The sequence below is a fragment of the Rhinolophus sinicus genome, chromosome 17, assembly GCF_057876585.1.
Source record: "Rhinolophus sinicus isolate RSI-liver-muscle chromosome 17, RSI-T2T, whole genome shotgun sequence".
NCBI lineage: Eukaryota > Metazoa > Chordata > Mammalia > Chiroptera > Rhinolophidae > Rhinolophus > Rhinolophus sinicus.
This window is the reverse complement of record NC_142517.1, coordinates 131,248,313-131,320,401: the sequence shown is the minus strand read 5'-3', so window position 1 is coordinate 131,320,401 and position 72,089 is coordinate 131,248,313.

Here is a 72,089-nt window from a genome sequence, read left to right as displayed (position 1 = left end):
AGCTAAGGGACTCTCCTGTGTACTGTCTACTGAACTTACCTGAACTTACCTCCTACAAGGCATGTCTATTATTCTATTTTTAAGGGAATTCCTTGAGTTATAATTGACCAACAGTAAACCTCACATATTTAAAGTAAACAATTTGATGTTTTGACATAGGTATACACCACAATCAAGATAATAAACAAATTCATCACCCCTAAAAGTTTCTGTATGCTCCTTTGTCATGCCTCTCCCTCACTTCCCCGACTCCATCCCCAGGAAACCTCTGATCTGTTTTCTATCACTATAGATTAGTTTGCATTTTTTTTTGGAGTTTTATTTAACGAACTCACGCAGCATGTACTCTTTTTGCCTGTCTCCTTTCATACTCAGCATAATCATTCTGAGATTCACCCATCTTGTGTGTATCCATAGTTCAAGCCTTTCATTGCTGAGTAGAATTCCATTGTAGGATGTTCTGCAGTTAGTTTATCTATTCACCTGTTATCGCTATTTGGGTGGTTTTCATTTGGGGGTTATTAGAATAAAGCTTCTGTGACCATTCATATACAAATCTCTATATGGAAATGTATTTCCTTTTCTCTTGGGTAAATATCTAGGAGTGAAATGGCAGGTGTATGGTCAGAGTATGTGTAATTATTTAAGAACTGCCTGAATGTTTTCCAAAGTGGATGTACCATGTTACCTTCCTCTCAGAGTGTATGCGAGTTCCACACCAATTTCTCCACATCCTTGCCAATCTGTGATTTGTCTTTTTCATTCCAGGAAGGGTCTTGAAGAGCAAGTGATTGCCTGTTCATCTTTCCTAGTCTGTGAACTCCTTGTGGTCAAAGACCACTTTCTTCTCTCCCCTGGATGCCTAGCACCAAGACTATGCTTAGCTCTTAGGAAACCCGGAACTGTCATTCTTACGGCTGCGTTATACTCCTGTCTCTCAGAGGAAAGCTTCTGAGCTTCCTGGCATCTGCTGTGCAATAACTGTTCCTTTTACAGGAATGGAGGTTTTTAATCAATATCATCATTTTTCTTAAGCAAGGAATGCCTACTAAGGCCTCTGTATATCTCCCTGTAGGATATCTGGGTATTTGAACACAGAGAGATGAATAACCAGAAAATCCTCTCCTGAAGACTCTTCATTTGGAAATTCTGCTTGCTTCCTCTCTGGATCAGGGAGAGACCTTTGTTTTGGGAATAAGTAAAGAAAAAGCTCATAACAGAGTCTCCCCATGGGCAGACGTCAAAGGGGACTTCACCAGGAAAGCAGCTCAAGTAAGTTTCGTTACAGGCCTGCCATTTTTGCCCCAGTAAAGTTATTTGAAGAAAGAGATAAAAAACCTCCTCTATCTGCCATGTTTCCCTGAAAATAAGACCTAGCCAGAAAATCAGTTCTAATGTGTCTTTTGGAGCAAAAATTAATATAAGACCCTGTATTACATTATTATATTATATTATATTATATTATATTATATTACATTACATTACATTACATTACATTACATTACATTACATTACATTATATTATATTATATTATATTATATTATATTATATTATATTAGACCCAGTCTTATAGTAAAATAAGACCGGGTCTTATATTAATTTTTGCTCCAAAAGACGCATTAAAGCTGATTGTCTGGGTAGGTCTTATTTTCGGGGAAACAGTATGAGAACCACAGGTCAGAGGTTCCCTCCAGTGGTCCCATTACAGGGTGCCTGCCCCACAAGGTGTCCCCAAGCCAGTCACCAAGCCACAAATGATGCTAGCTCCTTCAGGCCAACAGCAGTGAAGGGCCTACCTCAATACTGCTGGGATGTGAATTCAAGAGAAAACAAATGTTTGGAACATTCTGATAGGCATTTGTGTCATGGTGTCCTAAAATATCCATCTTTCACAGTGAAAAGACTCTAAGGAAGAATTTCAGTTCTGGGAATATGGAAGATTAAGATAACCAATAACAACAATAAAATAAGCTGCTTCAAAAAGCAAGAACTACTGATAAAAATATAATTTTAAAATATTTTTTTAAATATATTGTGAGGCTCACAAGAAAAGAATCGGTGGAAATTTCCAGGTACCAAAAAAGGAGCATGAAACCAGAATGGTAGCATAGAAGATGGTAATGCTGTATCACCACAGGGTGAGTGATATATTGCCTTAATTTTAAAACTATAGGAGACAACAGGTTGGACTCAGTGCAAGACTAGAGTGTTGGAACTGAGAACTCTCCAATTTGAACACTCTGAAAGTGTTCAAAACACTCAAACAATAGACTAGGACAGAATCTATCACTACAGATAAACAAGAGGTCTTGTCTGTCTCTGAATCCTAGATGAGCAAAAACATCTCCCTTGGGAATTAAAAATCTCAGATCCGGGGTTTCAATTTACCCTTATTTTCTAGGAATTCTCAGCTGAGAAATAAGCATAAAAATTGGTCCTAGCCCAGTGATAACTCTGAGTCTCCTGGAAAAAAAAAACAAAATGATTAATGCCTCAAAGAATTCATTGAAGAAAAAAGGTTAACCTAAGATAAGCTCCCAATTAAAAATTTTCACAATCTATAAGGAGAAATCTACCGTAAGCAAAAGACAGAACACACCGTAAATATAAGATTAGACTCTCAAGAATCTGAGGTAATATAATTGCAATCTGAAAAAGAGTTTTTAAAAAATACCATGTAGTATTTAAAATAATTAAATATCTAATAAGAAAAAGAAACCTTTAGAAAAGTATAATAACAGGCAGCCTGCAGAAGTTAAAGAGTGTGATTAATAGCTTTATCTAAGAGACATTTGTAGGTCTCTGTAACTAAGAATTCGAGAATACACAGTATTAGGACTCACAGCCACCTCAACAACTACCAAACAACAAATATCACACAACCATGCTCTCTCATTGTAATGCAACAAAAAATAAAAATCTATAACAAAAATGGTAATCCTTCAAACTCCCATGTGTTTGGAAATAATTCATGGGTCAATAAAAGAATTTTAATAAATATTAGAAAATACTTTGCACTGAAAGTAAATGAAAATACCATATATCAAAACGTGTGGGGGGGTGCAGCTTATGCAGTACTTAAAGGAAATTTTATATGACGTATGTCATAGAACTTAAGAAAGACTCAGAATTAGAGAGCTAAGCATCCAACTTAAAAAGTTGGAAAAGAATAACAGAGTAAGCTCCCTTTAATCAGAAACTGGATAATAAAGGAAATTCTAAAGATCAGTAGAGCAATGAATAAAATAGAAACAATAGAAAAATCAATAAAACTAAAAGTTATTGTTTTAACGACTAAAATAAAAAAACCTGTGACAAGATTGGTTAAAAAAAACATTGATTGATTTAAAAATTACACACATATAAACCACCAATAAAGGCATGTAGAAAGGAAGCTAATTACAAATGTAGCAGAGATTTTTCAGGAATCACAAGATAGTACTATAAACAACATTGGAACATTTGGTTTAAAGGTATAATGTATTAGAAAAATATAATTTCACAAAACTGTCCAAGAAGATGTATAAAATTTGACTACTCCTATAATCAGTAAAGAAAATGAACCAATAATTTAAAATTATTCACACACAAGCACATATGCACACAGGCACACACACACACAAATACACACACACACACACACACACACACACACACACACAAATCCAATGTCAAATGATTCCATGGGTAAATTCTGCCAAACATCAAAGGAGTGGGTATTTTCAATCCCATTCAAACTGTTTCAGAGAACCTAAAAAGAAGAAATGCTCTCCACTCATTTTATGAAAGTGGCATATCCTTTATACCAAACCCTGACAGGAGAGTGTGGAATCAAAAACCGTAGGCCTATCTAACGAACATTAGAAAATTTTTATAAGCTATTAGCAAAATAAGTTGAGCAATGTACCAAAAAATCTTGACTGTAGGTTTCATCCTAGGAAGGTTTTATGTTAGAAAATATATTCTTCTAGCCACAAAATAATAAATGGTAAAAGAAAAGTTATAAAAGCAAAAGAGGCATAGATAAAATTAAATTCCCATTTTTTGAGAAAAATTCTTTTTTTTTTTTTTTTTTTATTATTGGGGAAGGGGAACAGGACTTTATTGGGGAACAATGGTCAAATTGTTGTCCTTTCAATCTTAGTTGTGGAGGGTTCTGTTCAGCTTCAAGTTGTTGTTCTTTCAGTCTTAGTTGTGGAGGGCGCAGCTCAGCTCCAGGTCCAGTTGCCGTTGCTAGTTGCAGGGGGCACAGCCCACCATCCCTTGCGGGAGTCGAACCGGCAACCTTGTGGTTGAGAGGACGCACTCCAACCAACTGAGCCATCCGGGAGCTCAGCGGCAGCTCAGCTCAAGGTGCCGTGTTCAATCTTAGTTGCAGGGGGCGCTGCCCACCATCCCTTGCGGGAGTCGAGGAATTGAACTGGCAACCTTGTGGTTGAGAGCCCATGCTCCAACCAACAACTGAGCCATCCGGGAGGCAGCTCAGCTCAAGGTGCCGTGTTCAATCTTAGTTGCAGGGGGCAGAGCCCACCATCCCTTGCGGGACTCGAGGAATTGAACTGGCAACCTTGTGGTTGAGAGCCCACTGGCCCATGTGGGAATCGAACCGGCAGCCTTCGGAGTTAGGAGCACGGAGCTCTAACCGCCTGAGCCACCGGGCCGGCCCGAGAAAAATTCTTAGTAGAAGTAAAGGGGATTTCTTTTTAATTAGAAAGAATATCTATCTAAAACAAATAGCAAACATAATTCATAGTTAAAAACTAGAGTTTCTCCTTTCAAAATGAGAAAAAATCATATATATAAGAATGCCAGCTATTATTGCTTCTATATAAACTTGTATTGTCAATGTTAACCAGTGCAATAAGACAAGAAAAAGAAATTTCAACATATAAGAATTACAAAAAGTCACAATTTTCAGATAATATCAACCAACACAGAAAAATCAAAAATGTCTGTAGACAAGTTGGTAGAATTAACAAGAACATTCAATAAAGTTGCTGGTACATAAACAATACACAAAGTCAATAATGTTCTTACACACTAGCAACAAACATACAGAAAATGTAATTTTGAAAAAGATGCATGTAACGATAGCAACAAAACCCATAAAGAACATAGAAATACATCTAATAAGCGATATGAAAACCTTTATGAACAAAATTATGGTTTAAAAATTTAAGAATATATTTAAAGAAACTAAATAAATGAAGAGATATACAGATACACCATTTTGTTATCTGGGATATGGATTTGATGGAGGATGATGAGACCCAAAACAATAGTGTATAAACTATGAGTCTCTCTCTCTCTCTCTCTCTCTCTCTCTCTCTCTCTCTCTCTCTCTCTCTCTCTCTCTCTCTCTGTAATAATTTGGACATAGACATTCCAGAGTTGATCTGGAAACTGGGGCAACTAACGATGTTTGCCATGTTTGTAGATATTTGCAAAAATCAATTTTCCCAAATTAATCTACAAAATCAAGTCCATTATAAATCCCAATGAATTTTTGTGGGGGACAAGCTCATGATAAAATTCATACGAAAGAGTGAAGCTCCAGGAATAGCAAGACAATTTTGAAGTAATAAAATATTGAAACACTTGATGAGACAAAGGATTTAAATAGATATTTCTCCAAAGAAGATGTGCATATGGCCAATAAGCACGTGAGAAGATGCTCAACATCGTTATTCATTAGAGAATACCAATCAAAACCACAATGAGATATGACTTCATACCCACTAGGATGACTATAATCAAAAACACAGAGAACAACGAGTGCTGGTAAGGATGTAGAGAAATTAGAACCTTCATACGTTACTAGTGGGAATGTAAAATGGTTCGGCCACATTGGAAAATAGTTTTGAGTTCCCACAGAATGCTAAACACAGGATTGCCATTTGACCCAGCAATATCACTCCTAGAGAAATGAAAACACATACCCACACAAAAACCTGTACAGGAATGTTCATAGTGGCATTACCCATAATAGCTCCAAAGTGGAAACAACACAAAAATATTCATCAACTCATGAATAGATAAACAAAATATGATACAGTCAGACCTCTGTTTTTGCAAGTTCTATATCCACAGATTCAACCAACAACAGATCAAAAATATGTGAAAACAAAGTTACGTTGTTGCTGATGTGTAGTTAGGCCTATGATGGTTGCATCTGTATTGAACATGTACAGAGTTTTTTTCTTGTCATTATTCCCTAAACAGCACAACATAACAACTATTTACATGACATTTACATTGTATTCGGTATAAGTAATCTAGAGATGGTTTAAAGGATACCGGCGGATGTACGTAGGTTACATGCAAATACTACCTCATTTTATACAAGGGTCTTCAGTACCATGGGTTTTGGTATCCGTGGGGGCCCTAGAACCAATCCCCCAATGGATACCGAGGGACAACTATGTATCCTCAAAATGGAATATTATTCAGCCATAAAAAGAATGAAGTACTGAAGCATGCTACTACATAAATGAAACTTGAAAAATGCTAACTGAAAAAAGCCAAACTCAAAGGCCACATATTATATGATTCCATTTATATAAAATGTCCAGAATAGGCAAATCTTTGGAGACAGAAAGCAGATTGGTGATTGCCAAGAGCTGAGGAGAAGAAAAGAGGAGGGAATTGGGGAGTGACTGCTAATAGGGTTTCTTTGGGTGTGGGGGGCATGATAAAAAGTGTTCTGGAATTCGATAGTGATGATAATTATGCAACTTTATGAATATACTAAATTTCACATTTTGCTAGGGTGAATTTTATGGTGCATGTATTATATCTCAGTAAAAATTAATAATTAAAGCTTATGAGGTTATAACAATTAACACAATGTGGTATTGTATAGGAAAACACATTTTGATCAATAGAACTGAAAACAGAGCAAAATAGGGATCCACATACACAAAAACCAGACATATGATACAGGTGACATTATAAATCAATAGGGAAAGGATGAATTACTGGTGGAATGATAAAGGAACTAAAATCAGATACCGCCCTTATACCTTCACAAAAACTAACTTTAAATGGATTAAACACATAAATTTGAAAAGGAAAACCTCTAAAATGAACATAGGAAAATATGTTTTATGAATTTAGGACAAGGAATGTCTTTTATGAATTTAGGACAAGGAATTTCTCAAGTCCCAAAAAGAAAAAACAAAGGAATAAGAAACATACAGTTAATATAAAAACAAAAATCATAGTAAGATCATTAATAGATACATACATTATAGTTAAGATATTAAGTCATTCATGAGAATAACATATGTCAAGTTCAAGTGAATGGCTACCATTGGGGAAGGTGGGGAAAGGGAGAAAATGATGTGGTGGGACAACATCTGGGTAGGTATTAACACCTTTGGCAATAACTCTGAAGCACACGTAGCAAAAGAATAACTGTTGTTTAAACTTTGTGATAGATACATAGCTGTTACATTATTTCCTCTAATCTTCTGAGTTTTTTGAAGTGTTTCATGAATAAGAAAAATTTTTTGCACATATTAACATACCGTCTTGTCTAGAAAGTTGAAAAATCCCCAAATGCATCCCGCCACCCTCCCAGGGTCAGCACTTTTGTGATGAAAGCGCAGAATGTTAATTATCTCCCTGGAGTTAGCAAACTTGTGATAGAAACGGGCCTAAAACTCAGCTATATTCCACTGCCTGCTCTTTCTGGAAACAAGCACATTCTGCCATTTGGGGCAAACATTCAAGTTATTTCCGCTCTAAAGTGTTTTGTGGATTTACTAAACCAACGAGAAGTCAGGGGAGAAAATTAAGTCACTGTCTTTGCAAATTACTGTGTTTTTTTTCTGCTAGTACTGAGAACTTATTCTACCACAAAATCAATGAGGGACAGGGGAGTGAGGGTGTGAAAATGAAGTATTTTTTTCCCTCCGAAGGGCAGACATTACTCCTGCACTCAGTAAGGCCACATCCCTGCTTCCCCCATTCACCTGGGTAAACACAGATGCCCAGGGCAAATGCATCCACCTGCAGCCTCGGCTAAGTCAGGACAGGGGGAAAGGACACTTAGAGAAGTTCCCCGTATGCTGGAGCATGGAGCAATAAGCCTGCCAACAAGCAAGGAGGGAGCCATGCAGCCCCCAAGAGATTCAGAGAAACCCCACCTGCTCAACTCGGTCTCTTTAGCTGCAGAGCCTGAGAGGGGCAGTTCTGGGCAGAGGTTAAGGACACAGAGTGACACAAAACTCGGTTCTGGAGAGCACACACAACTTTCACTAAGGTGCGGTTCCTAAGCCTAACCACACATTACAGTAACAAGGGAACCAAGATAAACACAGATGGCCAAGCTCCACTCTCAAATATTCAGATGCAGTTGGTTTGAAGCAGGCCATTGGTATTACTTAAAACACACTAGGTGATTCTCATGGGCAGCCTCTCCCCTAAGGACTCCCAGAAATAATTTGGGAGGACTTTTAAGAGAAGTGGTTTCCTCAGAGCTGACCATAAATGAAGTGAAATCACATAAGCCCAGGCTCTGAAGCCAGCTCTGCCACTTATTATGTGACCTGGGGCAGGTTACTCAGCTTGACTCAACCCCGATTTTCCCACTTGAACCTGCAGATGCTAATACATACCCCTCAGTGATGGTAGTAATTGAGATGGTGTATGCAGAAGAGAGCCTGCCTAATGGCTGTCCTTAACAAGTCCTTTTAACCCAGGTATGGATCACTGTGGTAGAGGATATCCTCAGGCTTCTGAATCACCAGACAGAAGCCAGAGTCTTGTGTGTCTCGGTCGCTCTCACATTTGTGGAGAAGGGATCACCACTGCACCTATCTCAATATTTCTGGAACAAACATTGGTCTTTGACTTGTCACAATGGCAAGTTCTTAAACAGTTTACTCTCAGTCTTTCAAAGGAATGAGAGAGAGCTATGTAAAGGGCTACGGTCTGAATGTCTGTGTTCTCCCAGAATTCCTACGTTGAAACCTAATCCCCAGTGTGATGGTATTAGGAGATGGGGCCTTTGGCGGGTGATTAGGTCGTGAGGGCAGAGCCCTTATGAATGGGATTCGTGCTCTTAGAAAACAGACCTCACAGAGCTCCTTGCTCCCTTCCACCATGAGAGGACACCCCAGGAAGAAGGCCGCCTATGAACTAGGAAACAGGCCCACACCAGACACCAGATCTGTAGGGCCTTGATCTTGGTCCAGCCTCTAGAACTGTGAGAAAATAAAGTTACTGAGTCTGTGGTATTTTGTTATAGCAGTCCAAACGAATTAAAACAGGTAAGTAACCAAAAGATTCCCTATTTGGGATTTGAAATCTATCACAGGCTGCGGAAGGCAGAATGATGCCCCACCACCACCACCCGCCCCCAAGATGTCCACATCTTACTCCCTAGAATCCGTGAATATGTTAGGTTACATAGTGAATTAGAATTAAGGTTGCACATGGAATTGAGGTCGCTAATCAGACTTCGATATGGGGAAATTATCCTGTATTTGAAGTGGACCCAATGTAATCACAAGGGTCTGTATAAGCGGAAGAGGAACACAAAAGAGAGAAAACCAGGAAGATAGTATTGTGAAAAGGACTCGACACATTATTGCTGGGAGAAGCAACAGGAAGAAGCAGCAGCAGCCATGAATAAGCCATGTGAGTGGCCTCAGGAAGCTGGAAAAGGCAAGGAAACAGGTTCTCCCCTGGAGCCTCCAAAAGGAATGCAGCCCTGCGGACATCTTGATTTTAGCACCTGGCAACCCGCATCAGACTTCTGACTGCCAAAATTGTCAGATAATAAATTTGCGTTGCTTTAAGCCACTAAGTCTGTGGCAACTTTTTTGGGGGTCGGGGGCCTCCAATTCCATTTTGTTTGTTTTTTCTTTTTATGTCTTTCCTTAAATATACTATCCATCACCTTGGCTCAGTGCGTGTTATCCAGAAATTTCAGTCTCTGACAGTCGGTTACAGCTTGGGGTGCCTGTCTTAAGTTTGTGGTAATAGCAGCAGTAAAATATAATAGACCAAGCACTTGTACAACCAGAAAGTGTTCAGGCCTTCTCAATAGACGTCCTTGGCTAAACTAGATGGCTGGGTGGGACTCAGGGAGGCTGCAGGCTGGGGATAAAATGACCTTTAAAACTGCTGCTTAAGAAACAAAATCCAAAAAAAAAAAAAAAAAAAGAAAAGAAAAGAAACAAAATCCAAGTCCTGAGGTTTATTCACTCATTCTCTCAAGAACAATTGCCGAGCATCTTTGTGCTGGACAGCGGAATGCCAGATGAGTAAGGCGTGGCCTGACTTCTAGGACCTCACCATCTACACACAGCGGCCAGGGCAGGGACATAAACAGGAAATTGTGAGTGCTGTGATCTATGTGTAGTGTCAGGAAATTTTCACAGTGAAGGGATGTTCCAGCTGAATTAGGAGAAAAAATAAAACAGCAGATATTTTTGGAGCAAACTGAATCCCAGGAAAAGAGAGAGGTGTGAGCAAATGCAGGTCTCTCATGAACGTGAGCACCCATAAACCATCCCACACTGACCAAAATCAACAAGTAAGACATGTGCTCTGCATACCCTCCTCTGAGACATCCCTGGCTTGACTTCCTGCAGGCTCTGCACGCACAGGATCCCTGGCTCACGCATTTTCCACACCAGTACCTTTCACAGTCTCTGGCACATAGTAGGTGCTCATTTAAAAAATGGTTGAGAGAGGGAACGGATGGAGAGAGGAAGAGAAGGAGGGTTAAACACCAAATTTCAGGTCTCTCTCACCTTTCACCCCGCTTCTAGCACCACTACTCATGCTTGTTCTGGTGTTCAACCCAGAAACCCCCTTCACCCCCGTTGCACGTGCTCACTCCAGGACCCATCCTCACCCCTGCTCCCACTTCAGAATCCCCCGAGATATAGCCCTGCCCATTCTCCTACCTAATGGACTTCATTCCTACTGTCTCCCCTCAGCCCTCCCTCCAGTCTTCTGCCTACTATGTCCATAACTTAGCACTGGTAAGAAGGAGAAACAGACACGCGCGCCCTCTCTAGAGTCCTTCCACAACTGTTCCTTCTCTGGAAGAAAAGAGAGGGCGACTAGGTTCACACGAATGGGTGTATTTTCTAATGCACTAGAGATCAGACCTATTCCAAACCAGAAGAAAGTCATAACCATTCTCTAAAGGAAAGAGAGTGATTCTTCTTCCACAGCAGTGATGCAATGGATGATTTAGAAGAGTTCTTGGCACCCACCCAGCAATCTCAATTTTTAAAAACTGTAACGTTCTGTGATATGGATAATTGCCATCTCATTTTTTTTTAATGTGACTAAATGTCTTTTTAAAATGTCAGTTCTTTATTGACCAGTATTATACAAGCCAAGTAATTTTTTTAAGGCTTCCAAGAGGTCGCTACTCTCCCACCTTCTTACCACTCGATCAAATTGCCGTTCCTACATGCTCCCAGGTATAAATTCCAGAGCCTGCCAGATTCTTACCATAGAAATGACTAAATATGACAATCAGCTGAAATTTGCTTCAAACAACATTCATGTTTATGTGCCATTACCACGAGTCACCAGATCTCTGGGCTTTTTATATTTAAAAAAGAAGAAGAAAACAAAAAAAAGAGCTTCGAAACTAAAATGGCAGTATTTCTACCAGCTCAAAGCACTGGAATCAAACTGTGAAGAGTAAAGGATTTCCAAACCAAGATTTAAAATGTATGGTAAACAGCAGCGAAAGCACACTGCACCTAACGTACCACTCTCTGACCCACACCATCAGCAGGGGGTTTACAGTAGCTTTCGATGGGCCTAAGGAGGAAACCTCACCTGTTTCACAGTTTTGCTGAGGCCTGCTTGGGCAAAAACCACAGAGCCAAAGGCAAATGTAAATGTACTTTATACAACCCAAAATGGAAAAGATGAATCAATGCATGTTTTTCTTTATCTGTATGGTTGTTTGGGGACCTACAATTTCCTTCAGAAAACAATAGTCACACTGTGTGCGTAGGCGGTGTGACCAGCAAAGCCAGCCTGATCCCCCAGCACTTTCTGTACCGTACACACTCAAGGGCAGAACTTGCGTAGTGGCTACGAACGTTGCATGCTCAGCCAGTCAATGGTTGGTTGCCTTTTCACTCCTCCTCGGACCACTTGTATGAAAATCTTCGGCTTAGATTGTATGTGCTAGGTTACCCACAAGGCTGATTGGCCCGCCCCTGAGAATGGGTTCCTAGCTGTGCATAAGTCCATCAAAACACTGCAAGGGGCCTCAGCTCTGGGCTGTTGAATGTTTTTCTTGACTTTCTAGCTGTTCTCACCCACCCAGAGAAGTTCTTGCATAATCCACCTACGTCTGTGTGCAGAGCAGGCCTGGCAAGCTTCCCACCATCACTCTGAGTCCTTCAAGACTTAGCCCCTGTTCTTATTTTCCAGATCGGGTTCCTGCCCCATATCTACACTCCCTTCATGTCCTGCAGTCCCTCTATTGTTAACAATAGAATAAAATGGAGAAAATATGTAAATATGTTGGGTTCAATCTGTATCTTATTTATCTGTGTGCATCCAATCTGTGAAATTATGACTATTATCTAACAGCTTCTCAATAAATGTGTAGGTGAAGCAGACATTTCATTGCTAAAGCTCTCTCCAAACAAATAAATAAAGTAAGTAAGTAAGTTCAGAAAGTAAAGTTAGCCCTGCAAGGGCCTGGGCAAATCCCAGCCAAACTACGGGCTAGGTGGGAAGCCCTGCAGCCCCTTCCCCTGAAGCTACTATTTTTCTCTCTTGGGGAGCTCCTGGAGTTATACTAGCTAGTGAGGGGAGCCTGGCTCTACTCTAGCATTACTACCATACTAATCTCATTTTGCTTTTTGATGAATGTTAAAGAGAAAGGACATCTGATGGGAACAAGCATCAAATTGGGAGTTAAAGAGATTTGCTGTCAAGAGCCTAACTTTGCAACACAGTGAGGCTGTATAGGTTACACCTACTCTCTGGTCTTTAGCTGATTTATCCTTAAAACGAGCTGAATGCCACTTCACACCCACTGTGACAGCTATAATAAAAAGACAGACAATAACAAGTGTTGACGAGGAAATGGAGAAATGAGAACTCAAGAACTTGGCTGGTGGAAATCTGAAATGGTGCAGCTGCTTTGGAAAATAGTGGCAATCCCCAAAAAGTTAATCTAGCTATGTAACCAAGAGAAATGGAAAACAAATTTCCAGACAAAAAACTGTACACAAATGTTCACAGCACCATTATTTATAACAGCCAAAAAGTGGAAACAACCCAAAGCTCATCACCAATGAATGAATAAACAATATGTAGTGTATCCATGCAATGGAATATTAGTCATAAAAAGGATTGACGTATTGATACATGCCACAACATGAATGAAACTTGAAGACATATGCTAAGTAAAAGAAGGAAGTAGGACAGTTTCATAGGTACAAGATCTCCTTTGGAAATGATGAAAATGTTCTGGAACCAGAGAGAGATGACGACTGTACAACACTGTGCATGTACCACAAGCCACTAGAGTAGGAACTTTTAAATGGCTAATTTTATGTTATGTGAATTTACCTCAAAAAAAAAAAAAAAGAAAAGAACTTTTAGAGTTGAAAAAAATGTTTAGGTATAACAATACCTGACTTCAAATTATACTACAAGTCTACAGTAATCAAAACAGCATGGTACTGGCATAAAAACAGACCCATAGATCAATGGAACAGAATAGAGAGTCCAGAAATAAATCCATGCCTATATGGCCACTTAATCTATGACAATGGAAGCAAGAATGTACGGTGGGGTAAAGACAGTCTATTCAATAAATGGTGCTGGGAAACTTGGACAGACACATGCAAAAAGATGAAGCTGGATCACCTCCTTACACCACATACAAAAATAAATTCAAAATGGCTTAAAGATTTAAATGTAAGATCTGAAACCATAAAATTCCTAGAAGAAAATATAGGAAGAAACTTCACAGACATTACCCGGAGTAAGATTTTTACTGATATATCCCCTCGCGCGAGGGAAGTAAGAGGAAAAATAAACATGTGGGATTACATCAAACTAAAAAGCTTTTTCACAGCAAAGGAAACCATCAATAAAACAAAAAGGGATCCTACTGATTGGGAAAAGATATTTGCCAATGATATATCTGATAAGGGGTTAATATCACAAATTTATAAAAAACTCACTCAACTCAACTCCAAAAAAACAAACAACCCAATTAAAAAATGGGCAGAGGACATGAAGAGACATTTTTCTAAAAAGGACACACAGATGGCAAACAGACATATGAAGAAATGTTCAACCTCACTAACCATTAGAGAAATGCAAATAAAAACCACAATGAGATACCACCTCACCCCAGTCAGGATGGCTATCATCAATAAATCAACAAACAACAAGTGCTGGCGTGGATGCGGAGAAAAGGGAACGCTGGTGCACTGTTTGTTGGTGGGAATGCAGATTGGTGCAGCCACTATGGAAAACAGTTTGGAGATATCTCAAAAATCTGAAAATGGAACTACCTTATGATCCAGCAATCCCACTCCTAGGTATCTATCCGGAGAAATCCAAAACTCCAATTCAAAAATCTTTATGCACTCCTATGTTTATTGCAGCACTATATACAATAGCCAAGACCTGGAAACAACCGAAATGCCCATCAGTAGATGACTGGATTAAGAAACTGTGGTACATTTATACAATGGAGTATTACGCAGCCATAAAGAAGAAAGAAATCTTACCATTTGCAACAACATGGATGGACCTAGAGAACATTATGTTAAGTGAAATAAGTCAGAAAGAGAAAGACAAATACCATATGATCTCACTTATATGCGGAATCTAAAGAAAAGAATAAGTGAAGGAACTAATCAGAAACAGTTTTGGAAACATGGAGGAAAAAACAGAGGGTTGCTAGGGGGCGGGGGGGGTGGGGATAAGGGGAAGGTGAGAGGTTTTGGGAACATACAGAGGGATAGTGGATGGGGGAGGGGGGTTCACACAGTGTGAGGGATATAAATGATAAATGTCTAAGTTTTGCTTTGTCTTGTGCACCTGAAACTAATTAATAAAAAAAAAAAAAAAAAATGTTTCAATTTTTAATCCAGCCTGGCATTTTATGACACCAACAGTGTCATAAAATATAATTTTAATATACATTGTTAAATGGAAAAAGAGACCAACTAAAGCCTGCTGTGGCCCTGCTGGGGTGTGGGCTGACCACCTCACTCGGAGGCAGTCCCTAGAGGCAGGTCCGCCAGCATCTCAGGCTTGTTAGAGCATATCAAATGACAGAGGGGAAATAGTGGCTGACCAACTTTGGGAACACACACAGGCACCTCCTGGGGGCTTCCAGAAACCATTCCAGAGGGCTTTGCTAACCTGTCCTGAAATGGCAGGTGCAAGCGAGAGCCACAGACACATGAGTTTCTGAATTCAAAGCATCCTTATTTTAACACCAGGCTGGGGTGACCTTAGAAATGAAATTAGTAATAATTGCTAATTTTTTTAATTCAACCTCCTTTATTTATCTGGACACTGCTAGATATGCTGCCTGCAAAGGAGGCCTCCCCATTTCACAGACGTGAGAACTGGTGCTGCACAGAAAAGGCAGGTGGTTTACTTAAGTAACACAGGAGCCAGGGAATCAGGCCCAAGTTTGTGTGTCTGGCTTTTCCCACCACACCATGTGGCTCGTCTGTAGCAAACTCTGAACACTATGCCTTCACCCTCAGCTTAGTTTCTGATAAATACTCACTCTGGGCTTTCTAAAGTGGACATGTGACAGCACCTGCCATGAGGCTCTGTAGACAATCTTGTAGAGACAATAAGCCCCCCAAAAAAACCTCATAGGTGATAGAAAAGAACACAAATAGGATGGGAAAAAGTCTGTGGACTGGCTTGGGGACATTTCCTTTGCTTACCCTGAAACCACCACTGATCAATTTCACTGTCAGCTCATCATTTTCTGATCTCATTAGCTGTTCTAGCGCCTAAGTGCATTAGAGAGTCAGGGAGGGAAAGTGGGTTTAGCTTCAAAGAGCAAAGGGAAGGGGGAAATGAGCCTCACACATTCAGCTCTTTCTAGAAAGGGTCATGAGGATCAGTGAGTTCAAGATTTGCTTGCATAAAGGTCAGTGGGGGGCTTTTTAACCTGACCTAGAGGGTGGCCCTTTGGGAAGCAGGTGAAGAGGCAGGGAAGAGCCCTTTTAGACCTGATTATTTAACCAGGGAGCCTCCTTGCAGACCAGCACCTGGGGCAACTTGGCTACAGGAAGATGACCTTTCAGAGTCTATGCCAATTACTCCAATTACTCGGTTAAACAAACAGAGCCCCAGGCATCTCTCTGGATAGCACATTTTATCATCTTTTGGCCATGTACAGTGTTTCCAGGAAAGGTGTCCTGTTGAAAAATCGCTGGGCAGTGAGAGAAATCAGCAAAATGTGCATATTTATAAACAGAACCTCTAATATTCATTATTTTTCTCATAAGGGATAAGGCAGGGTCCACTGCCACTGGATAAAAATGGCTTTGACTGCTGTGGCTGTCATTCCAATGACAAATGTATTTTTCTTTGCTGCCCAGAGCAAGTCTCTTGACACACTCTTTGAAAAGTGAGGGGGATGTTAATTGCTAAGCCCCAATGGAAAAACAGAAGGGTGCTAATGATGCACATATTTTTACAACGCACATATTTTAATGATAGGATGTGTGCCAGGAGGGGTTTGCTAAATCCTTTGCGACCAGGAGAATTATCTATCTTGTGCAGAAAATTACCAGGGCGTGGGGGTGGGGGGGGTGGGAGGATGAGAAAAAAGGGGGTGTGACTGCTGACCTGCACAGAGCTGGTTAAGAGTTATCCATGGGAACTGTTACTTATTGGGGGGCAGTGGGTTCTCAGGGAAATTGCTATTACAAGAATGAAGCTGGTGTGGGAAAGAAACACAGGTGACTCTGGCAGACGTGGATGGAGCAGGGTCGACATTAGTAGCCATCAGACAGCCTCTGCCTGACTTTCCTTCCCACCTCTTTAACCCAGATATGCCTATTGCCCACATTTCTCCTCCCTGTTTCAGAAGAGTGTCTCTGGTCTGGGAGAGTGAATGCTGGGGGATCTCAGATATCGTGCCAGTGGGATCAGCAAATATTTGCCACCTATGCCTCCACCTTCACCTCCTATGCCCAGAGCAGGCATGACTAATTGATCACGCTGCTTGCTCTTTTAGAGTCTCAATGCAGCCTCAAAGTTCTCTTTAGCTCAGCATTCCAGAGCCACCAACAGAGTCAATAGATCAAACGGAACCTGTTTTCCAATTTTAGTTTTGTCTAACCTCATCTCATTTTTTTCCTGTTCATTTGGTTAAATATTGTGTACCATAATATTATTCTTGATTTTCTTCTTTTTTCCTGTCCCTGATACCCTTACCTTTAAAAAAAAAAAATAAGTTTTATTGAGATACAATCTGTATGTCATAAAAACAGACTATTTTATAGTGTACAACTCAGTGGTTTTTAGTATATTCGCAAGGTTGTGCAAACTTCACCACTAATTCCGAAACATTTTCAGTCACCCCAATAAGAGACCCCGAACCCACGAGTGGTCACTCCCCATCTCCCTTCTCCCCAGCCCCTGGCAACTAGTAATCTACTTTTATCTCTTTGGATTTTGTCTATTCTGGACAGTGATACCTTGGTTTTCAAATGTAATCCATTCTGGAAGACTGTTCAAGTTCTGAAACATTGGAGAACAGCCGACAGCTAGGCCTCAGGATCTTGCACTCAGCGGAAGCCGCGTGACATGTTCGACTTCCGAGGCGTGTTCGAAAACCGAAGCATTTACTTTCGGGTTTACGGCGTTCATAAATCGAAATGGTCGTCAATGAAGACATTCAAAAACTGAGGTACTACTGTAAATTGAATCATACAACATGTAACCTTTTGTATCTTAAAAGTCCATTTTTGTCCTTCAGATTTTAAAATCAAGTAAAACATTACTGTGGCCCCTACAAGTGTCCTAGGCCCCAGGCATCTCTAGAGCCTATTAGAGAAGTTGGCCAAGCATCCAAGGCAAACTCCCACCCTCGCAGGAGTACCTCCAATTCTACTGGCCACCACACACTGCCACTGCCGACTTCTGACACCTTCTCAGAGCTGCAGGAGCCCCAGGGTGCCCAAAGGGCCAGGTCCTAAGAGTGGACAAGGGGGGGTGCTGTACTCCGGCGTCAAGCCAAGCTTGCCCTGCTCCCACTGCCTTGTTCATGGCGCCAACCCAGCAGTTATATCCAGCCTGTCCTCCACTCAGCCCACCCTCTGAGGCCTGTAGCTTTGATCCTAGGCCAGGCTTGTCTGTCTGGCTTCTTTCTCACTTAGAACAGTTCTCTCCAGAGCGTTTCCTTATGCAAAGAGGACTTCTGCCATCAGGGCTGAATCCCAGGGTGGGCCAGCTTATGTGTAAATGCAGTACTGTTAGCAAATCTCTTCAGCTTCCATGATTAAAAACCAGAGCACTTTGGAGGCAGCTCAGAGACCTGCTTGGGCAGCAAGTACTGGGCACAGAAAGCCCCAACTTATGCCTTTGTCACCCTTCCTAGCTCCTCCTCCCCAGTCTGTTCCCAGAAAACTCCTTCTGTTCCCTAAGCCTGACCAGCTGGAGGGGTGGGAAAGGAAGACCCATCTGTCAGCCCCTCCAAAGGGACTTCCAGAAATTGGGGTGGGGAAGCAGACTTTGAGGCGAGGACCACACAACAGGACCTCAGGGAATTCACATCTTCTGTATGTGATTAAGTGGCCAACAGACTGAAAAGAAGGCGGAATGCCAGGGGCCCGGGCCAGGAGGCTGCAGAGCACAGGGCTCTTGCCAGGCATGTAAGGCAGCAGGAGGAAGTGCCTCAGGTGGGGGTCTGGATGACCCCCTCTCCCTGGGTGCTGCCTGTCTGCCTGACCCCTCTCCATCTCCAGAGGCCCTCAACCCTCCCCGGAACTTCCATGAAGAATCAATCTACTTAGAAGCAGTTGCTGTATCCTGACTAGAGCCCAGGACACCAGGCAAGAGTTTAAGGAGCAGGTTGTGCATTCATTCATTCATTCATTCACATACCTTTTCCCAAGCAGGGGATGTGCTCAGCATTGGTCTAGGTGACAGAATTGCAGAAATGAGCCCATCACGGACCTCCAGGAACTTGTAGCCCAGAGGAGACGCCAACCAAAAAAACAGTTCAATAAAGGAGAACACCAAGGAAACAATGTTAGTGCTTCCTGGGGGTAGGGCTGGAGTCAGGAAAGGCTTTAGAGAGTATATTAGTTTGCTAGGGCAGCCATATCAAAATACCACAGACAGGATGGCTTAAACAACAGAAATTCATTTCTTCACAGTGCTGGAGGCTGGAATCCAAGATCAAGGTGTCGGTGCAGTTTGTTTCTGCTGAAGCCTCTCTCCTTGGCTTGCAGATGGCCTTTCCTCAGTGTGGTTACATCTGTGGCACCTCTATGTACATCCAAATCCTTCTTATAAGGACACCAGTCAGATTCGATTAGGGCCCACCCTAACAGCTTCATTTTAACTTAATCACCTCTTTAAAGATCGTATCTGTAAATATAGTCACATTCTGAAGTACCAGGGGTTGGGTTTCAACATCTGAATTTTGGAAAGATGCAATTCAGCCCAAACAGAGGTTTCCTCCGGGTTCTGTCTTGATAGCAGAGCCGAAAATGACCAGATGGGTAGAACAGGGAACTATTCTTGATGTCAAGCCCAGCAGAGCTATGAAACACCTGTGTCTTTCAAGGAGCGGCAAGAGCTTGCATAGGTGCAAATCCGGGAAAGAGGCCAAAACAAAGTGCCACCGGCTTTAAAAATGTCTGTGTGTTTTCCTGGTGGTTGTGTCTGGGAAGGTAGGTGGAGGGTAAGAGTTCAGGTTCTGAGAGTCCTTGTGGGTAGAGTTGACTGCTATGCAGATTAAATAAAACAAAGTTTAGGCACATGGTGTTTATAACAAACACTTGCTATTATTACAGGTAGTTCTTCTTACTTCTCTTCTTCTGTACTTATGTCCTTCGGTGATGATAAATTAGTTTTATAATGAAACATAAGCTGAAAAACATAATCAAGAGGCAGCAAGTGCTGGGGAAGTCAGACGGGTGAGACGATCCATTCTGTGTCACTGTGTAATCATCAAGTATTTACTGGGTTGAGTTCTCTGCCCTGAGCTGTGTGGAGAGGAAACAAACTTAAGGCAGCCTCTTCTGCAGCAGAGTTGACAGCTCATTTGGGACTGTTCCTTGGGAAGATGTGGCATCCCACAGGATGCTGGCAGGGACGTTGCCATTGTAATCACAGCCCTCACTCCTCTAACTCCCAGAAGACACAACACTCAGAACTGGTAGCTATGTCAAAGCACGAGGGACAGAAATAACTTAAAAGAAAAATGTTTAAGGCCTTGAAGAATGTTTTTCACATAAGCACTCCTGTGAAGGGCTCAGGGCTCACCCTTAGGTTTCCTTGAAACCGTAACTGAAAGAAAGCTTGGAAAATCTCAATGTTCCAGTCTCCGTAAGGGGCTAGGACGAAGCTGTGAGCCTGGAGCCAGAACATGCCTGAGTCCCGGCTCTGCCTTTTCTAAGCTTTGTAACTTTGGGGGAATCGCTAGTCAATGAATCTTTGAGAGGTCCATTCTTTTCCTTCATCTCCAAAATCCAGAGCAGATTACTACTTACCTCCAGCTGCCTGAGGACTGGATAAAACAGGGTAATCAAAGAAAGAATGCTCCAAAACCAGAAAGCTCTACACATCTTTAGCTGTCTTCCAGGAAGCAAGGCTACTGGATTTCCAGAGTGAATGTCTCCATAGTTTCCAGGCTGGGTGTTCATTAAAAACATCTGGTTGCTGGTGGGAACTATTCGTGCCTGGGCCCTCCGGATAGGTCCTGGGTGTTGGCATGTTTTCAGTGTTCCCTAGGTGATTCCAATGTGCAGTCAGAGTTGAGAAGCACAGCTTATGGACCCATCTGACTGAGTAGTTTGTTTTACCCCTTAAGCTAAACACACATCTTCCACAGCTGTGGTGGGACAAAATAAAAATCTCTCCTTCCAAAATGGTTCTTGGGCAGAGAATCAAACCCTCCCACCAAATTACCAAGGATTCTGGTTATTAGATCAAAACTTAGTGCACAAAGGAATCACCTGGGTTACTTGTTGAAGAGTAGGCCAGGAGACCCTCCCAACAAAGGTTCTGATCAGTGAATCTGAGAAGTGGCTCAGGAAATCTGTGTTTTCGTCACATGTGGTGTAAGGAGACTATGCTGAACTTAAAAGAGAAAGAAAATAACTTAATTCTTACCTTTGCTCGCATACTAAAACAATGGGTGATCTTGGCCTTCTGACAGCAATAATAATAGCTGTGGGGACAGAGCCCCAGAGAGCAGTTTCCAGGCTCTCGGCCTCACGTGGAAAGGTGCTGGCTCGGGTAGTAGATGGCCATCAGCTGTGGCTAGTTGGCCATCAGCTGTAACCATTGAGCCATTGGCCACTAGTATAACTGCCATGGCTGCGCTGGGGAGCCGAGTCAAGGAGCATCGAGTCGGTCGTTGGGCAGAAAAGCGGACAGCAGGTCGCACGTCATGTGAATCCAGCCTCCAGTGAGACTATAGTGGTATGATTCCCCTACCTATGGCTCCATGGGTGTTCCTTTTTGGCCTCACCATATCCTGTGTTCTTGTGTGGGGAGCGGGAGCTGAGACCCCGCAGGCCGCCCTGCGTGACAATAGCTATTATTAATTAAGCACATACCATGTACCAGGGCCTTAGGTACAGTACCTGGAATCTTCCTAAGAGCTGTGAGGTGGTATTCTGATGTCATGTGGGGACTCTGGTCCCGCTCCCCACACAAGAACGCAAGATATGGTGATGCCAAAAAGGAACAACAATGGAGTCATTGATAGTCTCGCTGGCGGCTGGGTTGGAGACACAGGAAGCAGGAGCCACACAATCCACAGCCTGCTCTCCACTTCTCTGCCAACCAACCAACCCCCCAACGTAGCCATGGCAGTTATATCAGCGGCTAATGGCTAACTGGTTACAGCTAGTGGCTAACTGGTTACAGCTGATGGCCAACTAGTCACAGCTGATGGCCATCTATTACTCAAGCCAGCACCTTTCCACATAAGGCTTACAGCCTGGAAACTGCTATCTGGGATTCTGTCCCCACATCTGGGTTCATGTATGTGCACATAATACCCCTCCCTCTGGTAATAGTTCCCATCCCATTTTGGGCTGAGCAAGTGTCCTCCCCCCACTTCACATGACTCTAGTGGAACTGCCAATCATATTGATGGGCACCACAGCCCTAGGGAGAGGAAAAACCAGAGGAGGATATGAGACTCAATCCTAGCCAATCAGGTTACTCTTTTCCTGGGAACCTGACTTGAGTGGAGATAGAGCAGAGGGCAAGTGCTTTGGGCTCAATCCGTGAGCCGGCCCTTCCCAAGACATGGTTTAGCACTTTATTCCATTACATGAGCTATCCAGTAGCCTTCCTATAACCCTTTTTCTGGCTTAAGTTAATAAGAGTTAGCTTCATTTGTTACAACAAAAAACTAATGAAATACTCATTTTACAAATAAAGAACCTGAGGCTCAGAGGAATTAAACGACTGACCCAAAGCCCCACAGCCAGGAGGCAGCAAAGCAGGACTCAGAGCTGGGCCTGTCTGGCTCCAAGTCACAAGCCTATCATTACTTCACATCCCTTAAATCGTCCTCAGAGTTCAAGATGACAAAGTAATATATATATATATATATATATATATATATATATATATATATATATATATATATATAGCTTTAAAAAGTATTGAAGAGAAATTTAAAAGTTATTGTTAACTCCCACACTTATCCTTCTGCAGGTTTAAAACCTCCCAGTTGGAGACCTAGACTAATTATTAATTTAATTTATCCATTTTTATTAAATGTCCCAAGGGTCTAACCAGCAAATCTCTTACTAAATTACATATTGCATTACCACACATGGAAGAGTAAAAGGGCATAAAAAGCAAACAGAGGTTCAAGCTTGGAGGATGCCAAAGAAAAACATTGCAACAAAGTAATAATCAGGACCAGGAGTCACCACCACTTCTGCAGAGTTTTTATTTTATTAAATTTCTGACTTATATTCATGGATCCTAAACAATGATCCTAAAATTGCAAATCAGAGGCTAGACTTGTGCCCACAAATGTAACCATGTCATCCTTCCGAGCATTAAATCTTCCAGCTGTTGCTCCTACAACAGATGACTTCTCCTGCTGCTTCCTTCTAGTCATACATATGAGACTAGCAGGTAAAAAAAAAAAAAATCTACATTTGACTTTACAATATGATTTTTGTTCTGCTGGTCACCATAGTCCAAAGCCAAAACCAACTGGGTATTTGTCACTAAAAAGAAATTAATTGAGAAGAATTTACTTTAAAAACATACATAGCCACTATTCAGTGAATTTTGACTATCGCAAACTGACCTCATTGGAGGATTCCAGGCAGCCTTCTTGTGCCCAACACCCCCAGTGTGCCCCCCATACAAAGACTGCTAAATGGCAAGTACTTGGCTGAGTGTGACACACTCATGGTTTCACTGCACTTCTATGCCAGTACCAGGCAGAAGTTTATAGGCAAACCATTGACGCCACTTCAGGAAATTTGGTCTAAATATATGATCACCAATTGTACCCAAATATTTAGCCCTAGTGTTGTACATCATTGCATTGCTTACCATAGGGGAAAAAAGGAAACAATGTAAATATCTAAAAATAAAAGATAAATTAAATAAATTATGGCATAACCATTGGTAAAAATCCCACTAAAGAATATTTAAATGTTCATAAGAAAATGTTTATGGAATATGTTCATAAGATATTGTTAAATGAAAAATCTCACAGAACAGTATGCCCAGTGTGATTTCATTTTTGTAAATATTTCTGAAATATTTACCCCCAAAAGATTGGACAGATATTCACCAAAATAGAAAGGACAGTTATTGCTGAGAACAACAGTTATAAATTATTTTTATTTTATTTTCTTGCTAGTATATCCTTTAAATTTTAAGAAGAGATAATTTTTTTTAAAGCCCACTATTAGGTTGGCCACAGAATGGTCAGGCTGATTACTTTTGCTGTTCCCAGTGAGATCTTAGTCGGCTGCTAATATCTCACAGGATTGGATGGACTTCTGGATCCTTTGCTGAACACTATATGGGGAAGCCATTAGGATGATTCCAGATATTGTCACGTACAAAATTGTCAAGAAAGAGTCCAAACAGAGAAGTAAATTCAGGGGATTAAAAAGGAAAAGGGGGGAAAAAGGTAAATAAATTTCGATAGGTGTAAAATGTAACTGGTCAAATTTAACAGGTGGTTGGCGAAAGTATACCAACTTGCTTTTAAAATAACAAGGGAAATTGGTTTGAAGAGGTCAAGTCTGAAGTCTGGAAGGACCACTGCCACCCTGGTAGCCTAAAGCAGGTCTAACAGAATTGAGAAATGCAACAATTATCTGCCTCCCTCAGGCTCCAAACCCATTCTCAACTCCATTACCAGGCAGCCTGAAGCAGGAGGTTGTTTTAAAGATGGGGAGAATTACCTTCCTCTCTAATTAGTTCAAGGTGTAGAGATCACTTTGGCCACCATCTTGGTTTTGACCCAAACTTCCAAAGCATCCTACATACAAGGCTCCCATTGTCTCTGACTGCCTCTCTCATGAAGACACAAAGAATTAAGAGGATATCTTCACTTCTGACTGTGGCATCACGTTCCACTAATGAGGTCAGCCAATTCTTCACATGAGGCAACTCTCAATGCCTATTTACTACAAAAGCCAATATTCCTATGTTATGGATAGAGTAATTGAAGAATAAACACTTCATACAAAAGGCAAATAGCTATGAAATATCTGTGTGTTGAAGTCTTGAGAGGAACACTGAAATATTTCTTTTTAGATCACTTTTCACAGATCTAAGATCTTGGATAATTTGGGGACACATTTCTGTGTTTTATACGTCACATATGTTACATAGCTGAAATGGTCCCCTAGCTTGATAACACAACCTCAGGACCCCGGAGCACTCAATCCTCTCTGTGCTTGTCCCCTAGAAAAGGGGTAAGTCAGGCTCTCACTCTCTTTGTTGCTTCCCAACCACGATCATTACCCTTTTTCTCTGCAAGCAGAGTTCATATCCCACAACACAGGTGGAAAACACCAAATAGCTACTTTCCCAGCCTCCCTTGTAATAGGGTGGCTAAGTGATCCCATTTTGGCTGATTCATAAGAAAAAGTCTACTGAGAAACTCCTAGGAAAGATTTTCTTCTTTCATAAAATGAGCCTCACAGGCGAAGAGCTTTCTTCCTCATCATCTTTCCTTCCTTTTGAGTGTGTCATTGTAAGACGATTGGAACTGCAGCAGCCATCTTGAGATCATGAAACGACACATTTTTGGCTCACTAGGGATACCAGGGTAGAAAAAGTGATAGAGCCTGGGAATGTGAACTATTGCATTGAACCCTGTATTCACTTACTTCCTGACTGCTTAAGTGAGATATTAAGTGTCTGCATTTTCTCAAAAAAAAAAAAAAATTATTTGCATATTCTCCTATTTAAAGCTGTAAACATCCTATGTAATTGTATCCAGAGAGCCCAGCATCCTTCCCAGACCTCAGAGCCTCCTGGCCATAAGAATTACTTTTGACATATTATTTCACCAACTTCTGGGCCTCCTAGAAAATAATGAATGAGCATTTGCCCAGCATTCTGAAAGATTCCCTCTGATTTAAAAATGTCTAAAAAGATAGCCAAGGTGTATCAGATATCTATTGCTATGTAACAACTACCACAAAACTTAATAGCTTAGAAAAACAGTTGTTTATTTGCTCACAATTCTATAAGTTAGTAAGTTGGGCTGGGCTCAGCTGGGGAGCCCATCTCTTCTCCTTATGGTGTTCGTTGAGCTGATTTTGCTTTTGCAGTCCACTGGCATAGCTCAGTTGGCAGGTCAGCTGGAGGCTGGCTGGTCTGGGCCACCTCACTCACATGTCTGACAGTTGACCTGTCAGTGATAACAACTCAGTTCTCCCCCATAGCCTTCCAGCAAGACATCTCAGTTTCTGCACATGGCAGCTGAGTCCCAAGAGGGAAAGAATGGAAGCTGCAACTTGGTCTGAGCACAGAAGTCACACATAACTTTCATCTCATTCTATTAGTCAAAAGAGGTAAAAGACCTATACACTGAAAACTATAAGATATTGATGAAAGAAATTGGAAAGGACACAATAAATGGAAAGATATTCCATGCTCACGGATTGAAAGAATTAATATTGTTTAAATGTCCAGATTCAATGCAATCCCTATCAAAATTTCAATGGCATTTTCTCACAGAAATAGAACAAACAATCCTAAAATTTGTATAGAACCATACAAGACCATGAATAGACAAGCCAATCTTGAGAAAGATGAACAAAGCTGGAGGTATCACACTTCCTGATTTCAATTTTTCTACAAAGCTGTAGTAACCCAAACAGTATGGTACTGGCATAAAAACAGACACATAGAGCAGTGGAACAAAATCAAGAGCCTAAAAATAAAACCATGTACATATGGTCAATTCATTTATGACAAAGAAGTCAAGAATATACAATGGAAAAAGATAGTCTTTTCAATAAATGGTGTTGGGGAAACTGGACAGATACATGCAAAAGAATGAAACTGGACCATTATTTTACACCATACACAAAAATAGCCAACAGGTACATGGAAAAGTGCTCAACATCACTAATCATCAGGGAAATGCAAATCAAAACCACAATGAGATATCACCTCACATCTGTTAACGTGTCTATTATTAAAAAGATAAGAAATAACGCGAGCGTTGGTGAGGATGTGGAGAAAAGAAAAGGCTTGTGCTCTGTTCGTGGGAGTGTAAACTGGTGCAGTCACTATGGAAAACAGTGTGGAGAGTCCTCAAAAAATTAAAAATAAAACTACCATATTATCCAACAATTCCACTTCTGGGTATTTATCCAAAGAAAACGAAATCGCTATCTAGAAAAGATGCCTGTACCCTCATGTTCATTGCAGTATTCTTTACAATAGCCAAGACATGGAAACAACCTAAGTGTCCATCAATGATAAATGGGTAAAGAAAATGTGAGATATTATATATATCTATAGATGATATAGATGATGCTATAGATATATAGATATAAATATGAGAAAGAAATCCTGCCATTTGTGACAACATGGATGTAGATTGAGGGCATTATGGTAAGTGGAAAAAACAAAAACACACGCACACATACACCTCATACATACAGAGAACAGATTGGTGGTTGCCAGAGGAAGAGGGTAGGGCAAGGGCAAAATGGGTGAAGGTGGTTAAAGGGTACAAACTTCCAGTTATAAGATGGATAAGTCCTGGGGGTGTCATGTACAGCTTGGTGACTATAGTCAACAATTCTACATTGCATATTTGAAAGTTGCTGAGAGAGTAGATCTTAAAAGTTCCCATCATGAGAAAGACTAATTTGTAACTATGTGAGGTGATGGGTGTTAACTAAACTTATTGTGGTGATCATTTAACATTGTATACATATATCAAATCGTTATGTTGTACATCTAAAACTAATACAATATTATATGTCAATTATCTCTCAATTGAAAAAAAGAAAATCGAGTCACAAATCTAGCTCAGCTTCAAAATTATGGAAATGGACTCCACCTCTTGGTGAGAGGAGCTTCAATTAATTTGTGCCCAAGTGTAATCTACCAGTTACAGTATCCCTAGTTAAAAATTGTTAGAAATATAAATGCAATTCTCTAACAACAAAATTGTCTTAGTTGTACATATTGGACACACAGCTACATAAATGTTAATGTGTTTGTGCAGATGAACATGTTGACAAAAAATTAGATGGGGAAGGAGAACAAATATTTTTATTTCTAATTTCTAATTATAAAACACAAAATTAAAAGCTTTTAGAAAATAAAAGTTTTGCTTGTTTTATCACAAAATCTGTGTTTCTTGATAAATTAGAATTCTTATTCTATTTAATCACAGATTACCTTTGAGAAGTTTTGTTGCAGTGGTTTTCAGTCTGGCTACATCATCAATTGTCCCAGAGAAGGTTCACCCCTGGAGATTCTGATATAATTGGTTGAGGATGGAAACTGCTTACTTAGTGTATGTCCAGATTTTTCAGTTGTGCCCCAAATCCCTCTCTGAATCTCAGATCTTGGAGCAATAAGGTATTATGACTTTCTGTTGAATTCCAGATACAGCTTGGATTCCAAGTCAAAAATTACATTCTCTGTGGTTATCTGAATGCAGAATTACGTACTTGGGCCCTGATAAATAGTTCTTCTACAGTCCTTCTGTTTGGAGGCTGGAAAATGGTGGCCCATGGGCTGCAAATGACCCAAATTTTGTTTGGCCCATATACACATTAAAGGCCAAAATAATACATTATAAAAAATGGAGGAGAGGAGTTAGATGCTCACATTTATAAATCAGGAGGTTTTACCTTAAGATCAGAGTGAGGCTTTTCTGGAAAATGCTAAAGATCTAAGAACACCCAGCGGAACTGGTGGACTCTAGGCAGCCCTGACCCCATTTTTCAGTCTGCAGCAGTCTGTATACTTGGCTACCTTCACTCATTTACACTATATGTCTCAACTATGTAGGCATCTGAGTTTGCACCTTTGGTCTAGTTCAATACCAGCTACCATTTTATAATTGAAGATTCTGAGGCCCACAGTCTTGGGTGTCATGGGTGGGTGGGTTTGAGTCCTTACGCTGTACGTGACACCACACATATGTTGTTTCATTTGGTTTTTATGTCCACCCTGAGAGGAAGGCTTTACTTGCCCCATTTTATAGATGATGAAACTGAGTCTCAGAGTGGTTGAGTAACTTGCCCATAGACGGATACACCTGGTAAGATATGAAGCTGGTGCTCAAACCCAAGTCTTTGTGAATCTAAAACTGGGCTCTTTGTGCCCCTCCATAGCAATTCTCTACCATGATGATGATTGCTCTTTCTTGCCTCCCACCCCTCTACCCTCCCTTTCCCCCAACACCCTTTTTACCTCTGCACTAGCACATACCAACATTTCCTGCCTCCTCTCTCTCACCTCGTGTCGTCTGACCCTGCCCAGCAACTTATTAGTCCCAAGGCCCACGTTTCCATATTGTATACCATATCACAGTCATAAAATAACTCGTTCTGCAGCAGGAAGGGGTCCAATTACAACCTATATAATTGGCAAAAAGAAAACCATTCATCACAGTGGTCCTGGAATCGGAGGTCATCAGAGTAATTCCATTTGTTGGACATGTTCCTGTTTGTTTCAGCCATCCCTTCATCACAGTCCTTTACTGATCCCGGCGGACTCACTGGGACATTTCACAAGTTATCAAATACATGCATTAAGGATTGTTAATAGCAGCCAAGGAGAGTAAATCATTATGTGAGAATAAAATGTATTGCATAAAATGAAATTTTGCAACGAGAGTGGAAAGTGAATTTTTCTTTTCCTTCCAAGTGACCCAATAAGCCCAGAGCTAGGGCCCAGTGGAGTTACTATCTTGCACAGAGGAAATCTTCCACATCCTATAAACCTAAAAAATAATGTGATGGGAGTCCTGCTGCCTCGCTACTCGAACCAATCTTTCCACATTGTGTGTTGATTTTCTCTGTGTCATTAAAAAGCAGTCCATGGTTTTCTAGGGAGCAAATTTTCCTCTGTCTGGTTGGGGAGACAATTATTATGGCCTAGTCTCTACTGTTTAAGTCAAGTAATTTGTCTTGAGTTTAATTAGTCTATATGCTTACCACTATTGTGGGAAAGATGGAAACAATTTAATGGAAGTATAGAATTTTAGAATAGAATGGAATGGAATGGGGATGGGATTTTAGAGGGAGAGTATCTAGTCCAGACATCCCATCCTGGTGCCCACCTCTCAGACTTGACTCACAGATGTGTTTTGTATGAATTGCATGAGGTTTTTTTAAAACTATGACTTGGTTACCAACAATTCAAAAATCAAGTAATTGCAACTTTTTTTAAAATTTCATTTCCTGGCTTTTCAAAAAAAAAACAAAACTTGAATATCTGGCAATACCAGGCCAGCTTTCCTGTGACAATATTTGGCTGGAGTTGCAGAGCGGCTGCTCCCTTAGACAGAGGAAAGCTGTTCTGAAAGTTCAACCCTGCCTCACCAACTGCTACTGTCTCCCCACTCTCAGGCCTAGGGGCAGCTGCCACTTCACTCAGTTAATTTTAGACACACAGAAAACTTAGGTCACATGCCCAAGGTCATTCATTCAACTCATTCAACAAAAATCTACTGAGGCACAGACCCTGCCAGGTACCATTCCGTGCACCAGGGCTACAGCCGTGAGCAAAACAACCCACAGTCCTGGCCCCATGGGGTTGATATTCCAGTGAGAGACTCAGACAGGAAACAAAGTCAGGAAAATATACAATATGACAAATAGTGATAAGTACTGTAGAAAAAAATCAAGCGGGCAAAGGAGAGAGGGAGAGGTGGAGAGTTGCAATTTTATGTGGGATGAGGAGGAAGGCATAAGAAGGTGAGTGGCATTTGAGCACAAGCTTGAAGGACAGGAGGGAGGGAGCCATGTGCATTACTAGGAGGAGAGCATCCCAGGCAAGAGGAGCGGGATCTACAAAGGACATAATGTGTTAATGCCAGGACTGGGACTTATACTGGGGCTGTGCTGTCCTTCCAATTAAACAGGATGCTGCCGACCTCCGCAGAAGTTCCACAATGTGCTTCTTCAGAACACCTGTTATGTGGTTTTGCATGGAAACCCAAAACACCCGAAGTGAAAATCCAGATTTATGCCAAAGATAAAATGGAGAGGGATTATTCGCTTTGCCAAGGGATTCACAGTAGGAGATTTTTATTCAGGAAACATCCCTGGTTCATGTAAAATGGTGTTTTGATTTAGAATTGTGATTGACACTATTTTTCAGTACCCCATTTACCACATAAAACAAGAAACCCCTATAGTATGGATAAATTTATGCTGATCCAGCCATGCTCCTCACCAGGTCCTCGGGTCCCCTTACACCTCTTTAACACTACACCTCCTTAACAGGAGTCCTTTGCAAGCTGCCCAGCTAAGGTTTGGAGCACTGACCCTCAGTGGAAGCCAGTGCTAAGTGACAGACTGGGCTGGACTCCACAGTCATGGACTGCTGCTGCTAAACGCACTGGGCACTGACCCCTGGCCACTGCCACAGCTACTGTTATAGCCACTCTGCCTCTCTCCCACCTCACCCCACCCTACAAGGCCTTCACTCAAAGCTGTGCGGGTTGTTTCATTGATTTCATCAGAATATATTGTTTTTCAGATTCAAAAAATACCCAATTTAGAGGGTTTAGAAAATACATAGAACAAAGAAGTGCTGCTTGTTTGTTTTTTTAAATATCTGTAATCCTATATCCAGAGAAATTACTGGTATCCCACCTGACTGGCAGCTCACTGTGGAAGTTGCAGGGATTTAGGTTGACAATTCTCCTTTCTGTCTCCAAAAAGCTTCTCTGCCAAGATACCATTCCACTCAAGAATGCTTGGAGCAAAAGCTTAGACATGGACAGTTAGGGATAGAAAGGATGGGGGTCAACTTAAATTGGCTGATTCAAGTTGGGCTGTAAGTATCCACATTTATAATCAGCTGGACAGATACTAAGTCTACAGACAAAGGGGGCTTTTGGGATCTGCAGGTGCACCTTTGGAAACCTGCCTTCAGGCAGAATCTGGGACCCCTGGAGAGATCACAGGAGGCGGTGGTTACAGCACAGTACAAGACCAGAAGGGGACCATCTCCTTCACTTCCATGGTCTATGGAGGGCTCGGCTGTGCGTAGTGCCCCCTCGGGCATCCAGCTCTATGGTGAGGAGCTGCCTTAGCACCTGCGGCTCTAACTCCTACCAGTGCTGCTGGCACTCCAAAACAATAACATAGCAGAGATGGTGGAGACAGTGGTGGGAAGCGGTGGATATGACAATTACAGAGACAGAATGTATCCTTTGCCACAATAATGCTGGATGACAAGCCATCCCAAAATAAAGTAGCTTAAAACAATGATCAGTTATTCTTACTTAGATACCTGTGGGTTAACTAGGGATTAACTGACCTAAGTTGGGCTTAGCTTGGCGAGGTTTCAAACTGCTAAAAAGTTAGGTCCAGACCAGGGAGGAGATCCAAGATGGTGAAATAGCAAACACTGTGACTGCTTCGTTCCATGAAGAAATTAAAATTACTACTAAATTATAGAATAATCAACCTGGAGAGTTATCTGAAGTCTGGCTGAACAGAAGTTTTACACCTAAGGGTATAAAGAAGCCATGTCAAGACTGGTAGGAGGGGCAGAGACACAGAACTGGCTAACCCCAAATCTCCCTGTGGCAGTTGAGAAACGGGTGCAGAGGTTCCCCCAGAGAAGTGAGGGACCCCAGCTCCACACTGTCCTCTCCAGCCTAGAGTACTGCTGTCAGGAAGATGAACCCCCACAATATCTGGCTGTGAAAAACAGTGGGGATTCCAGCCATTTAGGTGGGACAGAAAGTGCCGGGAAACCTAAGCATCCTCTTAAAGGGCCCACACACAGACTCTTTCAATCCCAGGCACTCATCTTGGGCTCTAGTAGAGGGACAGCAACTCAGAGGGTGTGAAAGACATACGATGGGGGGTGGGGTGGTAGATTGAGTTGTATGGCTTCAGGACTGGAGAGCTGGAGGGCAGTTGGCATTTTTCCTGTGAGGGTCCTTCTCCCATGCAGCCTGCAGCCAGCAGACGGGCACCATCTTTCCTGTATTGAGCTCACTCCCTACTTTTACAGTGAAATATGAATCTGATTGGCCTGGTGAGCTCCACATCTCCGCCCTGCTAACACACTGGGACCCACCCCATCTAACTCTCCCAAAGCCAGAGGCACTTTCTTCAAGAGCAGCCAGCCCTATCCTCATTGCACTTTCTTGAAAAACTGTCAGAGTCCAGCAGACCCCAGGTGGGTAGCAACTGGCTTTGGTGTGCTCTGAGACTTTTGCTAAGTAGCTCCAGGCTCTGTACTGGCAGTAAACCAGAATTTACATTAACCTGGTGACCACAACTCTTCTCACTCTAGTGACTCCCTGAGACCCTGTCTCACCCAATTTGCATATTGCACGAGGCTTTATCAGTGGCTGAAACTTAAGGGAGCTGGCAGGTGGCAGCAGGCCTTGGGGTATCCTGGAATTTTGTGGAGCTATTCCAGGCCCAGTACTGGTGGCAGACATCCTCAGTTAGCAGTGTGTCTTTCTCACGTGCCTCCAGAATTACCACAGGCAGTGAACAACTGTGGATCACTTGGTAGGTAGCTCTTAATAGGTAGTCTCTGGCTATGGTAGGCACAGGCAGAGGGTGACCTGGGCCTGCACTGGATGGAGCCCTTTGTAAGAGGACCTAGAACCAACATACTTGGAGGTTGGCTTAAGACACAGCTCAATTAACCTCACAAGCAGCACACCCAACAGGCAGTCTCGAAAGGTACCAGAACCCACTGGGATGAATACCACTCAGTGAGATAAACCCCCACAGCAGCCTATAAGCTGTGGATGTGGGAACACCCCACAGACAATTAGCCTAAGGGTCAATTTCACCCACTGACATGCAAATAGTAACCAAGGCTCAACTATAATAGCTGAGCACACACAACCCACACAAGGGCCACTCCTGTAGCACTCGGTACAGGTGACTAGGGAGACTGTGCCACTGGGTCCCACAGAGCACCTACTATATGAGGCCACCTCGCCAAGCCTGGGGGACTTAGCAGATCTACCTAATACATAGAACCAAACACAGAGAAGAAGCCAAAATGAGGAAGCAAACTACATCTCAAATGAAGGAACAGGAGAAAACTCCAGAAAAAGAACTAAACAGAAAAGAGGCAAGCACCTACCAGATACAGAGTTAAAAAAAAAAAAAAAAAAAAAAAAATGGTTATAAGGATGCTCAAAAAACTTAGAACTTAGTGAGAATTTCAACAATGAGATAGCAAGCATAAAAAAGGACAAAGAAACCATAAAAACGAACCAGTCAGTAGTGAAGAATACAATAATTGAAGTGAAGAATGAACTAGAAGGACCCACCAGCAGACTACATGAAGCAGAGGATCGAATCAACAATTTGGAAGACAAGGTAGCAGAAAACACCCAATCAGAACAGAAAGGAAAAAAAAATGAGGATAGTTTAAGGAATATAGTCAGTAATATTGAGAGTCCCAAACAAGATAAATGCAAACAGGCCCACACCAAAACACGTTATAATTGGAATGACACAGGTTAAAGACAAAGAGAGAATCCTAAAAGCAGCAAGAGAAAGACAACTAGTAACTTATAAGGGACCTCCCATAAGATTGTCAGCTGATTTCTCAACATAAACTTTGCAAGCCAGAAGGGATGGGCACAAAATATTCAGTAATATTGAGAGTCCCAAACAAGATGAAACAAGAAACAAGAAATAAGAAACAAGATGGTCTTATTTTACTATATTATAAGACCAGGTATAATATAATATAATATAATATAATATAATATAATATAATATAATATAATATAATAATACCGGGTCTTATATTAATTTTTGCTCCAAGAGACGCATTAGAGCTGATGGTTCGGCTAGGTCTTATTTTTGGGGAAACACAGTATATACATACATACATACATACATACAGAATTACCATATGATCCACTTTGGGTATACACACAAAAGAATTGAAAGCAGGATCTTGAAGAGATACTTTTACGTCCGTGTTCATAGCAGCATTATTCACATTCGCCAAGAGGTAGAAGCAACCCAAGTGTCCATCAAGAGATGAGTGGAAAAACAAAATGTGGTATGTACATATATACAATGGAATGTTTTCAGCCTTAAAAAGAAGGGAAATCCTGCCACATGCTACAACATGGACGGACCTTAAGGACATTACGTTAAGTGTAATAAGCCAGTCACAAAAAGACAAATACTATATGATTCCACTTATATGAGGTATCTAAAATAGTCAAATGATAGAAACAGAAAGCAGAATGGTGGCAAGTTGTTGTTTAATGAAAAGTGAAAATGTACTGGACATCTGTTGCACAACAATGAGAATATACTTAAGACTACTAAAATTTTACTCTTAAAACAGGGGAGTACGGGAAATTTTCTGTTATGTGCTTTTCTCACCACAATTTTTTAAAAAATTAAACAGTATAGTGAATCACCAGAAAAAGAAAAAAAAAGTTGGATCCATGTCATGTCCATGTCACTCTAATCCACTTTGGAGCAATGGAATAGCTGAATTATGTTCTTCTTGGGGCCATGGGCTGAGGGGCAAAAGCATAAACTCAATCAAAGCATGTTTCGGGCCTTTGCTCACATCACATCTGGTAACATTGCATTGGCCAAAGAAAGTCATGTGCCAAGACAAATATCAATGGGGTGAAGAGCTATTCTGCTCCTAGAGAGGGAAACTGCAAACTCGCATGGCAATGAGTATAGAAACAGTGAAGAGTGAAGAACTGAGGGCAAAATGCAATAGGCCACGCAGATGAGAGGTCAGCCAGCACAGGCAGCAAGACTTTGCAACATGTTGTTCAAGTAGGACCACAGGTGGTAGAAAGCCAGGGAGTACTTATGAGACCAATGGGTCAAAGTCACTCCAGACTCAGGACATGCCCTGCAGGGACCGCTCTGGACCCCCAGTGCTGCCTGTTCTGACTCTTTTGATGCCCTGGAGGCCTGTAGGTTCTGCCATCCTGCTGGTTGGTGGAGGCTCTGGAAAAACTGTTGGTCACTTGTTATGTACTAAGTGTTTATGTTCCCCCAAAATCTATATGCTGAAAACCTACCCCCCAGTGTGATGGTATTAGGAAGTGGAGCCCTTGGGAGGTAACTGGGATTAAATGAGGTTATGAGATGGAACCCTCAGGGGTGGGATTAGTGCCCTGGTAAGAGTCATGAGAGAGTTGCTTCCTCCCTCTGGTCTCCTCACGTGAACATACAATGAGCAGTCTGCAACATGGAAGAGGCCTCTTGCCAGAACCCAGCCATGCTAGAACCCTGATCTCAGACATCCAGGCTCTAGAGCTGTGAGAATTAAATTTCTGTTGTTTATAAGCCACTCACCCAGGCTGTGGTAGTTGGTTATAGCAGCTCAAACTGACTACAGACAATACTCCCTCAACTCTCTTCTTTGACAACTGTGAAACTGTTGGGGGATTTCTTCTGAACCCCCACCTTTCTCCTGCCCCCTTTCTTATCTTTCCATCTTTTTCCTCTGTCTTCCTCTTTGTGGGGAACTTAGCCAAAGTGGGTAAAACTGGGCAGGGGCAGATATTTCTAGGTGGGTTGGACCTTCTGAAGCAGGCAGTCTAGCTGTGCAGTAAGGTGAGCCGACTTTACAGTCAGGCAGGAGCGTGACCAAGTCTTAATCACACCCTCTGTTAATGTGATTATTTTAGTATCTTTTAGCCTCAGTGTCCTTACCTGTAAAATGTGTTTAATCATTTTTACCTTGGTGTTGCGGTGAGAATCAATGATGATAATGTGTATATGGCAGGAATTTTCCAGAACAGCCTGGGATGCAAGACATATTTCCTTTATTCCCTAGAAATAAAAGTAAATCTAACCCTAAAACCCCATCTTAAAGTTTAGTGGTAAATTCAATCACAAGGCTTATGAGGGTTTTCTTCTGTTTGGCACCATCATTTACTTTAAAATACTCCTGCTTTAGATGGTGTGATATACATATGCATTCATTAGTTTAAACTGCACTCTATGGGCTGTCACCTGCTCTATTAGGAAGTCACATTCTAGGAGTAGTCAGCTAGTATTATCAGAAAGGCCACACTCCAGAGGTGGCTACTGCTCATTCATCTGTTACCTACATCATGATCAGTAGCAGATTTGCTATATAACATCCTAAATATGAGGAAAAGGTTTCATTGCTGCAATGGGTTGAATGGTGATTCCAAAAACATGTCCATTTCCAAATCCCCAGACCTGTGAAAGTGACTTTATTTGAAAACAATGACCTTTGCAGATATGATTAAATTTAAGATCTCAAGATAAAGAGATTATCCTGGTTATCCAGATGAACCCTAAATCCAATGCCAACTGTCCTTATAAGAGAGAGGCAGAGGGAAATTATACAGACCAAAGTGAGGGAGTCAATGTCCAGATAGAGGCAAAAACTGGGGCAATGTGGCCACAAGCCAAGGAATGCCAGCAGCTACCAGAAGCTAGAAGAGTCAAGGAACAGATTGTCCCCTAGAGCCTCAAGAGGGAGTGCTGTCCTGCCAACACCTTAATTTCAGACTTCTGGCCTCCAGAATTTATAGGAGAATAAATGTCTGTTGTTTTGGGTCACCATGTGTATAGTAATTTCTTATAGAAGCCACAGGAAACTAATATAACTGACAATGTTGATTACTAGTCTGCATAAAGATGCTTGAAAGAAGCTCTCATTGGTCAAGCATGAGGGCTGACTAAAATAGTTGATAGATACGCCCCATCTTTGCAAGAACTGAGTTTGAGGACCTAGCAAGGCCTTTAGCCTGCACACACGGGGATGGTGCATAGATGTGACATACAGACAATCCCGTGTTGAGCTATCGGTCTACAAAATTCTTGATGCCTAAGGTCAATATAAAGGGACTAGAATCCTGCCTCTGGTGAACTATTACATCTGTATCAAGTGAATCACACACCCAAGGTAATGGTCAAAGCACCTAAGAGGACAGAGAACTGGGGCTGTGCTGAGTGTAGAGAGCAGGTGGTAGGAAAACAGTGTTGTCTGCTTGCTGATAAATGCTTGTTCAGTGATTGTTGTGCGGCAACATTTGATCTGAATTTGATTTTGTTCTAATGTGGTAGTTATTTGTGCTGGCTATGGTTATGTTTCCATCCAAATTTAAGACTGGTACATGATCAAAGTAGCTTAGATCAGTTCTACGAAGGCCATAAAGACCTCCCAAGTCACAAAATTGTGGGGCTCCCACAGTCATCACTCCACACTGGTCAGCAAGCAGATGCCGCACTCGACATCTTCATGGTCCCTTGAGTTGGGCAGCTCAGTTGCTCTCTTGCACAGATGAGTGTCAGGACCTTTTCTATTGCTGAGAGCACAGGCACCTGGGGTCCTCTACTTGCTGTGCCACCAGGCTTTCCGCTGCAACTCCCCTCAGGGAGAAGGACAAAAATCCCCGTGGCTCTCAATCAGTATCTTCTGTCCCCTTTCAGTTCTGCAGAAGCTGTTGGCTTTCTCAGTTCCCACCTCTCTCTTCTCCAACCACACTTCTCGCTCCCCTCCTCCTCTGGGACCCCAGCCATAGAGTCCTGCAAGAGGTTATGCCAAGAGGTCTCCACAAAATATGAGGAGAAACACGAACTTCACCCACAGACAACAGCACACCAGTGTGGGCTAGCCCCTTGGAATGAGGAGAAGGAAAAATTCAGAAAGAATACACATACATTGAAGGAGTTACATTTTCCTGGCACCTACACAAAGCACTAACCCAGTGCTAGCTGCACACTCAATGAGTTGTATTAGTAACTGTCAGCACCCATCACATCACACCACCTAGCAACGGCGTGTGTAAATGTAAGGTGGGCCCACATCTCTTTTGCTCCCAGATATATCCTCAAGGCCTAGCAGAGTTGCTGGCACATGGTAGTCATTCAGTAGACGTTGTTCAATGAATAATTAGTTATTCCATGAATGAACACTGCAGAGTTTTCTAGAAACTCGTGCAACGTTGGAGAAATGATTAGATATAAGGTCTACTATATTTGTGGGTAAAAAGCAAGAGGTTGCTCAAGAAAAATACAACTATCTTGGTTGCTGACACCAGAGCGAAGTTCTACCCATTTAAGTCACAGACAATTTCTCCTTCTTTCTACTTTTCTATATTTTCCAAAATGTCTATAATGAACAGATAACAATTGCATTTTTGGTAAAATAAACTAACCTAAAAACATCGTTTCCCCATGACCTCCTTTCACCACCGCCTATTTTTCCAATTAATTTTGGAGACAGAAAGATGTATGTGTTCCCCCACATTATATGCTTCTGATTGGTCCTGCTGGTTGGTGGGGAAAGGAACCCCATTTGCAGAAAATGAAAGAAAATAGGTCTCAGAAGCAGCTGTTTGTGGTTAAATATTCTGTCTGGTCTCTCCCAGATTTCATGGATGGGGTGTAAGGGAATCTTCAGTAATCCAGTTCCTTTATTTGTTTACCATGAGCTTCGGGGTAGCAGTAATTTTCCTGCCATGTGTTCACATATCTTCCATAAAACAGGTGAAGTAAATACCTTCACTAGAGAGAAGCAACGAACCAGCACGAAAGTATGACACTTGGGGCAGCATCTCAGAGACACACACAGTAGGACTGTCTCCTCTGGACATACTCTCATGGTGCCATGTCTCTCAAAGGAGTTCTTTCCTGGATGGGGATTCTGGGAGTTGTCACCATTTAAATGACACTGTGGGGGGAGGTAAGAGTAGGGCCACAGAGGAGTTTCTGGTCCCTTCCCACCCCAGTGGAGGTCCTCAGAGGGTATCTGAGGCGCTGCACCTGGGTGAGAGCTGTTCCCTTCCGGGAGAAGAATGCAGTTAGCAAGCAGCAAAGAGGGGTCTGCCCTCACATTCTCTATTGCTCTTCTGGAAAAACAAGAAGTAGTAACTTACTCATCAACTGGAAAAAACATTTAGGTCACTACAAGAAAAACTTCCTGACTCTGAGAGCCGCTGAGATGCTGGAAGAAGCTCAGAGAATGAATATTATTGAAATCCACACTCTCGAGAGCAAGAGGAGTTGACGAGGGTTTCAGCGTCCCCTTGCTGAGAAAACTGAGCAAGACGTGGGTTATACAAGGCCGAAGTCTTAACCTTGAAGACAGCTGAAGACCCCGAGTTCAGAGGAGAAGCAAAGCCAAAGAACGTATCCAGGACTGTAGGCAACACTGAATGTCAAATGCCAGAGGAGCAACGAGGATGTTTCCAGCTCAGCAGGGATGGGAGCCAGGCAGAGGCATCTAAGTCTGAGGACAGAGTAAGTGCTCAGGGAAAGAACCAGTGGCACAAGAGCAACCAGGATGGAGCTGGAGTGAATGAGCACATCAATGAATGAATGAACGGACGGCTGGTGTCATGAGAACTGGCTCTGGAGCAGGCCCCTGGCTGGTAGCTTTTGTGCTCTCACCAAAGGATAATGACAGGGGTTTGTCCAGCTTAAAGGTAGAACAAGCACGGAAATAGCTCCGTGTTACCCGAAAGCAGGGCAAAGGCCTGTATCATTATCAAAAACTCCATTTCTCAGAATGCTTGTCCCAGGACATGGTCCTTGAATAAATAATTCCCCAGTAAAATAATCTGAGGAGCCCCATAATGAATTTTAGTTTACTGAAAGTTCTGAGAAGGAATACACTAAAGAAACCAAACATTTCGCAAACGGATGAGAAAATAGGCTATCTCTCCTCCATTTAAAAATAATTTCCTCCATAAAACACACAGGACATAAGCCCTCCTCTGAATTGATCCCTTCAACTATTTATTGTCAAATATCAAAAGCAACATCTGAAAGTATTATATTTTCTCTCTCCCTTCTTCCTTGTCTTAATTTCCATAATTCTCCTCTCTCTCTCTCTCTCTCTCTCTCTCTCTCTCTCTCTCTCTCTCTCTCTCTCACACACACACACACACACACACACACACACACATTCACTCTCCCTCCTTCCCTTACTCCTTCTTTATCTCCCTTCCCCTTTCTTAATCTGGGAGGCTTCCTTTCATACTTTCTTCCTCTTGCTCACCTTCCCTGACAATGCACAGCCATTCCTTGGGCCTGAGAGCTGATGTCCCACCATAGTTGCAGCTGAACCGGTTTCCGTCCTCCCTGGAGCCATCCAGAGATCCCTATCTCAGCAATTTGCAAATGGTACCAAGCATGTGCCCTGCTCCAACAATGGCCCAATTAACTGCCAGTTGCATTTCACCAGCGCAGTTTAATTAACTCACATGACAGAGATGGAGAGTAAATTGCACCCCACTAAATTGATCCTCTCAGGGTAACAATCCTCTGTACTTCCCACCCATTTTCACAAATCTTCCAAGAGACACGTGAAAGGACCAGGCTTAAAGAGGAGGAATGGCTCCTCATTAGCCTCCCTGGTCCAGAAGCCTACATGGTCTCCCCGTCTTCTCCCTCCCCCCTCGAAGCAAATGCACTCATCCCACCACTTCTGTGGCCTTAGATATTGCCACAAATTAATCAAATGCTTTGTATTTTTAGTTTCTGGTCTTCTGTTGAAATATTTGCTCTTTATTTCTGAAAAGATTGAGCTGAAGTTTTTGATTATTTGTTTTTCTTTTTTGAAAGCACATTTAAAGTCCCCCCAAGACTTCTCAAATAATTGCCGGACCACCGATTCCAATACGTTGTTTCATCATATTCAAACATTGGCTGCCCAGGTGGAAATCTATATTTCTTCTCATACCTGAGAGCCTATTTCCCCTGAGGAATGTCTGCCCTGCTATTTTATTCTGGGTAATATTGATCTTCCTGCTCACCTCCAAAGCGCCTTGCAGAGTGCCAATAATTTTGCAATAGCAACCTTTTATTAATGGACTCCCCACAGCTTAATTCTGTTTAAATAAGTTGAGAGAGAGAGAGAGATAGGAGAGAGGGGAGTGGGGGGCGGGGGAGAGAGAGTAAGAGAGAGAGAGAGAGAAAGCAACAGTTGACAAACTTTTATTTGCACCAGAAATCAGGCCACCTGTGGAGTGGTTTATAGGGAGCTGGGGGTGTGGAGTGAGTGGGCAGCAGTGCTATAAACAAAACTTCAACCAGCTGCAGGGGAGCTGTGAGTCACTCAAGCAAGCAGGATGTCCCACTAAGCTACAGATTGTTTGATTGCACCCAGAGCGGAGTGGCACTGAGCCTAACAGTGACTGATGTGTCTGGTGTTTGCTGGTCTAAGCCAGCCAAACACCTCTTAGCTGGCTCTCCCAAGATGCTGAGGGCCCCCAGTGAGAAAACCCAAGATACATCAGGAGTGGCTGTGGGCTGACATGTCCTACATGTTTGACGTGAGAAGGAGTGTATTTTTTCCCAAGATCAGCCTCTACACAAAGAGATTAAATCAGACCCATAGAAAGGAACTGGTTTTCCCACGCTGACCTGTGCTTGTGAAAGGCTGTCAAAAGTTCTTCCGAATGAAGCTATTCAGAGTGAAAGTGATGAGAGGACAGATAGTACCCACAATCCCAGTGCCCTGCCCACAGAAGGAGCCCCACCATGGAAACCCTCCAAGGAGGTCAGCAATGAAACCCAGAGCGGGTGCCTTGCAGAGGCCTCCTCACCTGCTGTGAACTGGGCTTTCCCAGCAATAAGGCTTTTGTGGCCACAGCTATAGGTTAATTTCACATTCTATAATGACAGAAATTAGGCAGAGGTGACTATGAACTGAGTAGAATCATCTTCAAATTTGCTTTCATCCTGACATAACAGATTTACTCTGACTAGCACTATCGTTAAGCAGAGAGTAGGAGATCGCTAAGTTCACCACATGTTACTCCCCAAATATCTATCCTGTCAGCTTGTTATCACGCCAGAAACTCCCTCAACTGGAGAAGGTTTAACATGAAAATGTTTAAAGCCATGAACAGTATAGTTTAAATTTGATTACCTGAATGATTGGATGGAGGGATGATGGATGGATGATAGATGGAAGGAAGGAAGGAAGGAAGGAAGGAAGGAAGGAAGGAAGGAAGGAAGGAAGGAAAGGTTTGATGACAGGATTGATGGAGGGATGGAGGGGGACAGAAGGATGAAGGAGTAGAGAAAAGGGAGGCTTAGAGTTCAGAAAATGTAGACTAATAAAGTAGAACACACATCATTCACAGTAGGGGTAAGAAAGTGAGAAGACACAAACCGAGAACGTGAGATACTGCCAAATAGGACACATTTTGGAGAGGAGAAGGTGTGTACCACCATAAAAATACTGGTAGAGAATGGCAAAGAGATGGAAATCCTAGGAAAAGGGGGACAAAAATCCACATCTTTTTCCCAATTTTGACAGTTCTTTTTATAGTCAGAAGCTCAGTTGTGTATCATCTTTCCCCACCAATATTCGTATTTCATTCCAGCCAATCACCCAGCTACTACACTAGTTTTTTCCCTTCTCCAGCTCATGGAACAACTTTCAAGCTCAAACTTTCATGGAACATGAAGGGACAGGCCCCAGAGAGAATAGTTTCTGGTTAAAGATGTTTAGTTACTGGGCCCATGAATATATCTTTAGAGACCTCTCTGCCCACCAGGGTTGCTGTGAAGCATGGTGGTAGCACACTCCCTCAGCAGCTGGAAGGCCTACATTCCCTGAAGCTACAAATAGCCCTCAACGCCTTTGGCTCACATGAGTTCTTTTCCTGCCTCCCCTTTGATTCCTTTACTCCGCACAATACCACACTACAGATCCAGAAAAGGCAGTACATTTCAAAACCCTACCATTTTGTTACATGTTGGCAGTGTAAAGATATAGTAAAAAATTAAACAGTTAGTTAGAATGGCACGGAAGGTTGAGCGAAGACTTCCTTTAGTGACCCCTGGCCCTATGAGCAGAGACAATCAAGAGTTGATGAGCAATATCACCCTGCAAACTCCACCTGACGTCACTTTCAGCAGGGAAACTCCTGCACGCTCAAACTTTCACTAGTCCTTTCCATGACATGCAGGGTCAGAACCACACAATGCAACACTTAAGTTATTCCCTGTCTCTAGCTACTTCCTGTGTACACAACTGTCTCCCGCATCTTCCACATCAATATCCCCATGCTGTCTGGAAGTTTTACACAACAAAGGGGCCTTAGTAAACATTTGTTAAACCGGCATCATGCAGATGCAATTTTGGTGAAACTAAGCTTTAGCAATTTTAGTGCAACTCGTTTTGGAGAATAATCTGGCATGAGTCTTCTGGCAAAGAATATTGTTGCCCACTAATAATTATAACCTCTGTCTTTGAAACAAACCCCTGATTTCTAATTAGGCACATGGCCAAGCTAGAAAGGACATGTTATAGTCTTCTTGCAGCTTTAACATGTGACCATGTGATTGAGTTCTGCCAATGAGACGTGAGGAGAAAACTAGGTGCCACTTCTGGCTCATGCCCTCCTCAGGAAGGCACATGTGCCCTCTTGACTTTTTCTCCCTGGTAGGCTAAGACACAATGAGAGGCAGGGCAGCCACCCAGGACCAGAGGTGGCGGTTGGTGTGGACATGTCAGAGTCTTCCCTCAGACCCCAGACCACTTACCTCTGGTCTGTTGTAGGAAAGAGAAGTAAACTTCCTTCTTGGTTGAGTCACTATAATTTTGGAGTTAAGTTGTAGCAACTTAACCACTGTCCTGACCATTACAAGTTTTAAAATATTCTTTGGCCAAGAAATTCCACTTAAGGACACACTCTTGAGTAAATAACACTAAATACCACATAACAAAAACAATAATCATAAATTAAACTTTTGTTCAATTGGACTATTATTTTTCATGGAAAAATCAACAATATCCTAAATGACTAACACTCAGGAAATGTATACCACCAGTGCAACACATGTGCCCTCAGGCCTTATTACTACTTCCAAGCCCTAACTTCCCTGCATTTCTTTGCCTGAGACTTCCTATGCCCTCTCAGGAGGCCAAAATGCCGGGAATCAAAGCCTCCTTCAAATGACTTACAGGAGTTACAGCCAATGATTTTCAGGAGTTGGTGTATACAGAACATTGGGAAACACTTCACCTGCTCCCTTCATTTTAGAGATCATGGTATTGGGAGGTAATGACCTGTCCATGGCAAGAACTGTTACCGTGTTTCCCCGAAAATAAGACCTAGCCGGACAATCAGCTCTAACGCATCCTTTGGAGCAAAAATTAATATAAGACCTGGTCTTACTTTACTGTAATATAAGACCGGGTATAATATAATTAATTTTTGCACCAAAAGATGCATTAGAGCTGATTGTCCGGCTAGGTCTTATTTTCGGGGAAACACGGTAATTCTCAAGCCTCCTGCCTTTTGCTTCCTTTTTTCCACCACACCACCCAGCAATATTAGGTGAATTATAGGTGAAACAATGCTGGAGAGCTTAGGGCTTGTCATCTGTCTGCAAAAAAGGGCTAAGACCCCAACAGGAGCTCAAAGGGAAGAATGGCATCAACAGTAAATTAAACCCAGAGTGATATTTAAAATGGAAAAACTAACTACCAATTTAGCTGTAACACTTGTAGCCCCATAAAGCTGTAGTTCCCCTTAATCACATTTCATTAGCACGTTCAGACTCCAGCTTTACTATAGTATTTCACTCAGGTAAATGGGCTCTGAGAAAAATTCTTCTAGAAAGATCTGTCAGTAAAATTCAGCCTTCATATGCAGGAGCCCATTCTGTGGGGATAAAGTCAAAGGTGCATTTGCCCTGGATGATCCTTCAGCTTTAATGGCCTCATGGCGCCACCCCCCTCCCCACTCCCAGGACACAGGGACACACACACACACACACACACACACACACACACCCCAAAGATTTTCTTTCCCCTCAGCCAGGTCTAACAGTGTATTAGTTTGCCCTTCTCCAGCTGGTTTCTTGCCACTGCACAGAAAACCCACTGTTTACATTCATCCCCAACTTTGTCTTTTCTGTTAAGGTTCCTCTTATTTATCACATCTCTGTTGCAATTTGTGGCTGAGTAAGGAAATGCATCACAGAAAGAACTCTCTGGTCTTCGTTGGTCTCCGGCTCTCCTGGCACAAATCGTGGGCTAGAGATAAGGTAGATAAGGTAGACACTGGGCCCCTCAAAGGTGGGAGACAAGCCAGACCCAAACACCAATCCCCGGTCTCTTCTCATTGTCTGAGCCTGGCTGCCTTTATAGTATTTAGAGATTTAGAGAACTGTGTTTGCCAACGTCTTTTTGTCTTGTTAACTGTCTAATCCAGTAAGGCAGCCCCACTTCAGGAATTCAAGCTGAGTATGTTCTCTTGAAAAAAAAAAAAAAAAATACAGCAAAGCTCTCGCCCACATTTCCCTGACAACAAAGTCAGAAGAAGGAGACATTCCTGACCAGCTAAATGTGTGTTTCCTCTGAAGGCGTCAACTTTAGAGAATCATACCTTGGGCTGTCTTCATCTCCTTTACAAGTTGCTTCTCCCTTTGAAGAATACAGAATGGCCCCAGTCACACAGTTTCAGACTCCCCAATGTCCAGGATCTTAAGAGGCAGCAAAAAAATATAAGTGATGGATGAATGGATAAATAAAATGTGGGATAAACATACAATGGACTCAGCCATAAAAGGAACAAAATTCTCATACATGCTACACATGACGAACCTTGAAAATATGCTAAATGAAAGAAGCCAGACACATATGGTCACATATTGTATGATCACATTTCTATGACATATCCAGAATAGAGAAATCTATAGAGACAAAAAGCAGAGTGGTGGTTGCCAGGGCCTGTGGGAAGGAGGAAGAAGGGAGCACTTCTTGATGGGTCTGGGATTTCCTTTTGGGGTAACAAAAATGTTTTGGACCTGGATAGAGGTGGTGGTTGCACAACACTGTAAATGTATGAAATGTCACTGAATTGTGCATTCTAAAATGATTGATTTTTTGTTATGTGAATTTGTCTCCATTAAAAAATAAGTAAAAGTGACAAATCAGGCAGCCACATTTCTCCCACAGACAGCTGGACCTGTCTGGACGCTTTCAAAATAATTCATGAAAATTTCCAAATTAGCAGAACACTCCACCGTAAGGAAGGTGAGGTGTAGACAAGCTTCCACAAATGCCTGACCAGAAACCTCAGGCAGGTTCAAAGAGGCATGCTTTTGAGGGAGCAGAGGATCACTTTTCTGGGCTGTCTCAGCTCTTGACCTAGAACTGAAACTAACCTGGGAACTGATATTCAGAATGTGAGCAGCGTTGTTGACTCCCTCTTTCCTCCCAGGGTGTGTGTTTCTGAAGCACTCACAGGTCGTGTTTGTGGGTCAGCCCAGCCTGGGAGACTAGTTAGTGCAACTTAAAAGAGAAGGATCCTAGTGACACCTGGTGACCTACACTCTGGGAGAGGAGTCTGACCTGAGAGGAAGGTCGCCAGATGGGGAGGGAGTAGAGGTTTGGAGAGGAATTGGGGTTGAGCCAGGCAATGCAGATCTTGTTTAAATTGCTTCTCATTCTAGGGAACTATTATTCCAATGAGTGCACCAACAAGTTCCTCATTTCTGAGTGCAACTGCACAGTTTTTAACAATCTAACTTGGCCCATACTCTGGATCTTTCTCTTCCCTCTCCCAGGCTCATGTTGGCTCAGGCAGAGGCACTGCAGCTCTGGGACCCTCTCCACACATATCTGCATAAGGTGGGAAGTGTACATTCAGACCCATAGGGGAGGGTCAGTAACCTCTTGGCTACTCTATGTCTTCACTTCTGATGGAACCGTTATCTCCCTGGCTCACCTCATAAGTTTTGTCCCCACAGGATCATCAGTCTAACAGCTGAAATTAGGATTTCAGGCTTTATAATGGGGGTTGGACTTTTAATCAGCCATCTCCTGAACTGCCCACTGGATTTCTCTGCATCCTGCTGAGAACAGGACCTGGGTCTTGCAACATGGTGTCTCTTTCTCTCTGTGCCCAGCGTATAGCAGACCGTGAAAGGTCATCTGCTAAATGATTTAGTGTGTGAAATTCAGAAACTGAGTTCATATGAAGAGCTGGAAAGGCATCGAGGGTCAAAAATGAGAGGGGGCCCCGATCTATTAGGAAAGTCAAACATAGAGCTGCTGTACAATGTGACTGACGCTGGAATCGAGGTTTGTGTCAAAAGCTTTGGGAACACAGATGAGACAGCAAGTGACCGTGTGGGGAGAGTCGGGACTTAGAGTGGGGGGAGGTGGAAAAAGTTGGGGAAACCACAAGAGAGAAAAGAACTGAGGCCTGAGGGATGAGGAAGAGTTCACACAAAACATGGGGGTGGTACTTTAGAGACAATTATTCAAGGTTAGATTTTACTTCTAAGTCCTTTGGCCTTTCCCTTATCCCCCCTTCTTCAAATTTTTCACTCTTTTTATTTTTTCCTTTAGAATACACAAGTGACTTTCTTCTATTGGTGTTTTATTATCTCCATGGTTGAAACTTTTTTAAAACATGAAAGAAAACAAAATGGGATCTTCTCTCTATACATACATTAAAAACTTAAGAGTAGCACACGTTCCATAAAATGTATGTCAAGGATGGGTTTTTTTATATTCTCTTCTGGTCTCGGCTTAACAGATGAGTTCCTGGATGGGTCCTGGATGAGACATCATGTCCTCCTAGCTCACATTTCCACTCTAGACAATGCTGAGGCAATAGCTGTTTGCAGGAACAACCTGACAACACCTTGTCTCAGCTGTCCCGGGGCCTTTCTACACTGCCATGTGGGACACCATGCATTTCTAACAAGTGCACAAGCCTGGAAGTGTGAGAACTTAAGGCCCCAAGGGACAAACCTTGACTAATGGACAAAGGGAGACAGTGGACGCATTGGATAAATACCCCATCTCAAGTCTCTTAAGCAAACATTCTTGAGGCACATACTGCACAACTCCACAGATGGACCCCATTGGAATCAAGCACCCATCTCCCGAAAGAATGACCCACTCATTAACTTAACAATGCTCTCTTGAATTGACTTCCTCTCTTTGGCTGTTACACTCTTTCCAGCACCTTGAGGTCACTTCCTAAAATAATCTGGATGTGAACCCTTTTATCCCCTGCTTACACTTTTGGGAGAAACCCAGGTTAAGACAGTGGATAGCAGAAGTGGCCCTAGAAAGCAGACCGTTAGGATGGGATTTTGGAAGTGGATCTCATGGGCCAGGAAGACTCTGTTGCTGGTTGTAAGCGAGGTGGACATAAGAGCAGGGGTGCAGCAGCACCACCATTCCTAGGGCTCTCATGGTGGTCACTTGGATGCAGCAGGTGGAAGATGAGCACTGGCTCATACGGCAGTGGGGGCCTTCGAATCATCGGGGCAACGGTAATTTTAAGAATCACAGAGTTGTATACATTTTGTCAATGGTTTTGATATTTTGAAATAAAATGAAAAACAGAGATTCTAGTAATTAACTATCAACTTCAATATATCCTATGAAAGTGAAAATGCCTCCCTTTACAGTGTTTTAAGCCAGGATGTATGACTTATCTCCTATAGTCACAAGACAAGCCATGCTGAAAATCATGCTCAGGACTTAATACCACGGGTAGCAGAGTTACAAAGGAGGCTGAACAGGTCTCTTTGACAAAATCAGAATCCTGATGAAGAAAGCGTGGGATGCAGAGACCCACTACGGGGACATTTGGGTGAACGAGCCTGAGAACTTGAAATACTCAGAATCTCCTTAATCTTCAGTCTAGCAAGAAGATCTTCTAGCAAGAAGACCCCTCTCCCTTGCTGGAAGAAACAAGCCTGCACATAGTGGTAAACCTCACCTGAGGCAGGTGCTTTGTAAGCTAATATTTGTCTGCCCCAAGACCACCTTGCTTCCCCTCATTGCCTCCAGACTAAAAATTGGAGTCAGATTATATGGCACAACCCAAGTGAGGAAATACATCCCTTGCCATGGAAGAAAAGAGCGTATGCAACCAAAGTATTACAAGACCTGGCTATATGTGCTGGAAGAAACTGAGAGTAAGTGTGAGCAGATCCTGAAAGTTGAATATAAGGCCAGATAAGGAAGAATTTTATTGGCATCAGAGCATTTTCCCGTGAATCTGGGTTTAACATCTGTCAAGGACACCTGGAGCCAGCTCTAATACTTACTGCTAGGATTCCTCCTTGAAGCTTAGACAAAACAATGAGACACAAATGCAAGAGAAATGCACCCGATTGTCTTGGCAGAGTATTAAGGGGGTTTGGAAGGTTTAAGAACATGGCAATGTTAAAAACAATTTTAATGCAAAACAAGAGAACCCACAAGTAGGCTGTGTTCTCCCAAAGGGCATAGGAGAAGGCACTAAGGAAAGCATGGGTGGGGGAGGCAGCAGTCTGCACCATTTTTGTAGACCCCGTGAAGCCTGAAGGCCTTGGCACGGTACCTGTAGCATTTAGTGGAAATGGACTTGTTTATAAAATTCCCTGAAGTCTATTTCAGACAAGATTAATGGGGACCATGTTTTGTGGTTCTTGGGCTGATATTCTTCAAGAAAGAGTTTTCAAATGTCATGGATTTACACATTGAAAAATATTCTCAGGACCTTAAACAAGTGGAAACGTAATGTTATAATTGCTTTTTTTCTGTGTCATAGACTTGACCGCCTTTGGAAACAAATAGATGGCTCCCAGATGAGGAAAAGAGTATAGAAAGAGTTTTGCTCCTCTACAAAAGAAAGAGAAAGAGTTTTTGAAGTCCTGTCATGCCAACTTCAAATATGGAACAAGCCAGTAACTTCACAAAGTCCTTATAAAAAGCAAACCAAAATATTTGGCATCCCATGTAAATCAAGCAAATTTTGTAGGAAGTCTGACGGAGCAAACAGTCTTGAAAAACTCATGTGCATCTGCCTTTCCTCTGGCTCTTTCTGCCTATAGGAAATTCCGATTCCTATTCACCCCCCTCCTGCTTGAGAGTATTTGAAGGCTCAGGGATTTCTCAATATTCTGTTGCTAGAACAGTCTTTTAGAGCATCTCAACCAGTAGTGCTCAGGCTCAGATGATATACAATGAATTATAGAACTTGAAGAAAATGCAGGGTTCTGAATCCCAACCCTGCAGATTTTAATGTAGTACGTTTCAGAGTGCAGGATTCCTAAGCAATTTCAACGATCAGCCAGGTTTAGGAACTGAGTCTTTCAATCTTTGTCTATAAAGTCTCAAAGTTAATTAATTTTATAAATTCATGTCACACACACATACAGAACATACACAACACAATTTTCAGAAGGAAACAACCCAATGGATTCAGAATAGGGAGAAAGAAAGAAAAAAACAGTTTGTATCACTCTTAATCTTAGTTTTACCAAATTCAGAGCCTGAAGCAAGGAATTGTGTACAAGTCGTTTATTTTAGGAAATGAGTCCAAGGAACAGGAGTGGATCACTGGGAATAATAAAACAGGGGAAAAGGGAAAGCCAATACAAAGGTTCATCTCCAAGGTAATCATCTCTGTGAGTACCTGGGGGTCAATATCACTGGCAACTCTCTGAAGGGCTGTACAACATGCACTTAGGATTGTCCAGCTGAAGGAAAGAAGATGGGGCATTTATCTACCAGCGTCTATCAACCTTGGTCAGGGCTGCCCCATGGGGTGATAAGATCTCACACTTCCAGGTTTTTTAATGCATCAAAGTGACTGAGCATCTCCTGTGAAGCAGCAGAGAAGGCTCAGAGCAGAAAGCAAGAGGAATGAGCAACAGTGGGAGAAACATGGTCTCAGGATGTACCTCTATGCAGCTGGTTGCCACAGCAATGTTGAAAATCAAAAGTGGGCCAAGATGATATAGATCAAGCTACATAAGCTGTCAGATACAGTGCATCCCTTGCACTGCTTAGCTCTGCTCGGAGCTTACCTTAAGTCAAAACCATCAAAGAACCTTCAAGGTGTTGGACAGACAAAATCTCTATAAAAATCTTCAAACATGGCTTTAGCAGTACAAACTCTAGCCCACGATGACAGAGCTAATGCCAAGGTCATATTTAGTATTTTTCATCTCCTTCCTCTACTTGTGATATGGGACAGCCCCCTCACTGTAGAAATTTTAAGTCTCCTTTTTCCTAGTTTTTTAGCTCCTTAGCCCCTGGCTTTGATTATTCTCCTAATCAGTTTCTGAATCCTAGACTAAAGATTGCCCCTAGCCTGAGTCACAGAATATCTCTCACCCCTGCTTCAGATAACTACTTAAAAGCCTGTGACTTCCCAACATCCCCCAAGCCATTCCGGACCCCCCAGGCCAGTATGCTTATTGAGTGCAATCATTGAAGCCTAATGTTCTTTCCAACCCATTCTGCGCCCAGCTCCTGTACAACTGATGCCACTTGAATGACTGGTTGAATGGCCACAGGCTCTATAGAGCTAAGGAATTTATTAATTAAAATCTATTTTTCCTCATTTAGGGGCCTGGGGGATGCAGAAGATACCCCAGCAAAATTGCCAGTCGCAACCTAAGAAGCCAATGAGGTCTTCCAGGCAGGTCCCGAGACCCCTTCCTCTCATCTGAGATCAGACAGGGCGAGAGTTCCATGAATCCCCAATAGGTAGGGACAGCCCTATGCCCCTGCTCAGCAGGAAGCAGATACAGAAGAAAAGACCTCCTGTTCCTCAACTTCCCATAGAGATTTTATGGGGATCACGTCTCTCAAGGGGAAAACAAGGCAGGCAGTTAGAGATAGGCATCCGGCCTCTGCATTCCTGCACGTCCAACACAACCCACAGAACGCAACCGCCCAAAAGACCTCCCCTCTCTGCCCAAAACTTCCCCCTTTCATTGTAATAATCTACCCCTATGAGGAACAAATGGGTACGAAATACCCAACTACTAGATTAAACCAGTCACTCACACCTGTGCAGTAAAGGCCACAACAACCTCATTTCACCTGTGCCTCATTATACCATCATTATAATATCATGCATACCATTCTGGGAAAGAACATGCACAGTCTAAAAAGATGAGGTAATAGCCTCTTGTCAAACACAGGTGTCAATCAAGTGGTCCCATGCCCAGAAAGGAACAGCCCATTCTAGAGAAAAAAAGGATAAAATCTCCAAGTCCTTGCCAGTCAGGCCCTTGTTGAGCCCCGGCCCTTGCCCTTGGACCTTTGAGCCTTTTGAGCCTCTTTTGCTGGGCCCGCTCCAAACTCTTTGGAGTGTACTTTTTCTCTTGATAATGCCACCTTGGGCCCTTAAGCCATTCTCTACTGCTCGGGTCCGCTTCTATTTCTTTGTGTACTATCTCTTCTAATAAACTACTCTTTCACCACTTTATTTCTGTGTCTCGTTCAATTCTTTGCTCAAGACGCCAAGAACCTGGACACCATGTGGAGAAGGGCCCACTCTCCGGTAACACTTGTTTAAAATTTCCCTCACCTTCATCCAGCACTACAGTGATAGCCCAGATCTTAATGCTCCAAGAATCAGAACCCTCAGTTGCTTTACTGTTCTTGGACCGTAGTTGCTGCACTTGCTCGTTGACAGTTAGCACTGGGCTTTGGACGCTCCTAGAGACACCCCAGTGAATCCCCCTCATTCAAGACATACTCCTTCTTATCCCCATTGTGTAGCAACAATTCTAGTTCTTAATAATAATCAGGGTCAATCACTCCTGTAAATGTGGTCCGTCAGCATAAGGAGCCTAAACTGATTGGGTGGTAGTCACAGCTTCAGATGCAGTAGAACCCTTACTTGTTCCCCTGCTGGTAATTCTCTAGCCCCCGTCACCAGAACCAGGACTTCAAATCCAGCAGAGGTTACATTTTCAAGGTTGAGAAGTATGAATTCCACAAATAGATCTCTAGGATTGCTGATAAGAGAAGCCAATCCAACTTCCACCTCTTGTTTCTGGGACCTACGTAATCTTGTTATTGAGGGCAAGAGAGAGAAAGCAACAATGACACAGTGATGCTTGCTCAATGTCCTATGAATTTTTGAAATATTTTATGACTTTAAAGAATTTTATAAACAGGTACATTATACATATCAGGCACTTTGAACACAAGGCTTCTCAAGAATCTATAAAAATGTTTGAGACTGGGGGAAAATATATTGATTTCAAAACACACGCACAAAAATAAAACCCCAAAATTTAAATAAATATTTAATGTAATACCTACAAATATAACAAACATGACAATGTCACTAATTGTTAAATTTAATATTTATTAAAAATGAGATTACATTTGAAAAGAATTTATAAGTAAGCTTTCTCTCACTTCAAAAGAATTTCTAATTATACATGAATTGTGGCCATGCAAATACAGCCAATTACAAATAAGTTACAAGTAACCGTATCATTTTAAAATCCACTTTATAAGAATTCATAAAATTTTGTGTGTGTACCTGTATGTAATGTGACATGTGGGTGCCTTGTAATAAGTACGATTTGGTATAGAGCGGGGAACTCTGGGAGTAGAAGTTTGATTCATAACATTCTTAAATAAGCCTTGTTTATAAACCTGATGTAACCATTCCTGTGATGATGTCATTAGTTCTAATTTACAGATATGATGACTTAATGTGGAAATATCTTTGGAAATATCTTTTACTCTTCAACCTGAAATCAGAACATACTTGTTAATGCATATTATTATCATTTAAATTTTTAATAATTTATGTGAAATACTTGATTAATATATTTAAATTAATCCTTCTTAGGAAATCAACTCTCTTACCTTTTAAATGAAAGTTCTACAGATGGCAAAACTGGCCCAGAAAGTTTTAACTCTGGGTCGTACTGATTAGAAATTTAAGTCCCTGGACTTTAGTTCAACTCTAAACTGTTTAATCCAAGAGGACAATTGGTCTTGCTTTATATTATCATAAATTATCATATTTTTCAGATTATGTCCTAGTTTTCTCAGGAGTAATAACCAGTTGGGAGCATATTCATTTACAAAGGGTTATGAAAATTCAATAGTTTAAAATTTAACAGGTCAACTTGACAAAATTGTCAGAGATGAATGATGCTTTAAGGGCATAAAATTTTGAAAAGTACTTAGTGAAGATGCTGTCCCAAAGATCTCTTTACTAAAATGCATGGAAAGACAGTGGTGCTTTCTTTTGGACAACTTTGGTACCACTCCTAATGAGAGAAGAAACCAATACTCTATTTTATTTAACTGTGAAAGTCCCTATATAAACTTATTGGTTGGACCAGCAGCTTCTTTCTCCTTCTTCCTAACTGAGAATACTGGGGGTGCCAAAAAATGTATACAAGTGGACACTTTGGTCAACGTTGCTCAAGCAGTAGTTCTCCATAATCAGAAGTGCCTGGACACGGATGGTAACCACTTTGAGCACCTCTTATAATTGCAGAAATCAAACGTGACTTGTATTCATCTTTTGTTATCAGTATATATTATTACAATTTTAATACAGTTTTCCTTCCTTAAAATGTGAATATATTTTTGCCATTCTCTGTAGACGCTAGGTTGTACAGCAACATTCCCTTTCCTTTTATTCTGTGCGATTTCACAACAGAGGCTCACTGGCCATACAAAGCTCCTGTAGTCATTTTGCAACCAAAAAAAAAAAAAATGCCCACAGATGACATAGCACATCTTGGTGTGAAGACTGTGAAAAAGGCGGTATTTCAATGCACTCCCGACTGTGTTTATGCCAGTGTATTTCCTGTCTCTGAATCGTCTATGCAAAATCTGACCTTAAATTGAGCTAACCAGTACCAACTTGAAATTTTGTGGTTTTTCTTGAGTAATACAATTTTGAAAGTTGGGAAGACAAGAGGATTTATCTATCTGAGGTTTATGGGAACTTTAGACATGAGTCTCTTGAGGTCCTCTGCAGAGACTCAGAGACTCTCCAGTAGCCCCATACTTAGCCTTTCTTAAACACCAAGTCAGATGTTTTGCTTCCCTGTTTCCCATTCCTGTCTTCAAGAGATATCCAGCTTCACTCTTACACCCCCATCTTCATTGTCCGTCCTCACCTCTGCCCCCGCCACCCAGGGAATCTGTGCAGCCATCTGGCTAGTCTCTGAAAACCACATTGCTGGTGGCCCTGCCCTAGCTACCCGCAGCTCACTCTGTGCACAGAAGAAAAGCAGCATTTTTTTTGCTTTTCCTCTTTAAGTTGATGTAACCAGCAAAGCCAAGTAACTTCTTCGGAAAGCTGGGGGTTTTTAAAACTAGTCTGTCTGCCTTTCATACTGATTCCAGAAATCGTTGGGGAAAGGGACTGAACTCAGTGGCAATGCCCAGTGAGCACAGAGTCTCTTCAGTGTGTTTTAAGAAGCTATAGAGCCCACCATGGATTCCCCCCTGCACATAATTCTGCAGAACTTGAGAACCTAGAGTCATACAAATTTAGAGAAAATATCTCATAATATCTTGTCCTGGCAAAGACTGCAAATAAAAACACACGTGTAATACATCAGCGTTGTGTCAGTGTTTGCATTTCTGATAGGGGGATTATAAAGCAATGGAGGAGAAAAGCAAGACCTGAGGATCTCTCTGTCCAGATTCAGCCCTTCTGGGGTTGCTGCTTTCAGCGCCTTCTTGATGAAACCCAGCTGCCCACACAAAGTCAGAACAGATTTGACAAAGGTACCAAGAGTCTTGGGGAACTTCTGTGACCTGCTAACAGTTGTCTGCAAATACGTGCCTGAGGTTTGTCATAGCATGCCAGGAGCACTGCCGACAGAACTTCGTGGGGAATGCACAGCTCCGGGCTGCAGAGCCTGGGGCTTTCCCGGGCTGAGTGGTGAATAAATGATGCTCCCATTGTTCTCTTGAGGTGACCAGTGTCCCTGAGGGTTCTTTTACTGTCACATAAACAGAGCTCCACAGCAGCGTGTACACAGATGACTCTCCTTGGTTCCAGGACTACTGCCACTCTCCCTGCAGTAAGTCAAACCAGGAGCGGGAGAGCAACAGAGAAAGGATCTCTCAACTGGAAGTTTCATCACATTCATCACTGGACTCAGCTCTGATACGAACTAGATGTGTGACCTTAGTGATTAGGAATATAATCGCTATAGTCCCTCCTGCAAATGCAATGAGCCTGTGAAAACTCAAAGAAAAATTTCAAATAACCGAGTACTTTCTGTCTAATATGATGCTCAACTCAGATGTGTTCTCTGTACCTAATCCCCTGGTGTTACGTTATTGTTCGAGTTTAAATGGTGTATTCACTTCTCCTCTCCCCTTTTCCCACTCTGGTAGTCGCAGGTGTACTTTAGAATTGTTCCCTCAAAGCGTCCTGGCATTGGAGAGGAAATCGGACTTTTTGGCAGACAGTCAGGTAGCTCCATTCCTCTCTTGAGTTTTAATTCTATGAACAAGGGAGTATTGAGTGGCCTACAGTGTAAATGATACTGGGGCTTAACAAGCACTTCACATATAACGGGAATCAACCTAAGCCTGCTTTTTAATTGGCACAGATGGGCACAGCCAACCTCTTTTTTAGAGCATTTCCGTTAGACTGTCCCAGTTAAAACTGTGACCCAGATATAGTCACCTCGACTCCAGAGAGCAAATATAACTAGCTCTGTGGGGGGGAAAAAAAAAAAAAGCAGAGTTTCCAGTTTAAGTGTTAAGTACATTAAAGTGATCAACACTTAGATTTATATCAAGTCAGCCTCAAAAGCAGCGAAGGGAGTTGTGGTACTCAAATGGGAAGAGGAATTGGGACACATGCCTTGAGTTCCCAAGCTGCCAAGTTTTGAACTGTCCTGACACAAACGGTCACTCCAAGCTAGGCAGATGCGGTTCCCCTGAACATGCTGCAGCCATGCCCATCTCTATGCGTTTGCTCTTGCTGTGAGTTCTCTTCCAGAACTGCCTTTTGCCCTCTTTTCAGCCCTTCAGTTGGTCATGCAATAAATATTTCCTGAACATGTTTTGTGGTTCAGCACTGTGCTAAGTATTGTGGATCTAGAAAGATAAGCCGGATATTATCAGTGCTTATTCCTCAGCAAGGAGCTTATTCCTTGGCAGAGATGGGTCACACATATACTCAAGAAATTCTAGTAGCAAATCTCCAGAGATAGTGGGATGAATGTCGAGAGAGTGTCTAGGAAAATATAAAGAAAGGAAAGATCTCTTATGGCTGGAGGGACTGGAAGATTTCATGGCAGAGGTGGCACTTGGTGGTAGTCTCGATGGAGTGTTTCAAGAGACTAAGATTGGCATAAAATGATGTGGAGACAGGGGTTGGCTTAGCTGGGCCTGCAGCCAGCAGGTCCAGTAGAGGCTCTCAAGGGACAGTGTAAAGGAAGGAAGGCAATGTTTATTGAGCACCCAGTATGTGCAAATGCATATGTTTTCATATAATCTTTACTATCACTCTCGGTAGATTTCATTATTCCTGTTTTGTGGGTGGAAAAACAGAACTTCAAAGAGATAAAGAGACTTGTGTTAGGTTCTGACAGCAGGTGAGTGGCAGATCCAGGACTTTTAGGCAAGTCTGCCTCACTCCAAAGCCTGTGTACTTTCTGGACACTAAGCTGCCTTCCTAGATCTGAGGCTCAAAAGGGCAAATTATGGCCATTTCCTAGAAAGCTAAAGAGCTTGGATTTGTCCTTCTTCTTCACCTAATTAAAGCCTTCCAGGCCTAGTTCAAACCCTACCCTTCCCATTAGACCTTTCCTGAATGTTTCAGGTCCTCTGATATTCCCAGTTGCTCTTTACAGATTCCCAGTCCCCTGCAACATACTTTACTGGCTCATGGGAATCTATTATGAATCCCCAATAAAGATGCAAGTTCTTAAGGGAGGGGAACTGATCTTGCCCCTGAATGAGTAATTGTAGAATTATCTCTTTTTGGAGAAGATCAGAGGTGGCTGCCCTCTCTCCAGGACAGTCTGCCTGCAGTGATGTTAGAGAGGGTGGGCACTCCCCAATTTCCCAAGGCCCATCCACAGACATTGGCCTTCCCTTAAGTTTCTCTCTACAAGGAATCATGCCCAGCTTTGCTGATAGCAACCAACTCAGTGGGCCACTGGGCCACAGATGGCCACATGGTCATGCACTAGCCTAAAAGTTGATTATGGAATTTTTGCTGGACGGATCTGGAGAGCAGCACCTCCCTCATTTAGTGTGTAAGAGGAAGCTCCCAGCCTGGAAGGAGACCTTGCCACAGGCAGCTCCACCTCGCACATGAAAAGTCCTACAGATGGTGCCAATTCACAGCCTGGGAATTGATTTAGGTATCTTTGGATTTTGTGCCTCGATGGATGTGTGAAAGGGAAGAGACAGCCTTCCCTTCTCATTGCTATGACTTTGATGACTCTGATCATTTCCAGACCATTTAACACTTCCACTCTTATAATGGTTGATTTTCCATGTCACAAATTTCATGGGCTTACTTGCTACTTACAGGATAACTATTGATCATTTCATTGCAAGGTAAGTGCCATAGAGAAGATGGGGAAAATCACATAGTAAATAATTATCACGTAAGTGCCTGGTTATTTTTTAACTCTGGCTACCAGTTATTTATTATCAAAGTTAAATTTAGTCCTAAATAAACTCCCATTGGTGTACATAGAGCTGATCAAAAACTGGCTCCTTCTTAATTCATAATTATATCAACAGCGATGAGTATATTCTTATTTTACTTTCCCTGAACTGTAATGTGGCCATTTTCTTTCCACAGTGCAATCCCCAATGTCAAAGAGTAGAAGAAAGCCCGATTTTGGGGGGGGGGTCTACAAACCTGGTCAAGAATCCCAGTCCCATCATTTACCAGTGATGTTATCTTGGGCAAGATGGTTAAACTCTCTAAGCCTTAGTTTTTCAGCAGTCAGATGGTGTGAAAATACTTACTTGGTGGGAATACTGTTAGCAATAAACAAAATAGCTTATGTAATGTGCCATAGCAGTAGTAGCTGTTACTACTATGCACCCGGCACACTACATAAATAAGTATCCATTTGGTGCTTACTCCGTGCCAGCCACTGTTTTAAGCACTCTATAGTATGCATTAACTCAATCTTCACAACAATCCCCATGAAGGAGCAACTATTATCATCCCCATTTTATGGTTGAGAAACTGAGATACAGAGTAACTTGCACAAAATCAACAGCTATCAAAGTAGTTCAAACCCGAACACAAGGGATTCAAACCCAGAAAGACAGGCTGCAGAATCCATGCTTTTAACTGTACACTAGGCCAGCCCACAGGTAGTGAGCACAAGTTACTTATGGTACTTGGAAGTTGCTGTGTGATGAGATGGATTCACTGAGAGCGTGAGAGGATTTGTTAAGGTTAGTGGTTTTGGTCGACAGCCGTTAAGATGACTCCCAAGGAACGCTGTCTGCTTGTAGTCACGTCCACATGTAATCTGCTCACCCTTGAAAGTGGGCTGGAGCCCAAAAATCCGAGTATGGCAAAAGTGATGGGATGTCACTGCCAAGACTAGGTTGCAAGAAGATTGTGGTTTCCATCTTGGGCCGCCCCTCTCACTCTCACTTGCTCAGTCTGAGGGAAGCCGGCTGCCATGTTGTCAGCTGCCCTATGGAGAGGTCCATGTGGCTGGGAACTAATGCCTCCAGTGAACAGCCCGAGGTTTGCCAGCAGCCCCATCTGTGACTTTGGAAGCAGCACTCTACGAGTCGAGCCCCGCGAGGATTACAGCCATCAGGACCAACATCACCGACTTTAGCCCACGGCTTCTAAAACCAATAAGCTAAGCAAGTAAATGCTGCTTTTCAGCACTTACGGATCACGCACCAACAAACCTACCGAAGATAAATTTAACAGCCAAAGAAAAAGAGGAGAAAAAGAAGATAGGTTGGTTTGTTTGTAGTTTATGTTTTCTTAATAAGGACCATTCGTGTCCCTGGCAGTGTGGGGAGCTCTATGCTCCAGAAGAGATTGAGACTTGGGTTTTAGCCCTGCCTCAGCCTCTCCCTAACTCTGCACACAACAACTGTAGAACTTCAGAAAGTCTGTAAATTCTCTAGGCCTCAGTTGTCCCATCTGTAAAAAAAAAAAAAAAAAAAATGCTTCTCCTGCCTGAGCAAGCAAGGGGACTGGACCAGCTCATCCTTCAAGGATCCTTCCACATGACCCTTTGTGGCTCTATTCAGACTTAGTTTTGGCAGCTCTGTTACTGTGGTTCTCAAATTTTTGGTCTCAGGACCTCTTTATTTTTTAAAAAATTTTGAGAATCGCAAAGTGCTTTTGTTTATAGAGGGATATATGTACTAATCTTTATTATATTAGAAATTAAAACTGAGAAATTTTTTTAAAGTATTGATAAGTTCATTTAAAAATAATAAGCCTATTGCATGTTAACATAAAAATAAGAGTTTACAGAAAGTATCCACATTTTTCAAAAGAAATTAGTGAGAAGACAGGAATTGTTTTACATTTTTGCAGATCTTTTTAATAGTTGGCCTAACAGAGGGCGGTTAGTTTCTCATAGCTGCTTTTTGCATTCATTTTGTTGCACTATCACACGTCAGATAGCTTCTGAAACTCCTTAGTATACTGATGACAGAATGAGAGTGAAAAGGGCAAATAATGTCAGTGTGATTATAAAAATAGTTTTGACCTTATAGAACTCCTGAAAGGGTTTCTGAAATGCTCAGGGATCCCTGGACCACACTTTGAAAACTGCTGTTCTATTAGTTGTTAGTGGAAATACTAACATTTTTTTCTCAAACCTCTTGCCTACCCACCATCCAAAAGGAATACAAACACACATATACCCACAACACCCACCCCTTCCCCATCACACACACACACACACACACACACACACACACACACACACACAAACACACAGAGGCAGTTCCCACACTCTATTTTCCTAAAGCCTCTCTCTGGAAAACTGTGTATCAGAAATACAGAAGGTGCCAAAACAATGTATACACATTTCAAGAAAGGAAAAAAACTATTAAATTTGTAATACAATGAATGACACTAGCATTCATTTGATTAATACCATCTTTTGAGCGAACATCATACTATTAATATATACACTGCTACAATAATTCAATTCAACTTTGAAAAATAATACATAGATAACTTCTCTTAAAATGTGTACATTTTTTGGCACCCCCAGTATTAACCTGGAGGAGATCCTGGGCAGAGACAGGGCTACTTCAGTTAGGGTGTCAGCTCATCCTCCAAACGGTGGGTGGCTTTCTGCTTATCTATTGAACCCAATGAAAGCAACAAATGGCTTCTTGAATGTCTGCATTGAGCTTCTCTAACCGGATGAATAGCTGAGGAATTTCAAATGTTGCTTGCCTTTGAAGCTTTGGCTTCAAAACAAATGCCTGGGGGAAATCAGCAATGAGCAGGCCTGCTTCAAAAGCTAGCAACCCCCTGATCCAACAAATAACAGGGACCCTCTAAAGCCCCTATAGTCAGTCGACTAGGAAACAACCCAATGTGCTGGTTGGGGCAACATCAGGTTAGTTGGGAGCTTTGTGAGAAGACCTTAAATAAAACACTAAGTGGAAAAGGAAATCCCTAGATCTGACCAGAGTAAGTATGTGGGACGTGGGATTGGAAAAGCTCCAGACAAGGAGTTTCCGTTCTGGTTCTACCATCAGTTTGGTGTTACCAAAAACAAATAGCTTATTCTGAAAATGACAAGGGTTGGCAAGAAGAGTGCTAAAGTTCCTTCCAGCTTTTTCATGCTATCTTTCCTCATCAATAATGCATATTGGTCTATGGATATGTTTCTGAACCAAAGATGGGACACATCCCCTATCCTAGCTATGCCTGAAATACATAACTCTTTCATTTATTCAACAAGTATCAAGACCCCAGCTTGTTGCAGGCACTGTTCTAGCACTGAAACAGCAGTGAATAAAACACTGAAAAAAGTCTTGCCATGTATTCTAGTGGGAGAGATAGACAAACAAAATATATCATATGTCAGTGACGATAAGCATCACAGAGAAACCTACAGCAGGGAAAAGGAATATGGACTACCGGGTTGAGAGCTGTTTGCAATTTTCAATAGGCCAGTCAGTGTAGGCAAACCCGTGAGCTTGGGAATTTGAAATCCTATATAACTTTGTATGAATTTAGCCTTCATGAAGTCAATCAGCATTCCTTCATTCAGTGAGTCAGTTAGTCGGCAAACATTTACTTGATACATTAAACACTTTGCAATTTCAGGAGCTTGGGAAGGAGGCCCTCTGGGGTGGAGATCAGCTTTTACTCAAGAGGCAGCGTAATAGCTGACTACGGGGCACCTGAAGCCAGACTGCCTAAGTGTGCATCCTGTGTTCTTGCTATGAGATTCTAGCAACTCGCTGAACCTTGCTGCTCCTGTTTCATCTTCAAAGAGGGAACAATAAAAACACCTACTCAAAGGGTTAAGAGGTTAGCTTTATTCACTTTGGACACTGGACATAAAACCACTTAAATGGTAGCCATCAGAGCTGAAATCAGAAGAGAAGAGCAAGAGGAAATTGTGGGCAAGTGAGAGACTCCCTCTTGGAAACCCCAGAAATAAATGCGGTCCAGTGAGATTGAGATGTATTTGGATCTCATTTAGCTGGTTTAGTCTTGGGAAAAATCAGGTTTTTCAGTAGATTCTGCTGGGCTTCCAAAGCAGAGAGCAAAACAGTCCCATGAATGACTTTAATTGACAAATAGAGCTGGCTACAAAGGGGGCCATTCTAAATAGGATAGACTGATTTTATTCAAGAAGGAACTGGTTTTCCATGAGATGAAGGGCTAACATGCCTCTGTTTACTGGAATCCAGTCTCTGCCATTCTCGCTGAGTGCTGGCCAAGCCCAGTTGGGATAACAGCATCCCCACTCGTGCCCCCTGAATGTTGCCACCAAATGACTGTAGCTTGTCCTCCCTCGTTTGCATAAGAATCCTGCTCCATCTGTTAGAGGAGCAATATCTGTTCATGCTAATCGGATTGCTCCTATAACTTGTATTAAAAAACATGGAGGTTACTACAAGCTTTGCTCTGACCTTTCATTTTCCAATATCGCATCTGGGGTAAGCACTTCCTTTTAATCTCTATGGACAATAGGCAAAATTTCACTGAGGGGCCTGCCAACAGAGACAGAGATCATAGAGCATGTGTCCATGACCCCAGGTTAGATGATTATAATAACGCTTTTTAGGCTCTTCTAATAAAGAATATGCTGAACAGGCTCCAAATGCATGTGCAAAAGTCTAATTGCTGTTAACATGTCACTCCCATTACGGAAAAGCAACAATGTACTGACGGCTTGTCAAATCCGGAATTGATTTTGAAATTGCTTTAATGAGGCAATGAATAAGTTTGCAGGGGCCTGGCCATCTGAGAGGTCTCCGCAGCATCAGCCCAGATCACCTGCAGTTGCTTTGTAGACCATTCATAAATGAGGATGGGGGCACACAGAACATTGCTGCTTTTGCTAAGGATTTGCAAGCTCTGAGCTGAGATTTCGTTCCCTGCTCCCACCTCTGAAGTCCCTTGCATTTTAGATTTGTTTTGAGGTGTGTGTGTGTGTGTGTGTGTGTGTGTGTGTGTGTGTGTGCACACTTCCCTTCCAGCTGCAGTCCCCGGAATAAATACCTCCAACTGAAAGGGCTGGACTGGTTTTTCTCAAAAGCACAAAGAAGGATTACAAATTCCTTCCTGTTCCTTATCTGATACTTGTGAGAAGCACTCTTAGAGTAATGCACGTCCCAGTTTTGTGCCTTATCCTGCCAATCAAGATTGATTTGGGGATAGATGGAGGCCTGGATGCAGAATAAAGCTTTTCTACTTGCATCACTGTCCACAGCAAAGGAGATGGTCCCTGTCACTCCACCTGCAAAATTACCACACCCATTATTTGTTTCACCCCAAGGAAAGGGAAAAGTTGTGAAAGGTTTTCCAAACTGTCAAAAGCTGGATCCCATGGCTATTTTCAATATCCAGCCAACTCAAACCTAGTGGGGCAGAAATAGCCGTGTTTGCTTGGATTTCATACTCTAATAACAATTATCCCCAAGTATTTCAACATTGCAAGACAGGTGGGGAAGTACCAAAGAAACGTTCCAAATCCGACCAAATCTAAAGCAATGCGTCGCCTTTCCCACTCAAGATGTGGTTTTGGATTCGTGATGAGGAAATGGTGTTTTCCCGGCCAAGAGAACTGAATAAGCTTTCCTGTTTCCTTGTCTCTCACTTGTAAACAACACCAGCATTTTGACAATGAAGACAAATGTATGTCCAACATGCAGTAAAAATGAGGATACTGCCAGTAACACTTCACAATTGTAGCTTTTATTACCTGCCTCCCCCGCCCAGGACATTATTTCATTCAGAGCCAAGGTAGAGAGCCAAATTGCCTTATTTCCAAAGGATATGAGCATATTTTAGAAAAGCATCTGTGTGTATTCTATTCCATGGGGCATCGTCTCATTTCTATTAGCCCTGTGTTTATGAGTGCCTGACCAGCGTCCTTATCAGGCAGAGACTTTCAAGAAATTGGATGCTACAGGGTCCATATATCAATATTACGATGATGCATTTTTCATGAAATCTGTAAATAAGGTCTACAGGATAGGGATATTCTGGATGACAGAATCTTTAATAGTTTTTGAGGAATGGCCTGTTTCCCTGTAAAAAGTCAATTTACTCTTTTGGGGTGTTTTTGTTTTTGTTTTTTTGGTTTTTTGAGTCTTGCTCATTAAAAAGTCTGTTCTGGCTGCTTTGGCACAGACAAAGCCCTGCACAGTATCTTAAGAAAAAGGGGTAGTTACTTTTCTATAAACCAATGAGTAGAAATAAAAGTTGTTAATAACGAAAGGCATAAATAATAAGCACCTCTGGAGTTTCCGATATTTTCCCTTTTCTTATCATGTGAAACATTATCTGAAACTGAAGGAACAGGTGATTTGGTCTTCAAAGAAGACAGTGACAAAAAGGGAAAAAGAACATGCTCAGGGTCATGAATGCTAGGATTTAAAGTTCAAAAATGTCATCTTTATAACCTTGGTGAAACTGGAAAGTCAGCTCAGCTTCTGCCAGGGCCTGTCTGTCCAGGGCTTCATCTGCACACGAGGTCTCATATCGTACAAAGTGTTTGACGTGGCTCAAGAGCTAAGGAAAACAAAGCCCTCAGGTGCTGCTGTGACTCTACTCTGGGCCACTCAGGGCTGAACGAAGACACTCAGTACAGCTCACAGATCTTCCCACCTCCCGGAAAGCCAGAAGCAAAGCTGGGTCACCAGGAAGGAGAGAGGCCAGAGACAAAGGGGACAGACATGAACCACAGTCCAGGGTGAAACTGAAAACTGCAAGCAGGACTGGGAAGAAAGGTTGAGAACATTCCAAATCTGCGGCCAGGATTTGGGTGTCTTCTGTCACTTTCAGGGCCCACCCGTCTAGAGTTGTGGAATAGGAATAATGGTACCTCTGTAAAAGAAGACAATTCTGAAAAAATGGAAATATTAGGGGTGCACAGGCCTTAACAAAGGGCCAGTTCTGTGAAAGGAGTAAATATTGAATTTCTACTGTAGATATATATTGTGATCTTCCCACTGTTACGTGTGTGTGTGTGTGTGTGTGTGTGTGTGTGTGTATACTGGGGGTGCCAAAAAGTGTACACACATGACTTGTATTCATCTTTTGTTATCAGTATACATTGAGTATTATAATGTTAATACAGTTTTCCTTTCTTAAAATGTGTATACATTTTTTTTGGCACCCTCTGTATATACATACATAGAGAGAAAGAGAGAGAATATGGGCTTTACAGGTGTAACAGCAACTTTCAAGCAACTAAAAGGAAAGGAAAATACCCCTCTATGTTAGATACATTATTTTCTTATTATCCTTATTATTAACAAAACAGTGGAGAGAGTATCTTCCAGGTCAATGAGCACCCCCCTCAGGCCTAAACACAAAGCGCAAATGAATCCTGAGTGACAAGAGACTGGAATTTCACTTGCTCCCATCCCCTGCTCTGTGAGGTCAACTGTACTGTTGTGTGTAATTACCAACCTCATCGCTGTCTCTTCGCTTCCCCTTGCCTACTGTCTAATTGATGACCTGACACTGAAGCTGGGTCAGCAGACTTCTAAAAACGTCTTGGGCATGAACTGCTCCTCCATCCAACAGATGCTGCTCACTTGGGAGCCTACCAGAGCCAGGAATGCAATGATGGCTTGTGTTTGCTCAGATTTGAGAAAACATGACGGAGTGAAGAACAAGACTACAGATCAACTCTCAGCAGAAGGAAAATTAACCAGTCTTAGAATTTGGTCTTGAATGCAACATCCACTCCATGCGTTAATGTATTTATTGGCCCTCTTCCAGGAGAACGATACCTAAGCTTTGGTTTCTTGCTTTACTTTTAGGTCTCATTTGTTTCCCTCTGAAATCACATGCAGACACTGAAATCATTGCCTCAGCAAGGCTAACAGATTAGAAGGAGTCCACATGGCGATGGATTATTCACATCTGTTAACAGCTGCAAAGAGAATACCAGAACTGCCACAGAATGGTCTTTGCCAGCCTACATCCGGCACTCTGTGCCTAGGTGCTCTCACTGATCTTGACCTCTCGAAAACCAGAACCAACCTTGAACCCAGGAGAACTGGAGGAAATTGGTCTCCTTTCCTGCTCATCTCTAGGCTGCTAGAAGATAAAGCTCCTAGCGAACTCCTAGAAGCATTTCCCTTCGTTCTTCCCAAGCACCAAACCCCAACTCCCCTGGGAGACACTAATCCTCTGTGAAGCACCTGGTATCTACTCCAGACTCTTCTCTATTTCAGCTCATTATTGTGACCCAGCTAAGACAGGACAAGAGGTTTCACCTTGAAACTGAGAGGGCAGGGTGCCATTTAGAGCTTCCGGTCATCAAATACCTCTGTAAACACTCACTCTAACCCCTCACTCTACTTATAAACCTAAAGCTCAAGACACAAAACTGACCAGCAGGGGCTATATGCTAAGAGACAGCTCAAAATGAGGGTTTCAAAGGCCGATGGGGTAAGCCAGATATTTTTTTATAGCCAAAGCTATTGGTTTCTATCACTTGCTCTAATTTAGGAGTCATCAAACTACAGCCCAAAAGCTAAATCTGGCCTGTTGCATGTTTTTGTAAATAAAGTTTTATTGGAACACAGCCATGCCCATTCATTTACATACTGTATATTGTGTGGTGTTATGTTGGCACTACAAAGGCAGAGGTGAGTAATTATGACAGAGACTATGTAACTTACAAAGCTTAAAATATTTACTATCTGACCATTTACAGAAAATGTTTGCTGACCCCTACTCTATTGGTTGTCCTCCCATCACCCAATTATTGTCAGTGGCGGCATTCATCAAATTGTCTGCTATTGACCATTTTATCTATGATGGAAAAGCTCACATAACCCCTCCAAATTTGGCTTATGATGGAAAGGTTCATATAATCCTATAAGAGAGAGAGAAAAAGAAAGGGGGGGAGAAAGGAAGGAAGGAAGGAAGGAAGGAAGGAAGGAAGGAAGGAAGGAAGGAAGGAAGGAAGGGAGAAAGAAAGAAACCCATGTGCAGTAGGTCCTGTTTAAAAATGTCTAAGTACGTAAAAGATAAAGTTAACAATTGCACATAAGCAAACTAATCCAATACAGTGGTACCTCGGTTTTCCAACGTAATCCGTTCTGGAAGACTGTTCCAGTTCTGAAACGTCTGAAAACAGCCGGCCGCTAGGCCTCAGGATCTTGCACTCAGCGGAAGCCCCGTGACATGTTCGACTTCCGAGGTGTGTTCAAAAACTGAAGCATTTACTCCCAGGTTTACAGCGTTTGTAAACCAAAGTGTTCGTCAACGGAGACGTTTGAAAACCGAGGTACTACTGTAATTTTTTAAAAAGACAAGGCAGTAGTTGCATACTTAACTGAAACCCACGCTGTGGTTATTGAGCAAGTGCTTCAAGATCATAGAGCAAATAAAGATAAAACAACCCTACCCTGTAGAATACCAATGAAAAAAAATTATTAAAGATTGCTTCACATCAGACTCCACCATGCAAAGTTCATAGATATAAAAATGAAGGAAATCTCTTTAGGGATTTACTTAAGAAAGCTCTTATTTGTTTCACTTGATTCAAATACCAACTATTAAATGATCTTTCACACAAAAAACCTTTTTATAAGGAGTATATTTTAAAATGAGAACAAAGAAATGGGTATTAGTTTACCCATTTAGCATACTTCTGACTCTGCCCCATGTATTAGCCATTTAGAAGTCACTCTCCAAACCTCACGGAGTGAGATAAGGTTTCTACAGAGTTCTTACTGGTATGTTTTCCAAATGGTATATAACTAGACCTTACAGCAAACTTACTTGTCTAAGTCTCCTTCAAACCCCAATCCTTTGGACAGAACTTGACCCAGATCATTTTGGCTTGACCAAAGAGTTGAGTATTGACATGGATTTGGGGGTGAAGCTGGGAAAGCTCACTCCTGGGTGACTCAGATTTTCCCAATTGATGGATCACATACCAAAGGAGTTAACTGTCCACGATTCTGAAGCTCACTTGTTTGTCAGCACTGCAGCCCTGGATGGCTATTTAGATACCCCAGGCATTTGACCAAGCCCCTTTGAATGGTGGCAAAAGGCCTTCAACCTCCCTATACTGATTCCAGATTAAGATGGGGCAGGCATAGTCAGACAGACAGCATCCACACCCACATCCACACCTCTCACACACATATACACAGACAGAAAGCCTATCTCTTGCAATTAAAATATATGTCACATTCAGAATTCAAGGGCAGAAGACGGGATTTTTTTTTGAGATGTAAAATGTGAATGCAAAAAATGGCATCTCTTTATTTGAAGCTCATCCCACCATAGGATACAGTACCTCCTCTGTACATTTTCCATACTATTTTATAATTAAACTGCATCTGATTCACCTGTGAATTCCCAGCATTTGGCATAGTAGCTGGCAAGCAACAGCTCAATAAATGTTTTACTCTGCATCCATTCATTTAATAAGTGTTTATTGAATACTTACTATGTGACAAATGCCTCGCTAAGTACAGTAAAATAAATAAATGAGCAAGACACAATCTGTGTCCTCGATATGTCCCAAATCTAGAGCAGGAAGAACAAATAAACAAATACAGTTGACTCTTGAACAACACAGGTTTGAACAATGCCTGGTTCCATCCAGGCACATCCAGGCAAGTTTCTAGTCTATCCACTTATATGTGGATTTTTTTCAGTAAATACGTACAGGTTCTGTAAATGTATTTTTTTCTTCCTTATGATTTTCTTAATAATATTTTCTCTTTTTCTAGCATACTTTGCTGGAAGCACATATTATGTAATACATATAATATGCAAAATATGTGTTAATGGATTGTTTTTGAAGAAGGGGTAACTAAGATGGGGAGTACATAAATGCTGTGCTTGCCTCCTCCTGTGACCACATGAAAATTACAAGTAAATTAAAGAATAATCAACCTGGAGAACCATCTGAAATCTAGCTGAACAAAAGTCCTATAACTAAGGATATAAAGAAGAAGACAGCGCAAGACTGGTAGGAGGGGAAGAGAGGCAAAACAATTGTTTATGTTATCAGTAAGGCTCCCAGTCAACAGTAGGCTAGTCATAGTTAAGTTTTGGGGGAGTCAAAGTTATATGTGAATTTTCAACTGTGCAGGGGGTCAGTATCCCTAACCCCCACGTTGTTCAAGGTTCAACTGTAATTACAATATAGAGTGGAGGTGTTTCAGTCAAGACTTACAGAGTTGGGCACCTAATCCTGCCCTGGGGTAGGTGGGTGTGGGAATCATTAGGCTAGGACTGAGAACACTTCCTCTCTCTGTAAAAGTAGATAAATGTTGTTAGTTGGGATTTGTGACATTTACAGGGTGCAGTGAAGAGAACAATTTCTTTTTTTACTACGAAATCCAGGGTATTTTTCAGCAATTATCATTCACTAAGATGTGAGATTGGTCCTTGAGAGCAGAGAAACTTAACCAAATGTTGTTTTGAGTCTCCTGTCCATGTGCAAAGACACAACCAAGATTCTTTGGTTCTTGCCTCGCTTTAGGCACACGGCAGTTAAAGACAACAGCAAAAGTTAAAAATCAATCAATAAGTTAGAATCAGGATCATAGAATGTATAAGCCTATAAAAGGGCATTTAAAATGTTCCTAGACTGTCTGATGCCAAATCACTAGAGTGACCAGTTTCATTCTTCTGTTCATTTGATAGAGTGACTGAAGGGTCATTTGGGTTTTGCCAGAAGGCAGAGTTGCACAAGAAGACTGGCACGAGGTAGTCACTTGACAAATGTGTTCTGAATGTATGAAGGCAAACACCTCAGGCTCTGTGGAGGGAAAGCAGACCTCAAAATTCAGAAGCTCAAATAGCACAGCCTTATTGACCTTCTCATCAATCATCAATCACCATCTAGCAGTGTTCTGGGCACAGCGGTGAATGTGGAAGACATTATAGCAGGCCTCATCTTAACAAACATACAAAGATATAAGCAGGCACTTTGTAGAAGAGGGAAGTCGAAAGTATATGAAGAAATGCTCAAACTCACCAATTGTCATGGAAAATGCAAATCAAATATTAATGAGATATGATTTCCTACTATATAGACTGGGGGAAAAAAAAAACTTTTTAACTGGATGATAATACTGAGTGTCAGCCCAGATGTGGGATACAGGCTCCTTTATGCATGGCTGGTAGGAATGAAGACTATGCAACCTTACTGTGAGTAATTTGGCACTTTCTAGGCAAATTAAGCATATGTTTAACCTATGCATCATCAATTCCAATTCTGGGTAAGCATATATGCCAAAGAACTCTTCACCCAGATTCATAAGGGGCCATGAATTAGGATACCCATGCCACATTATCTGTGATGATGGCATGAAATAGGAGGTAATCTGGGCACCCATCTCTAGGGGATTGGACAGAAAAAATATGGGGGAAAAGGATAAAGCCCATGGTGTATTCCGCACCACTGGAAGCAAGTGATTAGATGTCCACAAAACAACATTAATGGATCTTGAAGGCATAATGATGGTTGAAACAAATGAGAAACAGATTGAAACATATAAAATAATACCATTTCGAAAAATAAAAATGCATGCTTTTAGAACAAGAGTATAATTTTGTAAGAAGTTTTTACAAACAAAATGATATTCTTTAAATGCATTAGAATAGTTGCCTCTGGAGGGATAAGGGATAAATACAGATTTGGGTTCCTAGAAGTGGAGTGCTGCTGTAACATGAGGGAGTGGCTTTAGAACCTGGCAGAGGGCAGAGGCTGGGAGGTATCTGAGAGAGAAAGCCTAATTTTCTTGAACA